We start from the raw sequence: 72,089 nt of genomic DNA, 5'->3' as shown, positions 1-72,089 counted from the left end.
TTTCTTTAAATTTTTTTTAAAAAGAGTATATTTAGAAAGCACTGATTCAGGCAAGCACTCACATAGTGTTCTAATTAGGAGACAAACGCAATGGGTATTTATGAGATAGAAAAAGAAAACACATCACTAGAAGGAAGGCTTTTGTATTGGTGGGTATAAATGAATATAGTAACACTAATACTAAACAATGTTTTTCATTTCTGGTATGACATCAGTTCTGTAAGCATAACATGCTCCCTTGGTGTCTTTACAAATAGTTCTTTGGGATACAATGTTGCTTCAGGCAAGCTCAATTCAAAGTTATTTTGCCATTTGCATATTCCAAAAATCTGAGGAGTAAATTGTGCAGCTCCTCTGGGATAGAAACACTGATTCTATTTTAAAGTGGCTTTGTTTATATTGTTTTTCACAACAGTTTTGAACATGTACTCAGTTTTGCCTTTTGTATTTACGGTAAGCATAAATATCCCCCATAGATATCAACGTTTTAGTTCTGGAAATCTGTGTTATGTTAGTGTTACAGAACACAGGGGGCCTGGGGTGATATACTCCTATTGAAAGGACCCCTACTGGGCTTGATTGTATATCGTCAATAGGAAAGACATCTCTCAATGCCAGAGATTTGTGAAAAGGAAAGGAAATGTTTATTTAATGCTATACCGACTTAAAGTAGTGACCTAATGTCTTCACTAAAATATTGAAGTCCTTTAGGATACCCATAGATGCCCACAGTGCCTCCTTCTCTCCCTGCCCTAATTCAGGGTACCTTACTCAGGAAAAGAAGCAAACCTCCATGTGTTTAGGCTCTCAGTACCATCAGCTGTGTCGCCATCCAGGCAGGATCTCCAATTAATCCAAAGCCTTGTGGCACCTTCTCATGGCCTGCTGGCAAGAGTTCTTTGTACCCTTTTTCCAGGCAAAGACTCTCCTGTTTCCCAGGCCATGTGGCCAAAAGGAACACCTCAAAGCCGCGTGGTCCTCGCATGATCCTCGCGTGGTCCTCTTCTACCAAAGCTGCAGGCGTCTGCACTCTGGCAAAACTGAGTGGATCTCCCCCCCACAAAGCTTCAGAGTGGGGGTTGCCACTTTGCCAAAGCTGAGTGGTGATTCTCTGCTAAAACCTCATGGTGGTTCCCCCTGCTAAAGCTGCAGGTGTTCCCATTCTGGCAGAAGCCTCATGGTTCTCTCCACAATGGCTGCTGTGTCTGGGTTTAAATCTCCATGCCAATCTTCCTCTGTACCCCTATTTCCAACTCCTCCTACAATCAGTTACACCTGCCAGCATTCCCGTATTATTCCAAATTTTCTGGGCTGCCAATCGTGAGTCTGGGCAGGGGTGGCCCCATGTCATGGAGCCAATCTTCTCCAAGCTTCCACACGGGCACTGTAACTTGGGGGAACTGCCCCTCAGTTACATCTTGCGGGGAAGTCCCTTTCTATTCCCCTGGCCCAGAGTATGGCCACAGCTATTTAACATATCTAAGTGACCAGCCAAAGGCTATAGATATGTTAAATGACCATGCCTTGGATTAGCTGCAAAGCTGTTGCTGTACAAAACAGCCTTGCATGTTTCTGCTCCATGTGTCCCTTCCCCCAACACACACCTGTGGGGGAAGGGGGAAGGACATCTTATATGTCTTTCTAATATTTCCTAGACACCTTGAATTCTGGACCCCATTCCAAATCCCTTTTTGGGCCCCCCCTCTTGGCTGCATCCTGTATCATTAGTCTCAATGCCATGAACAAGGAAAACTCAAAAGTCACAGATTTAAATTTTCTAATCGTTATATGCTAAATTGATATCAAATTAGGGTGATTATCTTGAATTATCTATGTGAATCTAACGTAATTACAATCTGTCTAAAAATTGAGAGTGGGAGGCAGTGGAGATAATCAGACAAATGGGATCATGAGAAAGTCTCACCTTAAGGTTGCTGGTAAAGTGGATGAAGGGGCTATGAGCCAAGGAATGTGAGCTGCCTTTTAAAACTGGAAAGGATAATGAAGCAGATTCTCCCCCACCCCACCCCCCAAAGCCTCTGTGAAAGACAACAGTCTAGCACCATTGAGTTTAGTACATTGAGACCAATAGCAGTCTTCTGACAAAGAATTATAATACTTTTTTATTTTAAATCACTAAATTTGTAGTAATTTGTTAAAATACCAATGGCATTCCTGTACAGTTTTTTTTTTTTTAACTTAAGAATAGTGCTGGTACAAAAAAGTACCTTAAAGTATGAGACATGCTTTATAATTTGGCAGGGGGGATAAAAATAAAATTTAAGGAACATGGGAGGAAACACTTAGGTTGACCTGAATAGATGTAAGAAAAATATGAAAGTAGACCTATGTGTTGATAAGGGTTCAAAAAATTTGAAAGCAATGGTACATAAATAATGTACTACTTAAAGAATACCTAAAATATGATAGACAGATTATTGGTAGAAATGTGTACATTAAAAGCATTGGTAGTGGGAACTCAAATTAAAATGAAAAGCATTTTGTTAACAATTGGAAAAAAAAAAGGTGATTCTTGTTATATAAAAGGAGTAAGCTGAACAGAGTTTTGAGAAACAGAATTTATATAAGGTAAATTTGCATATTCAGCTGAGATTTTCAAGCAAAATGTTGTAGCCTGGCTACATCTTGTTGCTTATAGTAAAATATGGGAGGAAAGGTATTTAGATAAGAACACCTAAAATTAATATATAAATATAATATTGTATACCAACTAAGATAAATTAAAAAGAACTGTTAAGCAAAATCAAACTAGAATTTGGTGATATGGACATTCTTAGTGTACCCATATCACCAAAGACATTACAATCAGGAGATTCACTGTTAGCAAACTGGGTCCAGAAAAAACACCAGGTTGGCCAACCTTTCTCTAATATCTCAAAAACATCACAAAGAGTATTCAGTCACATCAAGGGCTATAGAAGAAATTAAACATGTGACTGACAGACCATCTCAGCAACATAAGCAGGAATTCAAAATTTAGATGGAATTATCTGTAGAGAAAGTTTCTCTCAAAGGAGTGAATCTCAGAGGAAGACATAGAAGGTCCACAAATTTCTGGAGGACAGTGTAATCACACAGTGTCCACTTAGAGATTAACTTGAAATATGTAGGTACGCTCAATGTAATCAGGAGATCCCTTAAAGTGGAAGGGGAAGCATAAGAGACTTGAACAGGTGATAAGACTGTTAAAAAAAAGAAATTTACCTGAAGTTGCTGGATTTAAGGATGAAGGAAGAGGATATAAAAAGAGTGCTGGTGGTCTTTTGAGACTAAAAAGGACACCCTGGCTGGCGTAGCTCAGTGGATTAAGCACGGGTTGCAAACCAAAGTGTCGCAGGTTCGATTCCCAGTCAGAGCACACGCCTAGGTTGCAGGCCATGACCCCCAGCAACCGCACATTGATGTTTCTCTCTCTCTCTCTCCCCCTCCCTTCCCTCTCTAAAAATAAATAAATAAAATCTTAAAAAATATGTTATTAAAAAAAAAAGGACAAGTAAATTGATTTTCTAATAGAGTCACCACAGAGAAACACAAACTTGAAACACATTTATGTCAAGTCAATGAGGCTCTAAATTATAATCCCCATTTATCCAATATCTTCTACACAATAGAAGAGAAAGAACCATTTCCAGCTGACTGTATGCTGTCAGTATACACTGACGCTTAAAGCTGACAAAGACAGTATAAAAAAGAAATTTATAAACAAATGTAGGTTATAAAGTTAGACACAAAAAATAAAAAAAAATATGTAGAAAATTCAATCCAGCTATATATACAAATAATTATAGAGTATGGCCAAATAAGATTATTCCATATATGCAAGACTTTATAAAAATCAATTAGCTCAGTATTTTTTAAACAATCAACAAAAGTAGTCCACTATATTGATCAGCTAAAGATGAAATATAACATAATCATGTCAAATACAAATCCATTTATTTTTTTAATTCTTGTTCTATTATAGTTGTCCAGATTTTCCCCATTGCTCTCCCCTGAGATTTCTACCCTCACTCCCACAGAAAATCCCCACACTGTAGTCCATGTATATGAATCATTTATAATTGCTTTTTAACTAGGCCCTTCCCTTTCTTTACTTACTTATTCCCCACCCTCTTCCCCTCTGGCCCCCGTCACTTTGGTCCTTCTTTCCATGCCTCTGATTCTATTTTTCTCATTTGTTGATTTTGCTCATTAGGTTACTATTATAAGAGATCATATGGTATTTGTCTTTCATTGCCTGGCTTATTTCACTTAGCATAATACTCTCCAGTTCAACCCATGCTCTCATGAAGGGTGGGAGTTCCTTCTTTCTTTCTGCTGTATAGTATTCCATTGTGTAAATGTGCCACAGATTTTTTACACACTAATTTACTGATGGGCACTTAGGTTGCTTCCAGCACTTGGCTATTGTAAATAACACTGCTTTGAAAAATGGAGTTCATGAATGGTTTTGAATTGTTGTTTTAGTATTCTTAGGGTATAATCCCAGCAGTGGAATTGCCAGATCAAAAGGCTGTTTCATTTTTAGTTTTTGAGGGAATTCCATAATGTTTTCCACCTCAGCTGCACCAGTCTACATTCCCACCAACAGTGTACTAGGCTTCCCTTTTCTCCACATCCACATCAGCGCTTATTGTTTGTTGATTTGTTAATGCTGGCCATTCTGACTGGTGTGAGGTGGTATCTCACGGTGGTTTTAATTTGCACCTCTATGATGGCTAGTGGTGTTGAGCATCCTTTTATACTCCTATGGGCTCTCTGTTTGGGATATACAGAGGGAGGGCCATCTGTGTGTCCTTCTTGAAGAAGTATCTGTTTGGGTCCTATGCCCAATTTTTTTTACAGTTTTTCTGATTTATTTTATCCCCCAAATAGAGAAATGAGTTCATTTTTTGAAGTTTTAATAATTCTATTTTAATTATTGTTCAAGTATAATTTTCTATCTTTTACTCCCATCCCAGCCCACCTACCCAGCCCTCCCCACCTCCCTCCCATTTCCACCTGCCCCTCGTTTTTGTCCTTGTGTCCTTTATACTTGTTCCTGTAAACCCTTCCCCTTTTTCCCCTGAAATTCCTCTGAAATTATCTCCCCTCTCCCCTCTGAACACTGTCAGCCTGTTCTCTATTTCAGTATCTTTGGTTATATTTTGCTTGTTTCTTTGTTTTGTTGATTAGGTTCCTGTTAAAGGTGAGATCATATGCTATTTGTCTTTTACTGCCTGGCTTATTTCATTCAGCATAATGCTTTCCAGTTCCATCCATGCTGTTGCAAAGGATAGGAGCTCCTTCTTTCATTCTGCTTCATAGAATTCCATTGTGTAAATGTACCATAGTTTTTCGATCCATTCATTTACTGATGGGCACCTAGGTTGCTTCCAGCACTTAGCTATTGTAAATTGTGCTGCTATGAACATTGGGGTGTATAAGTTCATTTGGATTGGTGTTTCAGGGTTCTTAAGATATAATCCTAGCAGTGGAATTGCTGGGTCAAAAGGCAGATTCATTTTTAGTTTTCTGAGGAAGTTCCACAGTGTCATCCATAGTGGTTGCACCAGTCTGCAGTCCCACTAACAGTGCACCAGGGTCCGCTTTTCTCCACAACCTCTCCAACACTTGTTTGTTGCTGTGTTTATGATGGCCATTCTGACTGGTGTGAAGTGGTATCTCATTCTGATTTTAATTTGCATCTCTCTGACAGCTAACAATATTAAACATCTTTTCATGTGTCTCTGGATCCTCTATATGTCCTCCTTGGAGAAGTCTCTGTTCAAGTCCTTTGCCCTTTTTTTAATTGGGTTGCTTGTCTTCTTAAGTGGAGTCATGTAAGGTCTTTATATATTTTGGAGATTAAACCCTTGTCTGAGGTATCATTGACAAATATGTTTTCCCATACACTTGGTTCTCTTTTTATTTTAATAATGTTTTCTTTAGCTGTGTAGAAGCTTTTTATTTTGATGAGATCCCATTTGTTTATTCTTTCCTTTATGTCCCTTGCTCTGGGGGACATATCAGTAAAAATGTTGCTGCATGAAATATCTGAGATTTTCCTGCCTATGTTCTCCTCTAGCACTTTAATAATGTCATGGCTTATATTTAAATCTTTTATCCACCTTGAATTTATTTTTGTGTATGGTGTAATTTGGTGCTTAAGTTTCTTTTTCTTTTCTTTTTTTTTTTTTTTTTTTTGCATGTAGCTGTCCAGTTTCCCAACACCATTTTACAATTGTTTGCCTTCCTGGAGTTGAGTCATACTAGTTCATTATATTTTTGGAATATCAAACCCTTGTCCAAGGTGTTGTTGGCAAATAAGTTTCCCCATATGGTTGGTTTCCATTTCATTTTGATGATGTTTTCTTTAGTAGAGCAGAAGCTATTTAATTTGATGTAGTCCCATTCGTTTGTCATTTCCTTTATTTCCTTTGACCTAGAAGATGTATTTGCAGAAGTATCATTGTGTGGGATATTTGAAATTTTACTTCTTATGTTTTCCTATAGGATTTTTTTTGTTTGTTTTGTAGTTTATCTTTAAGTCTTATATCTATTTTGAATTTATTCTGCTTTATGGAAAGCAATCTAGTCTCTCTCTCTCTTTTTTTTTTTTTTTGGTATATACCATTACAGATATCCCTTTGTTGAAGAGGCAATTTTAATCCATTTTATGGTTACACACCCATTGTCAAATATTAATTGATCAGAGTCACATGGGTTTACTCTGGACTTTCTATTCTGTTCTATTGATCTATATGTTTATCCTTATGCCAGGAACAGACTGTTTTAACTACAGGGGCCTTATAAAATAGTTTTATATCAGGTATTGTGATCTCTCTTATTTTGTTCTTCTTTCTCAAGATTGCTGTAGTTATCTGGGGTCATTTGTGTTTCCATATAAATTTTTGAAATATTTGTTCCTAATTTGTGAATTATATCATTGGTAGTTTAATAGGAATTGCATTGAATCTATAGATTGCTTTAGGTAGTATGGACATTTTAATGATGTTAATTCTTCCAATCCATGAACACAGTATATGCTCCCATATGTTTGTATCTTCCTTAATTTCTTTCTTCAGTGTTCTCTTGTTTTCTGAATAGAGGTATTTTACCCCCTTGGTTAAGTTTATCTGTAGGCACTTTATTTTTTGTTACTGTAGTCAATAGGACTATTTCCTAATTTCTGTTTCTGATATTTCATTGTTAATGTACAAAAAATGCCTTTGATTTCTGAATATTACTTTATATCCTGCTAGTCTGCCAAATTCACTTATTAGGTCAAATATTTTTTTGGTGGACACTATAGGGTTTTCTATGTATACTATCATGTCAAATATAAATAATGACAGTTTTATTTCTTCTTTTCCAACTTGGATAGTTTTATTTCTTTTTCTTTTCTGATTGCTGTGTCTAGATACTCCAATATTCTTTTGAATAAAAGTGGTGTAAGTGGACATCCTTCTCTTGTTCCTGATCTTAGGGGAAAGATTTTTGATTTTGCATATTGGATATGATGTTGGCTGTATGTGTCTCATATATGGCCTTTATTATATTGAGGTATGCTACCATTATTACCTCCTTCCTGAGTGTTTTTATTATAAGTCTGTGCTGAATTTAATCAAATGTTTTTAGCAGCTATTGACATGATCATTTGATTTTTGTCTTTCATTTTATTAAAGTGGTATGTAATATTTATTGATTTGCGAATATTATACCTTCTTTGCATCACTGGAATTCATCCACTTGATCATGTTGTATGATCTTTTTAATATATTGCTGGATCCATTTTGTCATATTTTGTTGAAGATTTTAGTATCTGTATTCATCACTGATATTGGCCTACAGTTTTCTTTATTTGTTCTGTCTTTATCTGGTTTTGGAATTAGGATAATAGTGACCTCATAAAAAGTGTTTGAGAGTCTTCCCTCTTCTTAAAATTTTGGAATAGTTTGAGGAGGAAAGGAGTTAGCTTTGTCCTTAAATATTTGGTAAAATTAATCTGTGAAGCCATCTGGGCCCAGGGTTTTGTGTGCCAGGAATTTTTTTCATTATTGCTTCAATTTCACATTTTTATTGGTTTATTCAGGCTTTGTACTTCTTCTTGATTCAATTTTGGAAGATTACATTTTCTAGAAACTTGTCTATTTATCCCAGGTTGTCAAGTTCTTGGTTTATATTTCTTCATAGTAATTTCTCACAATGTTTTTTTATCTCTGTGGTATCAGTTGTAATTTCTCCCCTTTCATTTCTGATTTTATTTATTTGGGTCCTCTCTCTTTTTTTCTAGGTTAATCTGGTTAGAAGCTTGTTGATTCTGTTTATCTTTTCAAAGAACCAGTTCCTGGATTTATTGATTCTTCAGATTGTTCTTTTAATCTCCATGTCATTTAATTCTACTCTGGTCTTGATTCTTTCTTACCTTTTACTTGCTCTGGGATTTGTTTGGTGTTTTTCCTTTAGTTCTTGTAGATGTAGGGTTATGTTGCTGATTTAAAAATTTTCTATCTTTTTTAGGTAGGCTTGTATTGCTCTGAATTTCCCTCTCAGGACTGCCTTCACAGTGTCTCATAAGTTCTGGACTGTTGTGTGCTCATTTTCATTTATTTCCAGAAACTTCTGTATTTCTTCCTTGATCTCATTCTTGACCCATTCATTGTTCAATAACATGGTATTCAATCTCCAAGAATTTCATTGTTTTTGAGTTTTTTTTCCCTGAGGTTGTTTTATTGTTTTAGGCCCTTGTGGTCAGAGAAAATACTTGATATGGTTTCAATTTTCTTCAGTTGGTTGAGGCTTGTTTTGTGACCTACCATATTTTCTATATTTGAAAATGTTCTATGTGCCATAAGCAACAAAAGAAAAAAGCAAGCAAAATAGAACCAGAGACACTGAAATTAAGAACAATCTAACAATAGCCAGAAGGGAGGGGGGAGGGGACAGTGTGGGGAAGGTTTTTCAGGAAGATAAAGGACACATGGACAAAACCAAGGTGGAGGGTAAATGCAAGGGAGGGAGGTAGGATTGGCTGGGGTAGGGGGAGTGGGGCTGGAATTCAGAAAACTGTAATTGAACAATAATAAAATAATTTAAAAAGCTTGAAAAATAACATAAATATTATTTTAAATATGGAGGAACTACTGAAAAAAATGTTAGGTAAGAATAGTAGTTCACTTTGGAGAGTGGGAGTCAGGGATTGTTGAGTATATAGTTGGAGACTGGGGCAGCCATTTGGTTATAATCTTTGAAGAAAAAATTGACTTTAAATTTATGCACCTATAGGGCTTTAACAACAATAACATTAAATTGAATACAGTTATGCCTTGGTACTTGTTGGCTTCAGAACTCATCAAACCCTGTATCTGTCACATTTTAATGAGAAAAAAGCATCTCAGCACTTGGAGCTTTTTGGGACCTATTGCACCTGTTAGAGCTTGTATGAGTCATGCAGACGGCCTGAAAGAGAAAATGCTTCACCATTCAGCACTCGTAGGTTTTGGCTTAGATATTTTGAATAAGACCGTACCCAAGAATGAAGAATAGAATCAGATTTTAGTTTGTGCAGCACATTTGAGTCGGAGTGTATTGATTCCATCGTAATGTAAATCTCCGAGGTGATAAACACTTGGTGTTTATTCTTATAATATAATAACTTATTTCTTATTAAAAAATAAAGTAATAAAGAAAATGTTCCATGTGCATTTGAAAAGAATGCATATTTTTCTTCTTTGTGGTGAAAGTTTCTCTATGTATCAATTAAGCTGATTTGATCTACAGTGTTGTTCAATGCCACAATATACTTGTTGATTCTTTGCTTGGAAGATTCCATTGTTGACAATGAAATGTTAAAATTCCCACTATTATTGTCTTGCTGTATATAGCTTTTTTGAAGTCCCAAAAGATTTTGCTGTTACACTTGGGTGCTCCTAATTTGGCTGTGTATACCTTTACACAGGTTACCATCTTCTTTTTGGATGGTTCCCTTAAGTATTATATAGTGTCCTCCTTTGTCTCTTTTTATGACCTTGTTTTGAAATCTATTTTGTTTGATATATGTACTGCTACCCCAGGTTTTTTTTTTTTTTTTCAGGTCCATTTCCTTGGAAAATTTTTTCTGTCCCTTCACTTTCATTCTGTATAGATCATTTTTACTGAAGTGGGTCTCTTGAAGACAGCATATATGTATGTCATTTTTCTTATCCATTCAGCTACCCTATGATTTTTATTTTGAGTGTTTAATCCATTTACATTGAAGATTATTATTGATAGGTGCTTATTCATTGCCATTTTATCCCTTTGTTCCTGTGTCTTTTTCTCTCTTTCTATTTTTCTTCATCTTCTTAGACCAGTCCCTTTAGCCTCTGTTACAATCCTGGTTTGGTGGAGATGTGTTCTTTCAGACTTATTTTATTCTTTTTTTTTCAATCTTTAAGGTTCCTTATTTTGCTTTCCATTTTAAGTGAGAGTTTTGCTGGGTAGAGTAGTCTTGGTTGCAGCCCTTTGCTTTTCATTGCTTGTAGTATTTCCTGCCATTCCTTTCTAGCATATAGAATTTCTGTTGAAGAATCAGCTGATAGCCTTATCAGGGCTTCCCTGTATGTTACTATCTGTTTCTCCCTTGTTGTTTGTAATATTCTTTCTTTGTCTTTAAATTTTGCAATTTTTATTTTGATGTGTCTTTGATCAGGCCTCATTGCATTCATCTTGATTGGGACCCTCTTCCTGGACTAGCTGACTTTTTCTCTTATTAATTTAGGTAAGTTTTCTGATGTTACTTTTTCAAACATGTTTTCTATGCCTTGCTCTCTTCTTCTCCTTTTGGTATTTCTATGAGATGGTTATTAGTACATTTCATGTTGTTCTGCATCTCCCTTAAAACCAAACCTTCTTTATTCTTTTTGAGTCCTTTCCCTTTCCTCTTTCTGGGAATTTTTTTTTCTACCTTCTCCTAAAACTCACTGATTTGATACTTTGCTTCATCTAGCCTGTTTTTAATTACTTCTTCAATTCAAAAATTATATTCTTCATTTATTGTGGTTCTTATAGTTTCTATAGCCTTTTTCATGATGATGTAATTTGCAGTAAATTCCTGGAGCGTCCCTGAACTTCTTTGTAGTTCTCACTGAGATCATTGAGCTTCCTTATAATCATTTTAACTCAATGTCCAATATTTTACTTGCCTCTATTTCATTTAGTACTCTTTCTAGAGATTTCTCCTTTCCTTTCTATTGTTTCTTCCTTTATCTCCCATTTTGGTACAATTCTTGTTTGTTTCTGCATCTTATATTGATCTACTTTGACTTTCTGTGTTTGCAGCATGACCTTTCATGTTAGGAGACCTGTGGGATTCAATGGTGCAGTCTCCTTGATCTCCTGAACTGGATGCTCTTGGCATGCTCTTTATGCCATTTATGTGAGCTCCCTGGTTATAATTGTGTTTTGATTTATATTGGTCATTCTTCATTGGGTCCTTCCCTCTGACTAGCTGAGTGAGGGTCACTCCTCTCACCACATCTTGTAGGTTGTTGTGCAGCTGCACTATTTTTTCTCTCTGTCTCTGACTCTGGTGATGTCAGTGGTGTCCCACTCTGGCCTTAGGCAACCTGTTTGAGACTCCCTGGGATCCACATTGTATGGTGAACTCTTTCAGTTGTTAATCTAGTCACTCTGCAACCAAGTCAAGCTCAAGTACCACAGGTTGGGGCAGATTATTTCCTATGGGCAGGGCTGTTGCTTCCCCGCAGGCTGATGCCACTTGGAGGGGAGTGGTTCACCTGAGCAAGATGGTTACAGCAGTATGGGGGATGACTGAGCACCAGGATCCTGATGGCTACTTTCTCAGTTCTCTCCCAAAAGCCTCCAACCCCAGTGTCTCCTCAAGATTTTCTGCCCCCACTCCTTTTCTGGATTCCAAGGTTTTGGCTTCAAATAAAATTTTATGCAGTGGCCCTTTAAAAGGTTCTCTGTGACTCCAGACATCTGTCCCTGGCAGAGATAAACCCTGCCACTTGTCAAAACAAGATGTTGTCAGTTTCCTTTTGGGCTCTGGTGCTGTAGGCTGGGAGCCCAGCTTGGGGTTTAGACCCAACACTTCTCAGGTGGAATCCCAACTGCTGAAATATTCCTCTGGTGCTTCAGTTGCAACCCACTGAAGCCCAACCAGCTCCTTTGTTTCTCATCTCCCCTCCATACCAGTCACATTGTGGTAGAGCTTTTTCTTCTCTCTGTCTGTAGTTATGTCTCCTCTCCCCCTATTGTTCAGTTGTTTATTTCAGATAATTTCTCCACAATTTAGTTGTAATTTAGATTGGTCCTGTGAGAATGTTAGGGTAGTTTCTACCTCCTCCTCCTCCATCTTTCAGCTCTTCAAACCCTAATCATATATATAGATATGTAGATATAGATATAGATATATGACATATATTATAGATATAGATATATATGGCATATATATACACATATATGTAGTATATGTATATATATACACACACCATATGCGTGTGTATATGTGTGTGTGTGGTATATGTTCTTTAACAAGTTGAATAAGTTTCCCTTCTATTTATATATTACCAGGAGATTATATATACATATATGTGTGTGTGTGCATGTGTGTATATATATATTCACACATGCACATACACATATATATATATATATATATACCCAGTTATCATACTTAATGGTAAAAAAAATGAATGTTTTCCCTATAAAATTGGAAACAAAGACAGAATGTCTACTCTTACTAATGTTACTGAACAAAATACTAGAAATTCTCTTATTTCAAAAAAGCAAAGAAGAGAAGTAAAAGACATAATATTGGAAAAAGGAATAAAACTATTCCCAATGAAGTAATATTCAAAGTATTGTACAAAAAATATATAGACTCTTAAATCTTACAAATGACACCAGCAAGTTCAACAAGTACATGCTCAACAGGCAAGAAACACTCACATTTCATATGTAAACAATGAATGTGTAAACATCAATTTTAAAAACACAAAACCATTTTCAATCACCTCAATATAAATAAAATTCTTAGGCTTATGTCTATGTGTACATAATTATGGTTAAATAATATAAATGACTAGATGGCAGGGAGGTAGATGGTCGTGGAGCCCAGCTCTCCCTGTGCCTAGCTGGAACACCTAGCTGATCTTCTGAGGAACAAAGTGAGTAGCCAATGGAATCCCAGCTTATATGAAGTCTGGAGGCCAAAAATTGTAGGGGACATTGAAAAACAGACGGTGAGGATATTGCTTTGGGATGTTAAGGTTCCTCGGATCTGCGCAGGGACCTAGGCTGCTGTGGTGCATGGCCAGGTGCCTGCATCATGATATATGGAGAATTAGATCACCAACTCCCTCCCCTACCAGAGCAGGGAGGGAAGCCCTGAACTAGGAGGGACTTGGATGCTGAAGTTGCTAGGGTGAATAGAGATGAAGTGGGAGACACAAAGTGGTGGTGTTTACCTGCTGGGACTGTGGTCGCAGCTAGGTCATTACCAGAGAAATTGGGGAGCTGAGCAACATCTGGAGAAGGCGGAAGAGTTGGCCTGTGTCAGACCCTGACCTGGATAGTCTCCAGTCTGGTTAGAAAGTTGTGTTGTGTGAAAAGTCAGGCACTTCTTAAGAATGGCAGGCTTAAACAAAAGGCTTTTACTAACCAAAAAAAAAAAAAACAAAAAAAAACAGACTCTTAGCAGCTTTGTCAGGGACTCTTGTGACTGGCTGGGCCTTGGCTTAGGCCATTTGCCCCATGGTGGATTTGAGCCCAGAGCCCGCACTTGACTTGGGCAGCTTACTGGGCAGCTGATTTGCCCCACTCACTCTGAGGCTGATTTTAGAAGCTTGTCTGCACCTGACTTGGGCCTCTAGTGCAGCAGCTGAGCTGTGCCACTCACCTGGAAGCTGACTAGCACCACTGGCCCTGCAGCTGACTCCGGCTGCTCTAGGCACCACTTGCCCCAAGGCAGATTTGAGAAACTTGCCTGAGCTTGACTCACACTGCTCACCCAGAGGCTGCTAAGTGGCACTCCTTGCCAGGAGGTGGGCTCCAACCCTGGCGGGCTTGAAAAGAGCAAGGAGGAGGTGCACTGCATGGACCTTGGTGCAACTGGTGGATTAAAGGCTCAGGCCTGGTGCAGATGGATAGTGGGGACCTGGCAGGTCACGAAGGACCTGGGCTGGAGTCTGGGCAACTGTGAATATTGAGGCTCAGACCTGGACCCCATCCTTATAAAACCATAGGAAAGGAGAAAAGCAAAGCCCATCCCCCCTTTCCCCATGGCATTCAGGAAGACCAGCAATACTTACTCATTGGATTTAAGTCAGCAGGAGGATTTCTTTTTCTTTCTTCTCTCTCTCTCTCTCTCTCTCTTTATTGCCCCAAGTGAGACAATAAATCCTGGAGTTGTGAAAGGTCCAGAGACAAATACACAGGGGAAACACAAGGCTAACCACAAAAACTAAGAAACTGAGACAAATGTCTCTTTGCTAACGCATAGAGCTGGCATTTTATTGTTTATTTCTATTTTTTTCATTGTTTTGACTTCTTTTATTTTATTAGTATTTTTTTATTTCTCATTTTTCTGTTTAGTTTTCTTCCTTTTATTTATCTGTATAATTGCATTGTTTCACTGGTTTTCCTTATTCTCCCTTTCATATTGTATTTTAATTTTCCTTCTTTCATATCACTCATGTTCCAATAATATACTACTCTTGATCATGTAATTTCTATTCTGGTTATCCAAATCATATATTTCTCATCATACTATTTATTGTTCCAGTGCTATTGTAAATAATTATTGTTCCATAGAATTATAAATATTGCACAGTGTCCCTCCCTGATCTTAGCCCATTTCACTTTATTCCTGAGCTTTATTATTATTGTGGCTAACTCTATTCTCTCACACACTACACTTCCTTTCTATTCTTTCACTATATCTCATCATCCTAACCTTGCACAAATGCTCTGTTTTCTGGATTATGCTCAAAATCTTCCTCCCCTCTAACAAGAGTCTTATTTACCTTTCACCTTTTACAAAAAGTGGCTGGTTAGGTGAAATATCATGGCTAACACTATACTTATCCAAAGAATCTGCTATCTATTCTCTACTTGTTGGTATTTTAAATTCCATAGAATACTCTCCCACTATCTTAATCCATTTTTCCTTCTCCCTGACATTGATCACATAAAAGAATAGGTGGGAGCTGCAGACATCAGTATACCTGCTAGAGAGGAAAAACCAAAAAAGGAACCACTGAAAGGTAAAAATCCAAGTATGATAAGAAAGTCCACATAAACAAACAAAAGGGCAAACTTACAGCATCCAGGCAAAGAGGTCAAAGAGACTATACCACTGAGTCCCATAGAATTCCTGCCATAGAAGTTCACCCTACAAAGACAGTCAGCAAAGCAAAACATCAGGACAGAAACAAAGAAAAAGAGTCACCTAAAAAGGGGAGACAAAAAAGAACCTGCAGTTAAAAGGAATGAAAGACCCTCCACTAAAACAGCGAATTGAAATGAAGGTAAGCAAAGTACCAGATACAGAATACAAAACAATGGTTATAAAGATACTCGAGGAACTCACAGACAGCTACAAGGAACTGAGTCAGAACAACAACAGTATGAAAAAGGAAATAGAAACTATAAACAAAAACAAGGAAGGAATGGACAATAAAATTTCAGAAATAAAGAAACACACCAGAAGGAATTACATACAGGCTGGGTGAAGTACAGGACTGAATCAGTGAGCTGGAAAACTAGGTGGAAAGAAACACCCAGGTAGAGCAGGTGCATGGAAAAAAACTCAGAAAATATGAAGACAGATTAAAGGAACTCCAAGATAACACGAATCAGCAACATTTGAATCACAGGAATACAAGAAGGAGAAGAAAAGGAAGAAGTGATAGAAACCCTGTTTGAAAGAGTAATGACAGAAAACTTTCTAAACTTAAACAGGGAAAATCCATGCAAGTTCAGAAAGCACAGAGTCCCAATCAAGATGAACCCAAAAAGACCTACTCCAAGACATAACATAATTAGCATGTCAAGTTTTAAAAGCAAAGAGGGAATCTTAAAAGCAGCAAGGAAAAAATAAGAAGTAACATATAAAGTGGCTCTGATAAGGCTAGCAGCAGATTACTCGACAGAAACATTCCGATCCAGCACAGACTGGCAAGATATATGCCAAATAATAAAAAAAAAATAGGCTTGCAACCAAGATTACTCTACCCAAAAAGAATTTCAATTAAAATGGAAGGCAAAATAAGGAGTTTTTCAGATGAATGAAGGCTGAAAGAATACATCACCACAAACCAGTACTACTAGACATGCTACAGGGACTACTATACAAAGAGAAAAGAAAAAAAGTAAGACAGAGGTAGAAAAGGGGGAAAATGAACAACTACCTGTCAATAATAACCTTAAATGTCAATGGATTAAATGTTCCAATCAAAAGACATAGAATAGCTGAAAGGAAAAGGAACATGACCCACACATATGCTGCCTACAAGAGATCCACCTCAGAACAAAAGACCTATACAGATTGAAAGTGAAGTGTTGAAAAAACTATATCCCATGAAAATAGACAGGAATGAAAAGCCGGGGTAGCAATACTCATATCAGACAAAATAGACTTCAAAACAAGGGACATAAAAAAAGACCCAGAAGGACGCTTCATAATACTAAGTGAAAGAACCTATCAAGAAGACACAAACATTATAAACATATATGTACCCAACATAGGAGCACCCAAATATATAAGGAAACTCTTGGAGGACTTCAAGAAAGTTATAGACAGGAGCACTCTTATAGTAGGGGATTTCAACACCTCACTGTCAAAAGTGGATAGATCTTCCAAACATTGGAAGATATTGCAACATTGAACAATGTCTTAGATCAAATGAACTTAAATTTTATATATATATATATAAATCTATATAAATCTATATATATATTTATATATAAATATATAAAATATATATATTTTTTCTATCTATATAGAAAATATATATCTATATATAAATCTATATAAAATATATATATATATATTATTAAAATATATATATATTATTTATATATATATATATAAATTATATATAGAGAGAGAGAGAGAAAGCCTTTCATCCCAAAGAAGCACATTACACATTCTTTTCAAATGGACATGGAGCATTTTCAAAGATAGACCACATGATAGGATGCAAAACAAGCCCCAACAAATTCAAGAAAATTGAAATCATATCAAACATTTTCTCCAACAAAAGGGAACTGGAACAAGAAATCAACCTCAAAGAAAATACTCGAAAACATTCAAACTCATAGAGGTTGAATAGCATGCTGTTAAACAATGAACTGGTCAAGAATGAGATCAAAGAAGAAATACAAAATTTTCTGGAACAAATGAAAATGAACTCACAACAACCCATAACTTATGGGACACAGTGGAGGAAGTACTGAGAAAGAAGTTCTTAACGAGTACATAAAAAAGACAGAAATATTTCAAATAAACAACCTAACCTTACACCTACAAGTACTGGAGGAACAACATCAAAGACAGTTCAGAGCAAGTAGAAGGAAAGAAATAACCAAGAACAGAGAAGAATTAAATGACACAGAGACTAAAAGCACAATTCTAAGGATCAATGAATACAGGAGCTGGTTCTTTGAAAAGATAAAGATAATTGACAAGCCTTTAAGTGGACTCATCAAGAAAAAAAAGAGACAGGACTTAAAAAACACAATCAGAAATGAAAAAGGAGAAATTACAACTGACACAAGAGAAATACAAAGGATTATAGAAAATTACTACAAAGAACTATATGCCAAGAAATTTGAAAACTTAGGTGAAATGGACAAATTTCTAGAAAATATAATCTTCCAAAACTGAATGAAGAAGAAGCAGAAAGGCTGAAGAGACCAATAACAGCTGATGAAATTTAAATGGTAATCAAAAAACTCCCAACACACAAGCGCTGGACCAGACAGTTTCACAGGAGAATTCTACAGAGGATTTAAGAAAGAGCTAGCTTCTATACTTCACAGACTATTCCAAAATATCCAAAATAACAGAAGACTCCCAAACTTTTTTTTATGAAACCAGCATCACCCTAAACCCAAAGGCAGATGAAGATGTAACAAAGAAAGAAAACCTCAGGCCAATATCACTAATGGACATAGACACTAAAATCCTCAACAAAATATTGACAAACCACATCCATCAATACGTTAAAAAATCATACACCATGGTCAAGTGGTGTTCATCCCAGGGATGCAAGGATGGTACAATATTCACAAAGAAATAAACATAATACATCATATAAAAGGAAAGACAAACATAACATGATCATATCAATAGATGTGGAAAAAGCATTGGACAAGGCACAACACCCATTTATGATTAAAATACCCAACAGAGTGGGAATAGAAGGACCATTCTTCTACATAATATGGGCCATATATGAGAGACCTATGGCCAACTTTATACTCAATGGGAAAAACTAAAAGCTTTCCCATTAAGATCAGGAACAAGACAAGGTTTTCCACTTTCACCACTTCTATTCAACATAGCATTAGAATGCCTAGCCACAGAAATCAGATTAGAAAAAGAAATAAAAGACATCCAAATTGGAAAAGAGGAAACACAACTGTCATTGTTTGCACATGATGTACATAGAAAATCCTAAGACTCCATAAAAATAAATACTCAACCTGACCTGGCTGGTGTAGCTCAGTGAATTGAGTGTGGGTTGTGAACCAAAGGGTTGTCAGTTTGATTCCCAGTCTAGGGCACATGCCTGGGTTGCAGGCCAGCTCCCTAGTCGGGGCCATGTAACAGGCAACAACACAGTGATGTTTCTCTCCCTCTCTTTGTCCCTCCCTTCCTCTCTCTCTCTAAAAAAAATAATAAATAAAATCTTTAAAAAAACCCTACTCAACCTAATACATGAATTTGGCCAAAGAGTGGGATACAAAGTCAATATTCCAAAATCAAAGGCATTTTTGTATACCAACAATGAAATATCAGAAACAGAAAGCAGGGAAAAAAATCCCATTTGATATAGCAACAAGAAAAATAAAATACCTAGGAACAAACTGAACAAAGATGTAAAACACCTCTACTCAGAAAACTACACAACACTGGAGAAAGTAATGAAGACACACACAAATGGAAGCATATACTGTGTTCATGGATTGAGAGAATTAACATCATCAAAACATCCATACTACCCAAAGGAATTTATAGATTCAATGCAATACCTATTAAAGCACCAATGCCATATTTCACAGATATAGAACAAACACTTCAAAAATTTATATGGAACCACAGATGACACCAAATAGCTGCAGCAATTTTGAGGAAGAAGAACAAAGGAGGAGGGATCACAATACCTGATATCAAACTCTTTTACAAGCCCACTGTAATCAAAATAGCCTGGTACTGGTATAAGGATAGATGCATGGACCCATGGAACAGAATAGAGAGCCCAGAAATAAAGCCAAGTCTCTGTGTTCAATTAATATTTGAATAAGAGGACAGCAGCATAAAATGGGCTAAAAGTAGATTCTTAAACAAATGGTGTTGGGAAAACTGGACAGCTACATGCAAAAAAAAAAAAAGTGAAATTTGATCACCAACTTACACCATACACAAAAATAAATTCAAGGTGGATGAAAGCCTTAAATATAAATTGTGATACCATAAAAGTCCTTCAGGAGAACATAGATAGGAAAATCTCAGATACTCCATTCACAATATTTTCACCGATATGGCCCCTAGAGCAAGGAAAATGAAGGAAGCATGAATAAATGGACTCTCATCAAAATAAAAAGCTTCTTCACAGCTAAAGAAAACAGCATTAAAATGGAAAGAGAACTAAGCATATGGGAAAAAGTATTTGCCAATGATACCTCAGACAAGGGTTTGATTTCCAAAATGTATGAAGAACACTCATGAATCCACTCTAGGAAGACAAACAATCCAATTAAAACACAGGCAAAGGACTTCAAGAGACTCTTCTCCAAGGAGGACATACAGAAGGTCCAGAGACATTTGAAAGGATGCTCAATATTGCTAGTCATGGAAGAGATGAAATTAAAACCACCATAAGATATCACTTCACTCCTGTCAAAATGGCCATCAGAACCAAAGCAACAAACAGGTGCTGGAGAGGTTGTGGAGAAAAGAGAACCCTAGTGCACTGGTGGTGGGATTGCATACTAGACCAGCTGCTAGGGTAACAGTATGGAATTTCCCCCCAAAACTGGCGCTGCCTTTTGACCCAGCAATTCCACTGCTGGGATTATTTCCTAAGAACCCTGAAATATCAATCCAAAAGAACCTATGCTCCCCAGTGTTCACAGCAGCACAAGTTACAATAACCAAGTGTTGGAAGCAACCTATTTGCCATCAGGAAATGAATGGATCAAAAAGCTATAGTAATTTTACAGGATAGAATACTATGCAGCAGAAAGAAAGAAGGAGCTCCTACCCTTTGCCACAGCATGGATAGAACTGGAGAGCATTATGCTAAGTGATATAAACCAGGTTGTGAAAGGCAAATACCATATGATCTCACCTATAAGTGGAACCTAATTAACAAAACAAACAGTCAAGCAAAATATAACCATAGACATTGAAATTAAGAACAAATGGGCAATAACCATATTGGAGATGGGAGGAGATAATGTGGGGGAAAGGAGAAGGGTTTTCAGGAATAACTATAAAGGACACATGGACAAATACAAGTAGGTGTGGAATCAGGGGAGGGAGGTTGACATGGCTAGGTGGGGGTAAGTGGAGGAGGGGAAAGGCAGACAACTGTGCTTCAACAGCAATAAAATTTAAAATAATGGAAAACAAATAAAAATATAAATGAGAATGAATAAATCAATGAACTCATAAACAAAAACACATAAATTTTTCATAGGCTGGAAGACTCAATGTAGTGAAAATGTTAATATTCCTCAAATATTGGAATTGGGAACCTTCAGGGTAGTATGGCTATGGGTGGAATCAAGGGAGTGAGGTGGGTATGGCTGGGGTGGGGGTGATTAGTGGTGGGGAAATGCAGATAACTGTACTTGAAAAAATAAGATAAAAAGAAAAGAATGAAGAAAAAAGAAAATATAAGCAAAATGCATCAACATATATTCCATTTAAGATAAAATATACAAGGCAAGTAAACATATGAAGATATATTTAGCATTGTCAGACATTAAGTAAATGGGAATTAAAAGTCCAGTCAGATATTAGTATACATTCATTAGACTGGGTAAACTTAAATGTGGTTAGCAATACTCCAGTGTCTGTTCCAAACATAAAGAACCTTAAAGTCATCTCTTTTATCTATAAAACAAGAAAAAAGTTGAAAAAACTGAAAATCAATTATTCTTCTTAAATTCAGCAAAGAAAACTGTCATTCCATAACTGGAAAGACATGGGGATAAAGATAATCACAGCTTAACAAGAACACAAGTTGATGAAGTTAGCAACCCTTAAAGAGGGTTAGAAACCCTTAAACCCTGGTAGAAACCCTTAAAGAGTCATTAATGAATTCCTGGAGGCTGAGTGTGGACCACCTTGAAAGTCAAATTATCTTGGGTCCTAGATTTAGGAAGCCATCTACATGTTTATGAGTTTTACCATAAGGAACAAAATGACAGATTCTCATGGTAAACAGAGGAGAAAAATCTTATTGTGATACAAGCAGGAGCAGAAAGCAACCATTCTTATACACATCCAGGAGAAAAGTAACCATTTCAAAAAATTTCCAAAGCATTATGTTCCTCATAACACAACCTGCTTTCAACAAAAACTATCAGTCTTGCTGTCCCAAAGATCCCTTATACTATCCCCATTTTTTGAATTACTTTTTTTTTCTTTTTGCTGCTCTGATTGAGTGTTTTCTGCAACCTTGGCTTCCAGATCATTGATTCTATCCTCTCTTTCATTTAAACTACTGTTTGTTCCTTTTATGATATTATTCATTTCAGATAGTATTATTCATTTCAGATAGTATTCTTCATTTCTGACCCTTTTTATGGTTTCTAGGTTATTTTTCATGCTTACTTTTTTTCTTATGTTCTCACTGCTTTTATCCATCCTTTCCCAAAGTTCCTTGAGCATCCTTATAACCATTGTTTTAAACTCTTTATCTCTAGATGACTTGCCTCCATTTCATTTTGGGTATTTTTCTGGACATTTCTTCTTTTTGTTCACTTGGGGAATGTTTCTTTATCTCTCCATGTTGGCTATCTCTGTGTTGGTTCCTGGGTATTGGGTAGATCTGCTATGTATCTCAGTCTTGGTTGGGTTGCCTTATGTAGTAGCTGACCTGAGGAACCCAGTAATGCTGTCTCTTTGATGACATTATCTCTCCCTTTTGTGGGCTATGTGAAACCTCCTTTTGTAATTGATTCTTTGTTGGGAGACATCCTGTCTGGTTTCAGGGACTGTAACCTTTTTTCCCATGGCCAGAGCTAAGTGAAAAGGTCTTGGAGACACAAGCCATTAAGGAGACAGGACATTGTCTCCTGGCAGGAGCACAGCCCCTCCCGCCCTCCCTTTCCCCTGTTTGGCCTGGGCAGATGACAGGTTAGCCAATGACAGGTAAGCTCTCTCAAAGGAGGAGGGACAACCTGAGACAGGCACTGTTGCAAAGAGCCATCGGGGAAGGGCTCAGGGGTCTTCAGAGAAGGGGCAGAAAGACCCACCCCCCTTGGCTTTGTCATAGCCTCAGTCCTCAGTCTTTCTGAAAAAGTCTCTTAGTCTCTTGGCTGCTTTTCTCTCCCCACCTGACGCAGCCTGGAAACTATACCAAAGACCTTGTATTGAAACAGACTGCTTCCAGGGATGAATCTGGACAGAGAAAAAATATACATTTTTTTCATTTGAGACCTGCTCTGCCCTGTTGCTATGAAACAGACACTTGAGCTAAAGCCAACCCTGACCAGAGACAATCCCTATGTTTCTTTAACTATTATCTATAAATGATGTCAGTTTTTCATAACTGCACCTTTTTAGACACTGGTTGATGAGCTCTGTGTTCATACTGTATATCTCTGAGCTGAACCCAATAAAAATGCAAGGAAGAAGTTATTCAGGACCTTTATCCTTTGAGGGACTTGTCACCTTTCTTCCCCAAGCAAATCACACATTGGGAATTTTTATTTCTCATCTGTAATGACAGGGGGGTTCTGTTGGCGGAGCCTCCCCATCAATTCTTGACTGCTATTGGTATGGGTTTGACCTTCTGGGTCACTGATTGAGATTACCTGCAATCACAGTGAATGAGCTGCTGCACAGGTGCTGATCACACAAAAGGAGTATTCACCTCTGCAGGGTCTGGAGCCTACCAAGATCTGCCTTCAGATGTCCCACTTGTGGAGCTAATTGGACACTGCTCTGATGTTGCCTGAAGCTCATCATTGGATGTGTTGGTTCTGGGGCTTCTTGGGAAAGACTTTGATGCAGGTCAATGTCAGACACTGACTGGGACTTGATCTGGGTAATCTCTTTGGAGACACAAAATAAGGAGAATCTGGGTTTGGTGGTTCTGGAGGGAGAGCTGAAAGGTCAGCCACCAGAAACCCTATGTTCCATCATTCTTTCATACCGAAGAAACGATCTTTCACAGAAGGGGCACCCCCATACATGTGGTATCAGCATGAGGGGATCAATAATTCTACCCATAGGAATCACTCCTGCCTACTTTGTGGAGCTTAAACCCTGCTTAAGAGTACAGCCAGAGGCTTCTCCAATGACTAAGACTAATAGACTGCAAGCATAAACAGACTTCTTGGTGATTTGAAACTTTTACTGACATATCCCCAAGACTAAAGCTGGTAAGAACAAGCTTGGTGTCTAGCTTGGCCTTTTCCATATGTACCCAAGCCAGAAGAGGGAAACACAAGCTATAGATTGTTGAAATCTCAAGACAGTTACCCCAGGGCCATTCACAGACAGCATATGACACGGGGCTTCACCACAGACCTTGCAGATCTACTTAATACATAGAAACAAACACTAAGAAATAGCCAAAATGGGGAACTGAAGAAACAGTCCCCAAATGAATTCACAAAATAATTTTCCAGAAGAAGAGCTAAATGAAATGTAGGCAAGAAATATGTTAGATATAGAGTCAAAATGTATGATTATAAGAATACTCAACAACTTGAAAAAGGACATAGAAACTGTAACAAAGGACCAGTTAGAAATAAAGAATGCAATATCTGAAATAAATAATACACTGCAGGAAAACACAGCAGGTAGGCTGAAGCAGAATATCAAATCAGTAATTTAGAAGACTAAGTAGAAAAAACACCTATGCCCTAGCTGATGTCCCTTAGTGAATTGAGTGCTGGCCTACAAACCAAAGGTCACTGGTTCAATTCCCATTCAGGGCACATGGCTAAGTTGTGGGCCAGGTCCTTGGTAGGGGGAACACAAGAAGCAGCCACACATTGATGTTTCTCTTCCTCTCTTTCTCTTTCTCTTACCTTCTCTCTAAAAACAAAATAAATAAAACCCTTTTTAAAAAGAAGAAAAAACACTCAGAGGAAAAAAGAATTTTAAAAAGTCAGAAGAGTTTAAGAGACATTTGGTACAACATGAAGCATAACAACATTTTTACCATAGGGCTACAAGAAGTAGAAGTGAGAGAGCAATGGATCAAGAATCTATTTGAAGAAATAATGACTGAAAACTTACTTAACTTGGTGAAGGAAGAAGACTATTCTAGAAAGCTCAGAGTCCCAGAAAGATGGGTCTGAAGAGGTCCATACCAAGAAACATCATAATTTTAATTGCAAAGCTTAAATACAAGGATAAAATCTTAAAATCCGCAAGAGAAAGGCAGTTAGTTACCTGCAAGAAAGTTTCCATAAGACTGTCTTTCGATTTCTCAAAGGAAACATTTCAGGCCAGAAGAGTTTACCATGAAATATTCAAATGAATGAAAAGAAAGGAACTGCAACTAAGGCTACTTTACCCAGCAAGGTTATCATTTAGAATTGAAGGAGAAATAAAGAGTTTCCCAGGCAAGAAAAAGCTAAAGGAGTTTGGAAGCACCAGTATTACAAAAAAATGCTTATGACTTGCTTTAAGAAATGAAGAAACAAATAATGAAAACAAAACAAACAGAACATAGTTAAAAACAAATGGTAATAAATATTTATCAATCTTAATCCCTTTATATGTAAATGACTTAAATGGTCCAATAAAAAGACATAGGGTATCTAAATGGATAAGAAAACAAGACCAATGCACATACTGTCCTCAAGAACCCACCTCAAAGCACAATATACACACATACTAAAAGTAAAGGGATGTAAAATGTTATGCCATGCAAATGGAAAGGAATAAAGGCTAGGGTAGTGATACTTATATTTGATAAAATATATTTTAAAACCAGGATTATAGTAAGAAACAAAGGACACTGCATAATGATAAAGTGAACAATCCACAAGAGGATATAACCCTAGTAAACATGTATGCACCCAACATAGAAGCACTTAAATATATAAAGCAAATCTTGAGGGACATAAAAAGAGATTGACAAAAATACAGTCATAGTAAGGGATTTTAACACCCTGTTGACATAAGTAGATAGGTGTTTCAGAAAGAAAATCAACAAGGAAACACTGGACTTAAATAACACACTGGATTAAATAAATTTGATATCTTTAGAGCATTTCACCCCAAACCAGAAGAGTATACATTCATTTCAAGTGCACATGAATTGTTTTCTAAAATAGAACACATGTTAGGACACAAGACAAGTCTCAATAAATTTAAGAATACTGAAAGCATTTCAAACATCTTCTCTGACCATAAGGCTGTGTTATTACAAATCAATCAAGAGAAGAAAACTGAAAAACACAAAAAGAAATGGAAGCTAAATAACATGTTGTTAAATAATGATTGGGTTAAAAATGAGATCAAGGAAGAAATCAAATGATACTTGAAACAATTGAAAATGAGAAAACAATCACCCCAAATCTGTGAGACACAAGAAAAGCAGTCCCAAAATTAATGGTAGACAGTGTCTGGACTGTCAGGGTGTCTCCCTCCTTGACCAAGATTGGGTCAGGGGTAGGTTATTACACTGAAAATGAGAAAAGCTAGCAAGACCATTGGAAAAAAATAAAAAGCCATTTCCCACCCTTCTGGTACCAGACTGTGGGTGGGACCAGGGAAGGAAGGTGCATGTGCTATAGAAGTTAAACTGTTTCAGGAGGATGTGTTAGACCAAAGAGACCTATTGTTCTAGCCTTGGAATAGAAGGGATTGTTTGGGAAGTGGACCTGTCCAAAGTGCATGAAAATTTAGGAAGTTAATTGGTCATTTTGAGAAAGGACCTGGCCCTTCCCACCCACAATCTAATATAATGTCAAGGGAAATAAGAGGCTTGCTCTGGCTCATGGCTTGTTCTTGTTCATGATCTAGACTTGGAAGGTACACTTGCCTGTTCTCTCCATGGACCAAATGGCCTTAGCAGGCACATAAACTGTGACCTTCAGGAGGGAGTTCCTCTCTCTCTTTTGCCTACTTGGTAATGCACTGGCAAGTGCATTTTCATGCACTCCTGAGAGTAAGTATGATTTTGGCTGTGGCCAAATGATACAAAGCCCGTGCTCATGTTGGTTCCACATGCACGCTCCAGGATTGATCCTGAAATGAACACCAGCCAGCAACAAGGCAAGTTACCTGGAAGTGAACTATGACCATTTAGCAGCCACTTGAAGGCCTTAAAGGACTGTACTTTAAATTAGAATTTGAACTCTGGACACTTGCTTTTGTGTTGGTCTTGCTGAGTAGATGTTCTTTGAGACAGAGTCCACCATTATTCTAAATCATGAGGAACCTAAATATGTATTCTTTCCCCTTGTACCTGCATCTGCCTCATGAATCTCTCTTTGTGTCAACAGGTAATCAAACCTCTGTTTGTTGTTGTTGTTTTGTTGTTATAGTTTGGCAACTCTAGATGAACTGCATGGAACTGAGATATTCCTGGAGGGCCACCTGTCAGGTCCCATCTGCCTGTGGCAGGTCTGAGAACAGGAATGTGGGAATTTCCCAAAAGTTACAGAGAGATTTTCTCAGGGCATTTTCCTGCAGTCCTGCTCAAGATGTTAGCTCCCTAAAGTGTTCAACTGGTTAAAAAATAAAATCTGGGAAGGGAATGGATTCCAAGACTGGGTAAGTTGAACTGGTGTGTGCACCTGATGTCCTGTCTCTACCACTTGGGTTTTTTGCCACTTGGGCTTTGGGTTATTTGGGTTTTGTGCTATTTGCATCCAGTTAGGACTATCTGTGGTACCAGTTGGCAAGAGATAAGATATTAAGACTTGCTTGCAAACATTCATTTGGAATAATTGTATTGTTCAGTCAAGCTTTATTTAGATGTTCCTTTTTTGTCTGGGGTATTGAAATGGTTATGCTTTCGGGTTTGTACTTTTGTGCCATCAAGGATTATTCTCTTTTGACTCCACTGGACCAAATTTTAGCAGACTGGTCCATGTACAGCTACGATCCCGTGTCTAAGAAGAAGGTGCTTTTCTATTGTGAAACTGCTTGCCCTATATACACTTCAGACTACAGAAAAATGGTCCCTAAATTGTTCCCTTAATTACTACACCATTATGCAATTGGAATTATTTTGCCAACTGTCAGGGATATGCAATGAAATCCAATATGTCCAGACATTTATGTTTTTATCCAACAAAGATCTGGCAAAAATAAAACAAAACAAACAACCCCCACAAAACCAAACCAAATCAAACCAAACAAAAACAAAACAAAACAAAACAAAAAAACCTAAATAAAAATAAACCCAAAGAGAAGGGGACTGGCTTCAAAACTGATCACCTATATTAAGACATAGGAAGAAAAGGAAAATTAGGAAATTATTCTTTTTAATGTCCTAACCCAGGGAATGGAGGATTAGCAGAAGCAATATTTTCCTTATCACCACCTTTGCTGCTAGATACCACTAAAATGGGGTTCAGAGAGGCAAAAGTTCCACCTCTGTACATGAAGGAATGTTCTCCCACCCAAAGACCTGGCAGGGAACCCAATGTGGCCAAGAAACATCCTTATCTGGAAGAAGTCAATCCACTATAGGTGAAATAAATAACGAAGGCCAGCCCACTAGCTAATATTTGACAAATATTTTCTACTTCATATTTACTTAATTAGAAGAATTCTAACCCTTCATATAGGGAGGATTCTCAGAGAATGGCAAATCTTATTACCTCCTTTTTTGTACTCACTATTCAATCTCGGCATACATACAGGCCCTCCTTAACATTCTATTTATGGACAATGAAAGGCAGCTAGCTATAAATAAGGCTAATGAGGTGGCTCATTGCCTGTATCAAGATAATTCCAATAGAATTCCAAACCCAATTTGGTCAATTCCATTGGCTGAGTCCAACTGGGATCCAAATGATGGGGGCCTAGCCTTTCTAGAACATTACAAAACTTGCATTTTGGAAGGAATTAAGAAAGGGGTACCTAAACAAAAGAGATCGAAAATGATACAGGTTGTTCAAAAAATGAAACAATGACACTTCTGAATTTTTGGAAAGGATCTATCAGCCCTATCAAAAGCACACAGATGCTGCCCAACAGGCATCTGAAAATGTCCAGATAATAAACACAACTTTTATTGGCAAAGTGCTCCAGATGTGAGAAGCAAGCTCCACCACTTAGGACACTGAGAATGAATCCCTTCTAACTGATGGCAATAATCTTTAAAGTTTACAATGCTCAGCTAACAAGGACATTAAAGCAGGCTACCATTTTCTTAGAAATAGTGTGAAGAAAGCAGAAAGAGAGGTGAGACACCCAAAATAAGGAAATATCCACTAGTAATGTGTTTATTGCAAACAGGAGGGCCATTGGAGAAAAGACTACCTGAAACTAAAAAGGAAAAAAAAAAAAGAAAGGATGAAAACTCTTATCAATAAATTTTACAAAGCAGTGCATTGACTGATGGCAGGGCACATGAAAAAAAATATATAAGACCATTCTATTAGGCAACTTAAATGTTATCTTGGAACCCACCACTATGTTAAACCTAGACACCCTACTCCCAGACACAGAGGAAGGCTTAGACTTCCAGCATGATTTCTTAGAGATCATTGACCAAGTTTATTACAGCAGATTAGATCAATTGGACAAACCACTGATAGAATCTAGCTAGTAATTATATGCAGATGGGAATAGTTTTATTGTAGGTGTCCAGTGACAAATCATGTATGTAGTAGTCATCATAGACAAGTTTTCAAAGTGACAATGGATCACTTCAGAAATCTCCCAAAAGATAGTATAGGCACTACAGGTTCAATGGAAAGTCATGCATCTTGAACACCTTAATCTACAGAAAAGACTGAGAAAGTGAACCACACAATAAAGAAGACACTGGTAAAAATATGCCAGGAAACACATCTGAAATGAGACTGACACTCTCTTTTGCCTTGCTCTAGATTAGGGTAACACCCCAAAGTGGGTTTAAATTAATATACTTTGAAACAGTTTATTGGAGACCCTTTCAAGTTTGTTTGTTTTAGGAAAATAATATGTATGACATCTAGGGCAAACAAACAATTTTTCACAAGCTTGATCATTGCAGGTATATATCCTCATCTGTAGAGTTATTACATCCATTCCAGCCATGAGATCAAGTCTTAATCAAAGACCTGGAAGACTCATGATCCTAAAGGGCAGTTAGCCAAGTGAGGGACTATTCCATCTGATGTCCTGCTGAAAAAACACTCTTCTCTAAAGCTCATTGTAAGGTAAGTTGAGGCAGTCTGGCTTCCTTACACAGGTGTCTAGATAACTAAGGGAAATAGTGTTCTCATAGCCTTGGAGGGGCCTGATAACCAGTGTTCTCATAGCCTTGAGACTGGGTTTGGAAAACTGTTCCCATAACATGAAGTGAGCTCACATGCGCACATAATATATAAATATATTATGTTATGTAATGTTCTGTCACTTTTCTGGCTTTGTTCCCCTGTAGTACTTAAACAAGTAGGGGATTCTCATTAGCTACACACACACAAGAAGACAGCTGCCACGATGGGTGCCATGTTGTGAAGCAAGGGCCACAACATGTAACATTCAGGGGACACACAATGTGTAGCGTGCATGGCTCACCCACCCATGAATAAAGGCATGTCAGACCTCCCAATGGCTCTGTGAATATCATTCCATCTGCAAAAATACTGTGGACCTGCCTGGCATTGAACAGTCAAAGTGCACTCATGGAAATCAATCCTTGGTTCCACCAGACGTGGTTAAAGTGGATGCTTCCTGAGGAAGACTCAGAACTTTCTGCTGTTAATTCTGCAAGGGAAAGCTGGACCTGCACTATTGAGATAGATTTAAAATCCCTCTTTTAGAAAGAGAAAACACCTCCCAAAGCTAACTGACAATGTTAATTTTAATTTTATTCTGTATTCCTCACACAGTGGCTTCCTGGACAAATTTATTCTGTTTTTTTGTTTGTTTGTTTGTTTTAATATTTTATTTATTTATTTTTAGAGATGGAAGTGGGGGGGAGAGAGAGAGAGAGAGAGAGAGAGAGAGAAACATCAATGTGTGGTTGCTGGGGGTCATGGCCTGCGACCCAGGCATGTGCCCTGACTGGGAATCGAACCTGCGACACTTTGGTTTGCAGCCCGTGCTCAATCCACTGAGCTATGTCAGCCAGGGCTATTCTGCTGTTTATTGTGCCACCCAAAGCCCCACTCAGTGTTAGATCATGGGATTGATTAGTTTTTCAAGTTTCTAATGCTCACTTAACACTGGATTATTTGTTTTTACAATAGGTCTCACTTTGGAAGCCTATCTACAGCACTGTCTCTTGAAACATAAGGCAATCTACCAGCTTCATTTGTTCTACAGTGTGATTCTTGAGATACTGTGTATGATTATCTTTGAAGACAGCAATCCTTCACCCTGGCATGAAGACGTCCCTCCATCCTTGAACCCTCTTCCTTTGCTAGATGCTAAGAATCACTGGACTCTGAGATTGGTAAGACTACATCCCAGGAGAGCAAGAACTACAGAAGAATGATATTTTTGTCCATTTACCTTGCAATATTACAAGTTCAAGGACTGTGAGGGAGGAAATGTTACCATTAGACAGTGTCCAGAGTGCCAGAGAGTTTCCCCCAATGGCCAAGGCAGTGGCAGGGAGTTCTTACACTGAGTATGCAAAAAGCTAGCACAATAACTGGATAAAGGAAAAAGCTCTGCCTCACACTTCTGGTACAAGATTGCAGGTTGGACCAGGAGAGGCAGGCATGTGCCATAGAAGAAAAATGGCAAGAAGGGAGGTGCTGGAACAAAGAGCATTGCCAGTCTAGCCTGAGGATAGAAAGGATAGTTTGTGGGAGGTGGACCTACTTGAAGCACATGAAAGTCTGGAAAGTTAATTGGCCATTTTTTTTAAACAAAAGGCCATTCCAACATGTAAGCTAATATAATTCCAGGGAAAGAAACAGGCTTACTCAGGATTGTGGCTCACTGTTTTTATGGTCTGAACTTGCAAGGTGCTCTTGCCTATTCATTTCATGGGCCACATTGCCATAGCAGTCACGTGGCTCATAACCTCTGGGAGAATGTCTTTCTCTGGCCAACCTGATGATGCCCTTGCTGGTACATTCTTACACTTTCTTAAGGAGTACACGATTCTTTGATACTAGGGGAAACATAACCCACGATCATGAAGGCTCCACACATAGGCTCCAAAAGGGAGCCTGAAATAAAAAGCAGCTGGTAACAAAGATAAGCCACCTGGATGGGGACTATGGTTACTTAGCAGCTGCCTGCAGGCTTCATAAGACAGTATTTTAAATTTGAGCAGGGACTCTAAACACTGGATTTAGTCTTAGTATTGCTTAGGAAATGGGTTTGAGAAAGGACTCTACCATTCTCTCCAATCACACAACACCTAAAGAAAACCTTTTTTCCTCTTGAACCAGCATCTGTCTCCTGAGTTTGGCTTTGTGGTGACAGGCAGCAGAACCTTCAGGGTTTTTTGTTTGTTTTTGTTGTTTATATCATAAGAAGAAAATTCATAGTGTTACAAACCTATCTTAAGAAATAAAAAAAGAGAAAAATCTTAAATATACAATCTAACTTCACATTTAAATAAACTAGAAAAAACAATAACAAACAAAGCCAAAAGTGAATAGAAGGAAGGAAACAATAAGAATTAAAACATAAATAAACAAAATGAAGTCTAAAAATACAAAGGAACAATCAATCCAAAGGTTAGTTCATTAGAAACACAAAGAAGATCCTAAACATTAAACCACCTTCATCAATTAAAAAAGAGGATCCACATTAAAAAAAATCAGAGAAGTAACAATGAACACCAAAATAATAAAAAAAACTATAAAAATATTATGAATGACTGCATGCCAACAAAATAAAAAATTCATAAAATTGATTGCTAGAACCATATAATGTTCCAGAATTAGCTCCTTCAACTCCAAAAAAAAAAAAATATAGGAATCTGGATGAACAGAATACAACTAGTGAAGTTGAAGCAGTTACAGCAATAGCAGCAGCAGCAACAACCACCACTACCACCACAAACTCTTAAGCAAAAGCTCTGGATTATATGGTTTCACAGGTGAATTTTTCCAAACATTCAGAAAATATATAACACCTCCCCTTTTTAAATGATTTCTTTTTTTAATATATTTTATTGATTATGCTATTAGAGTTGTCCCATTTCCCCCTTCTCTCCCCTCAACCCTGTAACCCCTCTCCCACCCACATTCCCCCCCGTTTAGTTCATGTCCATGTGTCATACTTATGAGTTCTTTAGCTTCTACATTTCCCATACTATTCTTGCCCTCCCCCTATCTATTTTCAACCTACATTCTATGCTACTTACTCTCTATACCTTTTCCTCCTCTCTCCTCCTCCCACTCCCCTGTTGCTAACCCTCCATGTGACCTCCTTTTCTGTGGTTCTGTTCCTGTTCTAGTTGTTTACTTAACTTTATTTTGGTTTTGCTTTAGGTGTGGGTGTTAATAATTGTGAGTTTGCTGTCCTTTTACAGTACATGTTTTTTCTTTATCTTCTTTTCTTAGATAAGTCCCTTTAGCATTTCATAAAATACGGGCTTGGTGATGATGAACTCCTTTAACTTGACCTTATCTGAGAAGCACTTTATCTGCCCTTCCATTCTAAATGAGAGCTTTGCTGGATAGAGCAATCTGGGATGTAGGTCCCTGTCTTTCATGATTTGAAATACTTCTTTCCAGCCCCTTCTTGCCTGCAAGGTCTCTTTGGAGAAATAAGCTGACAGTCTGATGGGAACTCCTTTGTAGGTTACTGTCCCCTTATCTCTTGCTGCTTCTAGGATTCTCTCCTTCGTTTTTACCTTGGCTAATGTAATTATGATGTGCCTTGGTGTGTTTCTTCTTGGGTCCAACTTCTTTGGGGCTCTCTGAGCTTCTTGGATTTCTTGGAAGACTATTTCCTTTGCCAGATTGGGGAAGTTCTCCTTTATTATTTGTTCAAATATGTGCTCAATTTGTTGCTTTTCCCCTTCCCCTTCTGGTACCCTATAATTTGGATGTTGGAACGTTTAAAGATGTCCTGGATGCTCTTAAGCTTCTCCTGGTTTTTTTAAATTCTTATTTCATCATGCTTTCCTGCTTGGTTGATTCTATCTTCCTTCTGGTCCACTGTATTGTTTTGAGACTCAGTTTCCTTCCCTTCACTATTGGCTTTCCTCCGTGTATCTTCCTGCATCTCTTTTATGGTAACCTGCATCTTTTCATCTAATTTGCACCTAAAATCAATCAATTCCGTGAGCTTTCTGATCACCAGTGTTTTGAACTGTGCATCTGATAGATTGGCTATTTCTTGGTTGCTCAAAAGGATGAGTCCTGGGGGACTGATCTGTTCTGTTGGAAATATATCTCTCCCTGCCTCTCCTTTTTTTTTTTCTTTTTTTTTCCGGTCTGGTCGCTCTTGTTACAGTGAGGGGGTGGAGCCTTAGGTGTTCACCGGGGCTGGGCACCCCAGTTGCTAGATTGTGACATTATATGTGGGGGTGGGGGCGGGGGTGGGAACGGGGATGGGAGGGAACAATGGTGGTAGTTCCGTTCTCCTGGGATCTCAGACCCTTCTCTAGGATCCTAGGCTGTGAACTCTGCCCTGGTCCACAATTGCCGCCTCACTGGGTCCACCAGCCGTACTCAGGGACCACTGCTGCATTCTTGCATGCCGAATAGCTGTCGCGCCAATTTCATGCCAAGTTTTCCCTGACCTCCATGTGCAGACCCGTGCCCACCCGGCTTTTCTTCTCCTACCAGTCTGGATGTACTGGTCTACTTCAACTTCTTGGCTGTCCAACTTCCATTCAGATAAATCCTCTGTCAGTTCTGGGTGTTATTCTGTCTGTAAATTATTGTTGTTCTAATCTTGGTTGTACGAGGAGGTACGGTGCATCTACCTATTCCTCCATCTTGCCGGAAGTCCCTTTTTAAATGATTTCAAAAAATTCAAGAATAGGGAAGATTCCCAAGCTCATTTACAAGGGTTGCACTATTCTAATTACAAAACCAGACAAATACACTACAAAGAAAGGAAAGTATAAGCCAGTATCCTTGATGAAGAGAGATACTAAAATAGTTAACAAAATATTAACAATATATCAAAAAGTTCATACGCCATAATGAAGTGGGATTTATTCTGGAGATGTAAAGTAGGTACAATAGTCACAAGTCAATAAACATGATGTGCTACAAAACAAAATGAAAGATAAAAAACACATGATCATTATCAATAGATTCGGAAAAACGTGATAACATTCAGCATCTGTTATAATAAAAAAAAGTTCAGCAAAGTAGAAATAGGGAAAACATACATAAACATAATAAAGGCCACAGATGACAAACCCACAGAAAACATTATACTCATTTGGCAAAAACTACAACATTCCCCTTAACATCAGGAAAAAGACAAGGATGTCCATTTTTCACCATTCTTATTAAACAAAGTATGGAAAGTCTTAATCAAAGCAATCAAGCAAGAAGAAAAAAATAAAAGGCACCCCAATGAAAAAGAAAGTGAAACTGTCATTATTTTCAGATGATATGATATTGTTAAAGAAAACTCTAAATGCTACAAAAAAATAACAAATAGAACTGATATATGCATTCAGGAAAACATTGGATTCAAGATTAATATTAAGAAAACTGTGACTAAAAGCAATAATGAACTATAAGAAAGAGAAAGTAAGAAAAGAGTCCCATTTACAATGCAGAAATGTAGGTTACCTAAAAATAAACTTATGAAGGGGGTAAAAGACCCATACTTGGAAAATTATAGTATCCTGAAAAAATAAATTGAGGAAGATACAAGAAATGGAAACATATACTGTATTCATGGATAAAAACAATTAATATATTAAAGCATCTATATTATGTAAAATAATTTATATGTTCATGCAATGTTATTAATATGTCAATATCTCACAGAACTAGAACAAATATTCCAAAAATTTATATAGTACCCCACTGAAAATAAAAAGGAAAGAAAAACTAATAGCCTGAGTAGTCACAAGAAAAAAGTTGAAGAAATTAACTCTACTTGGCAACAGATGGCAGGCTATACTACAAGGCTGTAGTAAATAAAACAGCATGGTACTGGCATAAAAACAGACATATAGATCAATGAAACAGAACAGAGAGCCTAGAAATAAATCTTTATATCTATGGTCAATTAATATTTGGCAAAGGTGTCAGGAATATAAAATGAGTAAAAATAGCCTCTTCTGTTGTTGGGAGATCTGGACAAGTACATGTAAAAAAATTAAATTAAACCAACTTACACCATATACTAAACACCATATACTAAAATAAACTCAAGATGGGGGAAAAACACTTAAATTTAAACCCCAGTACATAAAAGTCCTAGAGGAGAACATAGCCAGGAAAATTTAAGATATTCCATGCAGCAATATTTTCAACAATATGTCCCATACAGCAAAGGACATACAGGAAAGAATAAACAAATGGGACTACATCAAATTAAAAAGCTTCTGTATGGCTAAATAAAAGATCAGCAAAATGAAAAGGGAACCAACAGTATGGGAAAATGTATTTTCCAATGATACCTTATATGATCTCCAAAATATATGAAGAACTCACATGATTACACTCCAGGAAAGAAAATAATCCAATTAAAAAAAATGGGCAGGGGACCTGAATAGATAATTCTCTAAGGACATACAGAGGGCATAGAGACATATGAAAGGATGCCCAACATCACTAGCCATCAGAGAGATATGAATTAAAACTGAAGTGAGATACCACTTCACACCAGTCAGAATGACCATCATAAACAAATCAGCAAACAACAAGTGCTGGAGAGGATGTGGAGAGAAGGGAACGTTAGTATACTGTTGGTGAGAATACAGACTGGTGTAGCCACTGTGGAAAACCATGTGGAAATTCCTCAAAAAACTAAAAATTGCCTTTTGACCAGGCAATTCCACTGCTGACATTATATCAACATGAATTCAAAAGAACATATGCATTCCAAAGTTCATAGCACCCTTATTAACAATAGGCAAGTGGTGGAAACAGCCTTAGTGCCCATCAGTAAATGAGTACATCAAAAAACTGTGGTACATTCACACAATGGAATACTACACAGCAGAAAGGAAGCATGAATGTAACTGGAAAGCATTATTCTAAGTGAAATATGCCAGGTGGTGAAACACAAATACCATATGATCTCAGCTATGAATGGAACCTAATCAATAAGAGAACCAGCAAGCAAAACCAGAGACATGGAAATAAAGAAAAAATATGACAGTAACTAGAGGATATGAGAGAGAAGGATAATGGGGGAAAGAAGGAGCAGGATTTAGTCAAGGAACATGTATAAAGGACCCATGATCATGAAGAACAGGGTAGCAATTTACTGTAGGAGTGGGAGTGATTTTGGGTGTGGGGATGGGTGGGGTAGGTGAAAGCAACAGGGGAAAAATTAGGACAACTATAATAGAAGAACAATAAAAATGAACTTGCTGTGTAGAAAAAGTTAGAAAATAATAGAAAAAATGAAAATAAAACAATAAATGCAATTTGTAAGATGCAAGGAAGCAGTGCTTACAGAGAATATATATTGCAAATGGCTATATTTAAAAAGAAAATAAAACCTCAAACCAATAACCTTACTTTTTACTTTATGAAACTAGAAAGTGAAAAACAATCTAGGAAGAAAAAAATAGAATGGCATTTAGTGAAACAACAATACAAATTAAAGAAATAAAATCTTAGTTTTTTAAAAAAGATCATTACAATTGATCTTTAAATATTCTGGGCAGTAATGAATGGAAGAGTACTCAAATTTCTAAAAAAAATAAAATGAAGGTGAGATATCAGTACTAACTTAACAGAAATAGAATCAGAAGAAATGCTATGATCAACTACACAGCAACAACATACATAAACTAGAGGAAAAAAATTGTATTAAAAAAGTAACCACTAAAACTACCTAATAAAAAATGGAATATCTGTAGAGACAGAATTATTTTTAAAAATTGCTTATTTTAAATTTCTTAACAAATAAATCAGGCCCAGGATTCACTATTAAATTCTCCCAAATGTCTGAAGAAAAATTAGTGCAAATCCTTTATAAACTTTCCTAAAATAGAAGCATGCTTCAAGTCTTTCTATGAAATTTATTCCATCATGATCCTTAAGTAAACAAAGACACACACACACACAAGGATCCCCCAAAATCCAAACTAATTTCTCTTAAGAATATGAATATAACATTATTTCCCCCCAAAATGAGATTAATTCATCTCAGGAATATATAAAATGGATTGCATAACAGGACTAGTTGATTTATCCTATGAATGTAAGTTTGGTTTAACATCTGATAATCAATCAATGACTATATCAATTTCACATTTTTTTCATGATTACCTCAATAGAGTCAGAAAAATTACATGACAAAATTTAAAACCACTTTGTGATAAAAAATAATATACTACAAACATAGGGGAATTTACCAACAGGATAAAAGGCATTTCTTAAAAACATAAAGCTAACATGATACCCATTAATGTCTGGATGCTTTTTGCTAATATCAGGAATGACAAAAAACGTTTGCTCTTGATACTTCTTGTCAACATTGTACTAGAAGTTCTAATCAAGATACTTAGACAATAAGAAAAAAAATAAATAAATTTTTTAAAATTATGCAGGTTATAAAGGAAGAATTAAAACTATCTTTATTTGCAGTATTGTGATCTCATGTATAAAAAATCACAGTCCACAAAATCCTATTATAATTAACTGAGAAACAAATTAAGAAACAGTATAAGACACAAAATTAATTCATAAATATTAATTATTTTTCTACATATTACAAGGTGTAATCTAAAAATTGAAGTAGCTCAGTTGGTTAGAACATCCTCCCCATTTGCTAAGGTTGTGGAATTCAATCCTAGGTCAGAGCACATACAAGAAACAACTAATTTGTGCATGAATGGGTGGAACAACAAATCAACATTTCTCTCTCTCTAATAAATAAAAAAATATTAAAAAGAAAAACAGAAGTAGAATATAATTTTATTTATAATAGTATACAGAATAAAATACATATGAATAAAAATACAAAAGTACAAGGCTGGTAAACTAAAATCAATAAAACATGGTTGAAAGTAATAAAAGGCATACAAATTGAACAGGAGGAAGTAAAACTGTCATTGTTTGCAGATGACATGATAGTACACATAACACTATAATACTATAGACCCCACCAAAAAACTACTCAACCTAATAAGTGAATTTGTCAAAGAAGCAGGATATTAAGTCAATATTTAAAAATCAAAGGCATTTTGTACAGCAACAAGGAAATATCAGAAACAGAAATAAGGGGAAAAGTCTATTTTCTATAGCAAGAAAAATAATGTACCTAGAAATAAACTGAACCAAGGATGTAAAACACCTGTACTCAGGAAACTACACAACACTGAAGAAAGAAATTAAGGAAAACACAAAACAAATGGAAACATGTGCTGCGTTCAAGGATTGGAAGAATTATCATCAAAAGGTCCACACTACCCAAAGCAATTTATAGATTCAACCTAATATTTACTAAAATGCCAATGACATATTTCACAGATATAGAACAAACACCTCAAACATTTATATGGAACCATAAATGACCCTGAACAGACTCATCAATTTTGAGAAAGAAGAACAAAGTAGAAAGTATCAGAATACCTGGCATCAAACTATATTACAAGGCCACAGTAATTAAAACAGTCTGTTACTGGCCTAAGAAGAGTCACATAGACCAATGGAACAGAATAGAGAGCCCAGAAATAAACGCAAGCCTCTATGGCCAATTAATATTTGAGAAAGGTGGCAGGAACAAAAAATGAAGTAAAAACGGCCTCTTCAATAAACAGTATTGGGAGATCCGGACAGCTAAATTCAAAAAGATAAAAATTGACTACCAATGTATATCCATACACAAAAATAAACTCAAGATGGATAAAAGACTTGAATGTAAGTTGTGACACTCTAAAAGTTGTAGAGAAGAACATAGGCAGGAAAATTTCAGATATCCCACATGTTTCCACCAACATGTTCCCTAGAGCAAGGGATATAAAGGAAAGAATAAACATGGGACTACATCAAATTAAAAAAAAAAAAAACCTCCTGCATAATTAAAGTAAACATCAACAAAATGGAAAGGAATCAACCGTATGGAAAAACATATTTGCAAATGATATCTTGGGTAAGGGTTCAATCTCCAAAATATATAAAGAACTCACACACTTCGACACAAGGAAGACAAACAATCTAATTAAAGAATAAGCAAAGAACCTGAACAGACACTTCTCCAAGGAAGACAAACAGATGGGCCACAGACAAATGAAAGGATGCCAGAATCAGTAGCCATCAGAGAAATGCAAATTAAAACCACAAAGAGAAAGCACTTCACAGTGGTCGTGTTACAGAACAAACAAGGGGGGGGGCCTGAGACGATATACTATTACTGAAAGAAGCCCCCAGGTCCGTTATGTCCACCGCCAGAGGAAAGACGTCTCTCAATGCCAGAGATTTGTGAAAAGGAAAGGAAACATTTATTGAATGCTATACAAACTTAAAGTAGGGACCTAATGTCTTCACCAAAATTCCTAAAGTCCCTTAAAGCACCCACAAACAGACACAGTCCTTCTTTCCTTCCCCCTTTGCCCAGTCCAGAGTACCATATCTCCTAAAGCTGCCAGGGTCCCTACTCTGGCAAAGGCACGTGGTCCTCTCTCCCCAGACCACGGGAGTCCCCACTCTGCCAGAGCCGCATGGTTCTCTCCCTCAGGGCCACAAGAGTCTTCACTCTGCTAAAGCTGTGTGGTTCTCTCTTGCAGGGCTGCACATGGTTCTCCTCCTTCAGGGCTGTGCATAATCCTTCCCCTTCAATGGCTGCCACATCTCGGTTTAAATTCCAGCGCCAATCTTCCTCTGAAGCCCCATTTCCAGCTCCTCTCACAATTGGCTACAGCTGCCAGATTCTGGGCAGGTGTGGCCCTGTGGTGTGGAGCCAATTATCTCCAGGCTCTTCTGGATCTTATTACAGATCCCCATTTAAGGCTCCCCTCTTGGCTGCACCCTGTTACAGCTGGAATGGCCTTTATAAACAACTCAGCAAACAACAAGTTCTGGAGAGGGTATGGAGAAATGGGAACTCTAGTGCACTGTTGGTGGGAATGAAGACTCTTGTAATACCTGTGGAAAACTGTGGGATTTCCTCAGAAAAGCTAAAAGTGGAAATGCCTTTCAACTCTGCAATTCCACTACTGGGATTATAGCCTAAGAATACTGGAAAACCAATTCAGAAGAACCTATGCTCCCCAATGTCCATAGCAGTGGTATTTATAATATTCAAGTGCTGGAAATAGCCTAAGTGCCCACCAGTAAATGAATGGATCAAAAAACTGTGGTACATTTACACAGTGGAATACTACACAGCAGAAAGAAGGAGCTCCTATGCCTCATGACAGCATGGATGTAATTGAAGCATATTATGCTTAGTGAAATAAGACAGACAGTGAAAGACAAATACTATGCAATCTCACCTATAAGTGGAACCTAATCAACATAACAAACATGTGACAAAAATAGAAACAGAGACATGGAAATAAAGACTAAAATGAGGGTGACCTTAGGGTGGGGAGGGGGGCAATGGGGGAAAGAAGAGGAATTGTCAAGAAACATATATAAAGACACACGAACAAAGACAACTGGGTGGGGGAATGATGAATGTGAAAGATGGGGGAGGGGACGGAAGGGTAGAGGAGAGGAATGGGGGAAAATGAGGACAACTATAACTGAACAATCATGAAAAAAAGATGAACCAAAAGTAAAGATAATGAATCAGATTTAACAGTGTAATAATGAATGGCATATTCAACATAATCTCTACCTAAATTCCAGCTGAAGTTTTTTTTCTTCAGAAAGTGAAAAGTTGGTGCTAAAATTTGTATCAAAATGCAGGACCCATAATAGGAAAAGAATCTTATGAAAGATCAAATCTGGAAACTTCATACTTCTTGATTTCAAAACTTACAGCAAAGGTAAGGCAATCAAAACAGTGTGGTACCAACATAAACATAGATATGCAGATCAATAGACTTGAGTCTCCAAAAGTAAATTCTTACAGTTTTGGTCAGTTGACTTTGAGCAGAAGTACCAAGACATTTCATGAGGAAAAATGATCCTGGAACAACTGGATATTCATATGCATAACAATTCTATGATGATAAAATCTTTGTAATTGCCTATGGTCAGGCCTAAAGTATTACACATAGGCTTTTCTGGAAGGCAGCCAATCTCCTAAACTCTACCTATCTGTTGTTTCACATGTAATCTACTTCATTTAATCCATCTATAATATGATCAAACATTTAATGTATTAACATATGAATAATCATATTTTTGTTTTGTTTTCAGTGAGTTCCCCATAATATTCTTGTAAGATTTTCTTTACATTTATCTCATCTTCTGATTAAGAGCTTTTAAATTAGTGGCCTGATGTGTTTAAATAGCAATGATAATTTTCATCTGTTAATTTGACCAATGTTACTTGTGCTCCATTGTGTCCTTTCTCTCTCTTTGGGAATCCAGCTACAAACAGGCCAGAATTTTTTAGTGTTTCCCATTTTTAGTTATACTATATTTCTCCCTGCATACATGTTTTCTATTATCCTGTTTTAGAATTCACTACTCCTATCTTATTCTTCATCCAATATGTTGTTGAAAACATCTGGTGGGATTTTATATTCAGATATATTAGTCTGAATCAATAGAATATAAATTTGATTATTTTATATAGATTACAGCTGGTCCAATTTTTTTTTTATTTTTACACATTAAGCTTCTATTTCCTAATCAATTTAGTATATCATTTAATTTCAGTTTCTGCAAAATTAGAAGTATCCTTGAGTACAGTTCATCGTCGTTTTCCTTGATCTTTCATATTTTGCCACTCGTGTAATATTTACATTATTATTATGTAATGTATTACATATTTCCATTTGGGACAGTGCATTTGGTTTTTGGAGAGGTTCCTCTCCAATTAGTTCAGGAAGAAATAATAATTGCAGTCTATTTCCCCTTCTGATCTCTGTGTGTGTGTCTTCCACGTTAAATCATTCATTGCCCTTCATTCCCACCCATGACAATAAAAATCACTCCACAAGTATGTAACAGAACTTTCTGGATACATTGTGGATTAAAACAATGCCTGCCTCCACTGGGATTTTCACTTGTGGTGGTAGCCATCTTTCCCATACTATTAAGGAAGCCTAATTATAGAAATGAACCAGTGAAAGATGAGATTGCAGTTAATGGATGAATAATCAGGGAGAACTGAAAATGCAAGATGAGTCCTTGGCTCAAAACATTCATAAATAAAATTCCACTCCAGGACTCCCAAATTACCTTAGTCAGGAGATTCCTTCTTTCTTGAATACAATTTGAGGGGTTTTTTTTTTTTGGTGTGTGTTATTTACAATCAAAGTGGTCCAATCAAAATAAATATCAAGATTATAAGAATAATTTAGCCTTTTGTTCTTTGAATTGGAGATCCTAAAATACATTGCATAATTATGTAATTGTTATTTACTATAAAAGCAAGTATCAAGATAGAATTCTATAATTCGTTGTCACTCATTCTTTGTTGTTAAAGAGATATGGCAAGTATTATAAAACAAATGGGTTAAGCTTTGACCAGAGAGCTCAGTTGGTTAGAGCATTATCCCAATAGCCAAGGTTGTGGGTTTCATCCCTTGTCCAGGGCACATACAAGAATCACCCAGTGAATGCATGAATAAGTGGAACAACAAATTGATGCTTCTCTATTTCTCTCCCTTTTTCTCTCTTTCTGTCTCTCTCTTCTCTCTCCCCCTAAAATCATTAAATAAAATTTTTAAAAATAAATTAAAATAGAAAAATATAACAAACATATTACATTTTTATCACAAAAATTGATAAAGATAATGTCATGTGTTAATTTTTTTCACATTTGAACAATTATTTTCCTTTTTTTCTAATGACAGCTACAAAGGATTCATTTTTGAAATCATGTTGTTTTGCATATATCTGCATGTTTTGGGAAGGTATGCAGTAATTTTGGCCTGATAGCCCTCAGACTTTGCTTTTAATAAGCTAATTGCTTTTCTGTGTCTGCTGTACAGATATCATCTTAGTATTTCTGATCCTGTATTTTATCCACTGTATTCTGATTTTATATTTTCTTCAACTTCTTTTTATTTTTAATTTGTATAAAATATTTTCTTTTCAAAGAAATTTAGCGGTAAGTTAACTGAATTCTTATGTAAACAATTTAATGTATTTAACTATTTATTAATGCTTTAATATATTTACATAAATATTTATTGTGATATTTGTTATAATTTATAAATCTCAAATTATTAGACATTTTATGCTCAGAAGATACTGGTATAAACAGTGCTACCTCTCTATGAATGATCTATTTATAATACTATGGGATTACTTTTTTTATATAGATCTTAGATGATAAAGTGGTCATGTTACTATTATTTGCTTAAACCATTTAGTTATCACAAAACATAAAGCTACTACTAGCTTCACATAGACATATTTACACATATTTGCATATTGTGTGTTTTTATGGTTGACATTTATCCAATAAATGTTTTTATATTTATAAATTACTAAAATTTAGTATAAAATTTGGGGTAGAAATTATTAAGAAGTATTTCTGAATATTTCAGAAATGTTATCACTGAAGATTTAGAGGGCAGTTGTTTATCAACCACTGGTCTAGGCACTAGACTGATGTATTTAACAAGATATACAAGGTTTCTCAAGATGAATAATTTGTGGTTGTTTTGTATATAATTTAAAGCATGCAAAAATTTTTTAATTAGAGTAAAAAATTGAGGTGATAAATTTAGTTGTACCTTTAACAAGTTTTGTGGAAATATTTTACTACATTTTACATATTTTTTACTACTAGGCAAAAACATATTTCAACTAAAGGAAAGAGAGCCAGAAGACTGCTCCAAGGACAGCGGTTACTTTTACTTTTTCTATTAGTTTCTATGGAACATTGCATTTTCTTTTAACTGCATGGTGACGGCCAACTTAGTTTTTGTTTAACCTGCGTAATTCTTAGTTCCATGAGGCTGAAACAGCCTATATTGTTCAAGTTTTAACTCAAGTACTGAGCCTTATATCTGGTTTCAATAAATATTTACAAAATGAATGTTTGTTCAATTAATAACACCAAATAATTTAGCTCAAATAAAGATCATCCGAGCTACAAGTTTTTGACTAAAACAAGAAAGAACAATAATTTATATTCTTAAAACATGATCTTAATAGGAGATTTGTAGGGAAGTTAAATTGTTACAATTCTATAAATTTGAAGTTAGTGTTTCTTTTATTATGCAAAAATAAATATGATATTTCAAATGAAAACTATATGTATATATCTCATATGTTAGACATGCCACAGTATTGTACTGTAATCATCCCAAAATTTTAAGGTTGTGAGTTGAATTCCCAGCCACGGCACATACAGGAATTAATCAATGAATGTATAAACAAATGGAACAACAAATCAGTGTCTCTTTCTCTTACCAACTCTCTCTCTCTCTCTCTCTCTCTTTCTCTCAAAAATCAGTTAAAAATATGGAAGCTTACATAAAAAGAGAAAAAAAATAGACCTGGCTAGCTGGCTCACTTTGTTAGAGCATTGTTCTGATACACCAAGGTTGCAGGTTCGCTCCCAAGTCAGGATACATAAAATAAACAACCAATGAATGCACAAATAGGTGGAACGACAAAGACATGTTTCTCTTTCTATCTTTCTTTCTCCTTCCCTCTCTCTTTCCTCTCTCTCTTTCTTAAATAAATCAATAATTTAAAAAAAACATTGTCTTCTATATATATGATATGTACTTTTTGAGAAAGCAGTATAGATTTTTCTCATTTGACATTCTGGGGCCTCTCTATAGAAAGGTCAGCTAGGCTGGCCACATAGACATGATCCTTCCAAAGCAAGAATAACAGAGATGTGAGACAGTGTTCAAGACAGTGACCAAACACACCCACGGCAAGGAGAAATGAACAGGTGCTTCCTCTGGTTCTTTTCCTCAGTAAGCTCTGTGTTTATACAGGTGTGAGGCTCACCTGGGGAGAAAGTATTGCACATAGAAAATTTTTTCATTCTCCCACCTCTTAGAAAAAGCTTCAGGCTCTGGCAACACTTGTTTTACATGAACATCCAGACTATAATCTACATATAGTTACCACCATCTTTATTTTAAAAAATTTTAACATCCAGTTACACCAAAGAAGGAGGCTGAATTTTCTCCCTTAGAAAATTTTCTACCAAATTGTAGTTAACTTAATGTCACTTTAAATTGCAGCACAGGATATGAAAGCTAAGCACCTCTCAGCAGTACTGCCACAGAGGAGGTGTCACAATAAGAACTAACTGCCCCACATCAAGGGCTCCAGTCTCCACGCAGGAGGAGGAATACCCTGTCCGGATTTTCTTCATGTATAGATCTCAAACAAATCATAGGTTCCCTCACTGACAAGGCTGGAGCACACAGCACCAGCAGTCAAGAGGGACAGAAACTAATCAGTGAGTACTTCTCTGCAATGACTTGTCCGTGTTCATGCTGACTGCTATAAAAGGAACAACACACACATTACCTACCATGTAACAATGTCAAAGTTCTTGTCAAAGCTAAATGATATAAAAATAGGTGACAAAGTCCCCATACATCACTGCTGAAAGTATTCAGTCTAATGTTAAATTAAAATAATACACAATGGCTTTTTCCACACAAAGACAGGCTCTGTACTGTTTCTGAAAAAACAATAATGTCTCCAGTTCTAGCCTCAGTTTAAGAAGACAAAAAACAACTTCAAAACTTGTAACGTTTTCTATTTCAGAGCCAGAATAATAGGGAAGTGGGTGCAAATACCCTCTAGCCAGAATCATTGGAAGAAAAGTTCTAGAAGCCGGTAGGTGTGAGCACATTCAAGTCACAAGGTTTGAGATTATGGATCTGTGGAAGTTGTTTTTTCTGTTCTATCACTGGGATGTCCATCTTGGGAAGCTTGAAGGTTGCTGGCTCTTCCAACATTCAGGTGGCCTTCATGCATATCAGCTCCATTGGACAAGGCTTCTGGGCTTCTTTGTAGTGTTGGGTGGCAAAACCTCCCAAACCAGACTTCTGGAGGGACCTTGGTCCAAAAAGGCTCCATTTATATCCCAAGTTTCTGTCTTTAACCCTGCTTCCAGAATCCATGGTGCTAAGATTTGGGCTGGGTAAGGCTGTGGAAGAGGCAGAACAGAACCAGCTTCTAGGCTTCTACTTAGAGGAAAAGTGGAGGGGGAGCTTTCTTCTGGGGGTGAATTGGGTTGAAGCTGGCTACTTCTCTTCTCTTCTTATTTCTCCCCTCTATAATTTTAATTTGCAGAATGCTTCTACCATTTGAAGGTACTTGGTCTCCTCAGTGGTAAGGCCCTTTTGGGAATGTAGCCAGCATCTCTTAGTCCTGCCTGTTATTCAGAATGCTGAATGTTCTCCTGGGTCTGTTTTGTGATCAGATAATTCATGATGACACCAGTGGCTTTAGCCTTCACCACTGGGACCTTGTCCATATTGTCAATGGCTGATGATAGGGTCAAGGCAGCGGAAGAGATACCTGCCTCTCCTTGATCCACATTGGTGAAGTGCTGACACTTGCACTCTGGAATCACTCACTTCCAGGGGATGCTTTTCATGTCCAATTGTCTGATAGAGGATGGAGGAGGAGTCATGGGTTTAGGGTCCTCCAGGGTATCATCATGGCTGAATGCCCAGTGGTACATCCCCACAGGCAGGGACATCTTGCCTAGAGGCTTCCTAGGCTCAAGAGCAGGCACTTCTGATTCTTTCGAAATTATTAAAAGACTGGAATCCATCTGTTTATTCCATATGGATTTCAGAGCCAAGTCTCTACCACAGGAGTGAAATCATGTGATCATTAACTGACAGATATTAAAGATGAACACTGTCCAGCTGCTGCCAATTAGCTAAGTTGCTTGGGAAGAGTCCATCCACCCCAGAGGTTAGCTTTTGCTTCCTGAGGCTGCCTGCAGCCTGAACTCAGGTACTAGAAAGGCTCTGAGGACCCATGTTTCTCTAGAGGTTGTGATGCAGTGGGGACCCAAGCTATGGTGTGATTGTCATTGTGTAAGCAGGGATCCTACAGAAATCAGACACCAACCAGAGAGTGTAAGCTCCATGATATATATTTTAAATTTACAATACAAAGCAATAAGATCTTAAAAGTAGAGTGTCCTAATTTATTTTAGGATAAGAAATGTAGATATCTGAATTTGTTTCTATTATTTTTTATTGTGAAAATATGGAAACTTGTTGGCCTGGACACAGAAAATAACTTATAGGAAAAAATTACATTTTATAATATTTACAGGAAAAAAATGAAAAGAGGTTTATTTCTTATTTAATCAGAGTGGTTCTTATGTTAGTGACTGAAACTTAGAGAAAGAAACCAGCTTTCTGGAGGCCATTTGTTGCAAATTCATTAAGAAGAGTCAATTGTAAAATGTGCATGTTTTCCAAAATACAAAATTATTTATGTGCTGGGTCAACATATACAGGATACAAGTAAATTACTTTCATAATTCTAAGGAACAGAGGCAATTTTCCTAATTAACAGAATCATTAAGAAGTAAAAATATTAAATAAGATTACATAGTCTGACATTAATCAAGTACTTTCTTTTTTTTTAATTTTATTTTAATCATTGTTCAAGTACAGTTTTCTCCCTTTTACTCCCATTCCAGCAAGTACTTTCAATATAAGTGGCTGAGTGCCTTGTTCCTCATGGAAGTCTCCAAACATTGATGAAATATAGTAAGTCAAGTTTTTACTTTATTTCATCCGCTGTACAATTCACAACTTCCAACTCTGCTTGAACAACCTACATTTTCAATTGAAGGGTCTATTTTAAAGTTGTAAAATATATTTGTGTTGTTGAAATCATTTCATAATACACACTGAGTATAAATTAATCAAGTATACAAGTAAATTCAAAAGAAAAACAATGTACTCTTATTTTTTTGTTTAGAAGATTTATTTAAATAAAATCTTCTAATAAAGTATATCTAGTCAAGTAGAATAAACATTATGATAATGAATAAAATATTCTTAGTTACTGGAACTATTTATTATTTTTGAATATCTGTAATACTTTTTTTAAGCCTCTCACACCTTTACCTTTATAATCTATACAATAAGAAAAATAACAGTTAGATTGTGGTGATACTTGAGATATTAAAGGTAAGTACTTACATCAATGTCTGTGCATAGTTAGCCATCAATATATGATAGCTAAAATAATATTAACTATTAAGATTATTATGAATATCATTCTTCTTTTGATAGAATTGGCTACTTAGCATTTTTATTTTTTTCTTACTCCACTATACTGTAGTGACATGCACAAAGATGCAACATCTAAGAATGAGACCACGGTTGGCCATGGTTGAACATATACAAAAATTGTTTTAAAACTGAAGATACTACCTTGATGAGCATAATTGTTAACCACAGATTCCAGAGAGGATCAACATTTTAGAATTTATTTCTTGGCTATTAAATAAATGGACAAAATTCAATACTTGAATATCCAGGTACGATTGCTCATATTACCCAAGGGTAAGAATAATTCAAATGTTTATTTTTAATTGTTGTTCAGTTACACTTGCCCTGCATTTTCCCTCATGGTTTTCCCCTGACCCATTTTCTCACCCACTCACACAGTCAATAGCCCCTATTGTTTGTATCCACATGTCCTCTATTTTTGTTCCTTGGCTTGCCTATCCCCTTCTTTCCTTCATTGTCCCCCTCCCCTCACCCCATCACTGTTAGTTTGTTCTTTATCTCCATGTCTTTGGTTCTATTTTGCCCATTTGATTGTTTTGTTGATTAGGTTCCACTTGCAGGTGAGATCATATGGTATTTGTGTTTCACCACCTGACTTATTTCACTTAGCTTAATGCTCTCCAATTCCAGCCATGCTGTCAGGAAGGGCAGGGGTTCCTTCTTTCTTTCTGCTTTGTAGTATTTTATTGTGTAAATGTAGCACAGTTTTTTGATCCACTCATTTACTGGTGGACAATTAGACTATTTCCAGCACTTGCCTACTGTATATAATGCTGCTGTAAACATTGGAGTGCACAGGTTCTTTTAAATTGGTGATTTGGGATTTTTAGGGTATAATTCCAGCAGTGGGATCACTGTATCAAAAGGCAATTCCATATTTAGTTTTTTGAGAAAATTCCATACTGTTTTCCACAGGTGTTGCAGAAGTCTGCATTCTCAACAACAGTGCACTAGAGTTCCCATTTCTCCACACTCTCTCCAGCACTTGTTGTTTGTTGAGTGGTTTATGATGGTATTTCTCATTGGTGTGAGGTGGTATCTCATTGTGGTTTTAATTTGCATCTCTCTGATGGCTAGTGATGGTGAGCATTTTTCATGTGTCAGTGAGCCCTCTGTATGTCCTCCTTGGAGAAGTGTCTGTTCAGGTCTTTTTCCCATTTTTAAATTGGATTGTCTGTCTTCCTGGTGTTGAGGTGTGTAAGTTCTTTATATATTTTGTAGATCAAACCCTTGTCTGAACTATCATTGGCAAATGTTTTCCCATACAGTTGATTCCCTTTCTATTTAGTTGATGCTTTCTTTAGCCATACAGAAGCTTTATAGTTTGAAAAGAGATCACAATACCTAATATCAAGCTGTATTACAAGGCCACTGTAATTAAAACAGTCTGGCACTAGCACACGAATAGACACATAGACTGATGAAACACAATAGAGAACCCAGAAATAAACTCATGTCAATATAGTCAATTAATATTTGACAAAAGGGGTAGAAACATAAAATAGAATACAAATTGCCTCTTCAACAAATGGTGTTGGAAGATCTGGACAAGTACATGCAAACAAATGAAACTAGACCACCAACTTACACCATATACCAAAATAAACTCAAGATGTCTTAAAGACTAGAATAGAAGTTGTGACACTATAAAATTCTTAGAGGAGAACATAGGCAGGAAAATTTCAGATATCCCACACAGCAATATTTTCACTGATACATCACATAGGGCAAGAGATATAAAGGAAAAAATAAACAAATGGGGCTACATCAAATATCATCTTTCTTTAACCTTTTCTTGTAACCATATCTCTCCAGTTTAGCAGTAGTTGATTTCACTGTAATAGTGCAATATCTCTCTCTGTATGTGTGTGTGTGTGTGTGTGTACCCAAATAAGTACATCTTCTGCTACACAAGAACCCCTTAGCTCCGAGTTGCATATTGTGCTTCCTTAATAAATAATTTCATAACCATTGTTGTCTTGAGGTGATATTTCTCTCACAATTATATAATAAGTTTAGGTAATAGAAAAATGGGAAGAGGAATTATTAGCAAACAAGAAATAGAAAATTGATGCACAGAGCTAACAATTATAGATCTTTTGAAAGAGTAGCTCTCAAACCACTAGAAGATGAAAATAACCAGGTATATTTCTTAAAATAATAATGTCCAGTAATTTCCAAGGCATTCCTTCCCCATTACAATGAGTTAGAATTTTCAAGAGCTCATTTCTAGAATTTTTGAATCCATGATTCATTGTATTACTTTCTCTGTTTGGAAGAAATGCTCTTGGGCCATGATAGCATTTTTTAAAATTATTTTGCTAAAAGCAGCTCCCAACAGAATTAGAGCTGCTCTAATTTATATACCCTGTTGCAACCATTTTTTAAAAAGTTATACAGTAGTGATAAATTGTATTAACATTGCATATTTGTTGTCTTTCTACCAAACCATGTGCTCCCTAAAGGTCTCTTTCTTATCATTCTGTTCCCATACACTGCTCTGTTGCCTGACTTCTGATAGTAGGCCACACGTTTGTTGAATAAATGAACTTCTCCTGCTCTGGAGTGTTGGGTACCCTCCCCCACTACATATATAAATATCATGTATGGATTCTGAGGAAGAAGGTGCAAGTAGATATAGACTATGTCACAATATTCTCTGAGATCTCAACCTGAAGAATTGTGCTTAGGTCAGGAATAACAGAGCTGATATAACATGAAATGAGGTTATTAGAGGAATATGTTTTCTTAATACTACAAATTTATGTAAAAATGAAAAAGTAAACTCTGAGGTTAAAATTAGACTAAATAGATGAGAAAACCATTCTCAGTTTTGTCTTTGGACTGGGCCAATTCTTCTGTTTACCTCAGATTAGCGATTCTGTGCTACTTTATGAAATGAAGGGAGGGCTTAATTTTTTATGGCTGATCCGTTTTTACCCCTCACAAACATTTCCATTTCGAGAATGCAGAACTTCTGAAAGTACCTCAGTGTTGTAAGGCCATATTTGACACACTCTCAGGTAATATACTCAATGGTGAAAAACAAAATTTTTCTTCTAAAATAAGACACAAGACAAGGATACCCACTTTCATCTTTGTAATACAATATAGATGGAAAGTCCTAGCCAGAGCAATCAGGCAAGGCATCCACATTGGGAATAAAGAATTAATTGTGTCACTTTTTGCAAATGACATGATTCTATATGAAGACTCTACAATGGTTTTCTCTCCTTATATCAGTAGCCCTTTATTCTGTATATCACTTTGCCAACAATTCTGAAACAACAGTGTGCTTTTAATTTTTTTTTTTTGCTAAATCATCAGAGGCCCAATTGATATTCACCAATCAGAACATAGTGCATTGATACAAAACTCTGTGGTAGAGACTGTCAGTCAATACCAGGTGTAATGCTTTTTTTTTAATTAGTCAATGTCATTGCCAAGAATTTCAGTACTGTAGATGATATCCATTAATCTCATTTAAAAATATATTTCATTTATTTTTAGAAAGAGGGGAAGGGAGGGAGAAAGGGAGAGAAACATCAAGGTGTGAATGGCTCTCATGCTCCCTCTAATGGAGATCTGTTGGAGTCCACCCTGCCTGGTCTCAGGAAGCTGTAACCCCCCACAATTTAGGCTGAGTGAGAAACCTCTGAACCAGGAGACACTAAGGAGATAAACTTATTTCCCTGGCATGAACGCTGCCTGTTCTGTGCCTGGCCTCCAATGCTTGATCAATTAGCCAATGATGGGTAAGATTTCCCAAAGGGGAATCACCTAAGACAGGCATGATCACATGGAGGCCTCAGGGAAGGACTTGGGGGGCTGTGGAAATGAAGGGGTGATCAACATCGATCCCTGCCCCCTCCGCTTTGTCAAAGCCTGAGTCCTTGTTCTTAGTTGTGAGAAATCCAAGTCTCCTGGCTGCCTTTGTCTCCTCTGCCCAACTCAGGCCTGTGGAAATAGCAGGGGAAATGCAGCCCAGACCAGAGTCGGCAGGCCCCCGGGGTAATCAGGCCGGGGACATAGAATATGCAAGATCCTGTGAGATCTGTTTGCTGGAGGATGCTATTGAATTAGAATATGAAGGCACGGGGAGGAAACAAAAGTAGCCTTTTAGGTCCTGTAGTCTTTTTAAGTGATAAAACACAAACTCTCAGCCCAGAATCCCAGCAGGAGATCCACCAGAACCTTTGAAAGCTACCTATTCCTTTTGATCTTCCCTGCCAGACTGTAATCCACAAACTGTGTCTGTATTCTTAATAAAAGCCTACTCAGGCAAGGACTAGGAACTCTTTCCACTAAGGAGAGTGGCTGTTTCATACCTATTCCCTCACAGGACTCGGTTGTCCCTGTGTATGTTTTTCTCATGTTTCAACGAGCATCTGCAGCAGTGATAGATACTGCTGGCTCAGTATTCATCTCAGAGACCTGGCCTACAACCCAGGCATGTGCCCTAAGTGCGAATTGAACAAGCAGCCCTTTGGTTAACAGTCTAGCACTCAATCCATTGAGCCACATAAGTCAGGGCTGAATCTCATTTTTGATTGGGAAAGGAATAAGGCTTTAATCAAAAAAAAAAAAAAGAAAGAAAGAAAAAGGAAACTAACAGCAAATCATAAAAGACTAGATATATTAGAATTTAGCTTTTATTTAAATTAGCTTTCCTAAGAGTTACAAGAGCACTGCAATATAGACAAGTTCTGGGACCTGTAGGCCTACTTGTAAAGCAAGTTTCAGAAAGTTTACTATGCTTTAAACAACAGAAGAATGTACCCTGTTAAGTATGAAATGTATACCTCTGTTCTTTTCTTTCTGCTTTTACAATAATATCACTGATTCACAATCTCAAGATGTTTTACAGACCACTTTTACTGTTCCAGGCCATTTGGCCATTGTAATATAGACTCAGACAGGATGCCATTAGGATCTGCATAAATCAGATTGCAGAAGCTTACATAAGAACTATCCAATTAACACAATACGTGACCCAGAACCCCTTATCCATGATTTCTCATGATTTTTGCTCTATAAAACCTCTTGTTTATAAATAATTGAGAAGTGTGGGCTTTTACACATTAGCTTCCCTTTCTCCTGAGCAGGCTATTCATAAGAAAACAACCAACCTTTCTCCACTGCAAAGCCTGTTGTCAGTTCCCATAGACTGACTGCGCACATGGATGGGTATGGACTCTCTTGACTAGCTGGGTTCAAATATTTTCTCTAAATTAGAATACACTTTAAAAGTGATAATTAAAAGAGTACATTTTTTCCACTGAGAAACAATGTTTAAATAAGATATATACATGTGTGTATATATATATATATATATATATAGAGAGAGAGAGAGAGAGAGAGAGAGAGAGAATAAAGGGTTTCTGGGCACCCCTCACACCACATGAAATTCTGATCTTGTTACTTTTATAAATTTGAAAAAAACATAATTTATGTATATTTTACCTTATTTTATTCAATAATATAACTTGTTTAGTCCCCCATGTCATTGAACTTTTTCTACAATATTAGTTTTCATGACTACCTAGCAACTGCTATGTAGATACTTAATTGGATACCTAGAATGCTGCAAAATGTTCACTACAATGCAGCTATTCATAATTTATTTCTAGAAATATGAGTGTAATGCCTGAAATTCTCTAATTACAATATGCCTGATTGAATGGCCAATGGGTAGATGATGCCTCTATATTACTAGATTTGTGGTCACAACTGACAGAATCAATAATAGGCAGTTCTTTATGTGGCAAAGTAATGGAGTAGTTAGGAGTAGAGTTTGCTGAAAGGCAAGGGACCCCAAGGTGACAGATTAAAATAGCAACCAAGCAAAAGGAGGATGCTGCCTGGGGAAAACTGTAAACAAAAATAATGTGGCTATGCCAGTGTGAACCAGCTGGAAGTCAAGCCACTTGACATAGCCTAGGTGGAAAACTCCTATGGCACTTGTCTTAATTGTGAGGGCTTCATGCCCTACCCAAGGTGACTGGAGACTTCTGCCTGTGCCCAGAAAAAGGGGGAAGGACAAACATCGTCATTGTTTGGAAAGCTGGGTACTCCCACTGTCTTCCTGTGCATGTGGGGCTTTGGGAGGTCACTTTTTAAGCAAAGGCATAGGGAAGCTCCTTCTCTTGATATGGGGTTTTCAGAGCTTGGTGCAAGCTCTCTGTCTCTGGGCTTTTGGCATTTGGACACTCTGGGTGTTTGGCCCTGTTCCCCATATAGATGTGAGTAGTCGTGGAACCAGGTAGGTGCCGGACCCACCAGGGGCTTAGGCCCCACGTGTTTGGAAGCCTGCTCCTGGAGGCAGGGTCCCACACTGGGACATGTGACTCTCTTGGCAACAGTATCTGGGACACTATGGTCCAGTGAAGCATGGCACATGGGTCCTGGACTGCTACATGGACACTGAGAGCAGCACACCCAAGATCCTGAAGGATAGAGCTGCTGTAAGAAGATAGAGACTCTGAAATCTATGGAGATGGAGACTCTGAAACCCATGAGTACACAATCTACAGGAGATGGGGTCTGTTTGTGTTACCAGTTTAAGTACAGATAAGAAAATGGCGACTTCTGGGCATGGTTTTGGCTTACAGTTTTAGGTAACAAGAGAAGTTCTGGCTCTCATGGGAGAGAAGGGCTCAGAGCAGGAGTGCTCTCAGTCCTCCCAAAATTGGAACCTTGTTAATAAAAACTTGTTTCCTTCAACAAAAATTGCTGGGTCATATATAAGGGTGACAAGTGCCCAAGCCACATTCTGCACAGTTACACTAAAAATTTAGGATGTGGCAGACCTTTTCTCTAGGGCATAGAACATTACTGAAAGTCATTCTGCTAGCATATCATTATTTGGTTCTTGTTAAAAACCAAATGCCCTGTGAGAGAGTAGTGCAAAGCTCTTAAATAATACCTGCATGATAATATGACTAGGAAGAAATGGACTTGATATAAACTGAGAACAATAACTCTAAGTGATAAAGTACCTCAGGACATTATCTCTATAGGAAACTTTGGAAAATCAATGAAGGGAAATTTTATTTAAATTTTCCCAAGTGGAATGATTAGCCAGAGCCCATTAGATGGCTTTTTATTTTCCAGAAGGAGTAGCTTAAATACCATTTGGCTCTGCAACTTAGATTTGTATTCACACTCACACTATTACTGTGAAACACTAACTTTGCTTCTTAATAATTTTTGCAAGAGCTTGCAGAAAACATATTTTAAAGTTATGTTTTAATTTTTTTCTAAGTGATATTAGAAAATATTATGCTTTTCCACTCCAGAAGAAAAAATAACACAGACATTAAATAAGATTTACTTTTGCATTAATTAGTGAAATCTTATTTTTGATTTATGAAATACAACAACTAAGCCAAGCCCTTGCCCAAGAGACATTCTGCTGCTTGACTCTCTTTTGTTTTATATTCATCCTCAAAATAGTAGTAACTGCCCTGGCTGGCATGGCTCAGTGGATTGAGCGCGGGCTGGGAACCAAAGTGTCCCAGGTTCGATTCCCAGCCAGGGTACATTCCTGGGTTGCAGGCCATAACCCCCAGCAACCGCACATTGATATTTCTCTCTCTCTCTCTCTCCCTCCCTTCCCTCTCTAAAAAAATAAATAAATAAAATATTTAAAAAAATAGTAGTAACTAAGTGGCACTGACCTTTTATTTCAACAAACTATCTCTCCCAAAACTCTTTCCTAAACCCTCTAAAGTATGTTGTGATAGAAAATGCACAGTCCCTGTGAAAAGTTCAAATTCTTTTTTGTTCCTTTTTATTGAATTTATTGGAGTTACACTGGTTAAAAAAATATACAAGTTTCAGGTGCACAATTTCACAGCACATTATCTGTATACTGTATTGTGTGTTCACAACCCAAGGATCAAAATCTTATAGTATGTGTACCTTGCCATATCAAACATTAAAATTGCAAATAATTGATATCTTTATAACATATTTTTATATTTATTTAATATTCTCATGTGCAGAAAAAGGGCCACATACTAAATCTGACAAGCTCAGGAATGCCTGAATAGTGATCTTACAAACTCAAAGATCAAAAGTAACCATATAAGATGGTCTGAAATGAAAACTTTCTTGCTAAAACTGAGTCATAGCAAAGTCATGTCCTAGGTTAGCATCTTTCTTGGCAAAGGCTAATCTTTTCCTTAACTGAGCCTGTTATATTTCTGAGTCTAAGTAACATACTTTTGGAATCTTTTTTCCAGAATCTTCAGGGCACAATCTTCTACCACTACTGAGATTCTGATGAGACCACAGAACCTATCTTTGTTATTGTATTGTTTATTGTTAACTATCTTAAACCACTTATGTAAAAGAGGTTTGTGTCCATCTCTTTTTTTTCTAAAGATTTTATTTATTTTTATTTTTAGAGAGGGAAGGGAGAGAGAAAGAGAGAGAGAGAGAAACATCAATGTGCGGTTTCTGGGGGCCATGACCTGCAACCCAGGTATATGGCCTGACTGGGAATCGAACCTGCAACACTTTGGTTCGCAGCCCACGCTCAATCCACTGAGCTATGCCAGCCAGGGCAACCATCTATTTTACTTTTTATTCAATTGTGGAAGAAAAGAGGCTACATGCTAATTCTGACAAGCTCAGAGGAGACTCATGTCTTGCAAACTTGGAGACCTAAAGTAATCACAAAGGGTGGTCTACAATTAAAATTTATTAACTAAAAGCAGTATATATGGTTCCAACTTTGGGGGTTGAGGGAACTGAGAGCACTCCTGCTCAGAGACCTCCTCTCCTTCTAGAACCAACACCTCCCTTTCTCCCCAAAAGTCTGCAAGCCAAAACCCTGCTCAGAAGTTCCCCATATCCTTATCTGTTTTAAAGCCAACCATGCAAACAGATCTCCATCCTCTTAGGAATGTGCCCTTGTGAATTTCAGAGATGCCATCCTCTAGCAACAGCTCTCTCTTCCTGGATCTGGGGTGCACTATTCCCAGCCTCCATGCAGTGGTCTGGGAAAACATATGCCATGTTACAGTGGGTCATGGTGGGGTCCAGGGAGGCACAGTCCCAAGACAATGACTTCTTTCTATGTCCTTCAGAGAAGCAAAAGTCTGTAACTCGGCATTCCTGGCCACAATTCAGCTCCAAGCATCCCTCTTGAATCTGTCCTTGGCTTGGCAGGTCCCCTCATAGTTCCATCAGAACTTCCCTGTCATCTCTAGGTCGACTTCTCAGTGGGCCTTGTTTTTCTTACTCCAGGCCTCATAGCATGTTCTCATTCCAGACCCTGTGGCTTCCCCCTTATACAGCAGACTTCATGGTGGAAACCCAAGTCTCTTGCACTCACTCCAGACCTCTTCCCTTCATGGTGGACTCTCTCCTACTCTCTTTTAGCCCACCCTCATTTAAATGCTCAGCACAGAACTCCTTGTATGACCTTATATCCAGCCCCTCCTATGATGTATTAGAGTTTGCCATTTTTGCCATTCCCATGTATATTTTTCCTCCTTTCAGCTGCCATCTTTATTCAGGACAAGAGTTCCTACTGACAGAGAGTCACCTGGGGTAGGCATCAGCCTCCACTGGCTATGTCAGGAGTCACTATATGCTCTTAAAGTCATATATACCTTTCAACTTTGTCATTGTTATGCAAAGTATCCTAAATGGTGTATCATCCACTTCTCTTTTTCCTCAATCATGGGTTGTGGGGATACACTCTTCTATTTTCAGAGGGCCCCCACTCTGCTTCCTGTTACACTTATACCTTCTTTTGAGACAGGATAGTAAGAAGCTAGGAGCTAGGGAAATGTCTGGGCTAGTGGAATGGGGAAACTGAGGCAAGTAAATTAAACAAAGCCCAATAGTTGAGCACTAGGCTTTATCTTCTTCCCTAACCAGAAAATGCATAACCTTCCTGGCCATAAACCACTGGCTCCCTGGGATAGAAGAGGAATTCTAATGCAAAAGGAGAGACAGCACCAGAACAAAGGGTCCAGCTTGGGAAGAAGCTGAAGACTTCCCTTTCAGCTCCCCCTCCCAAGAGGAACAGCACATCTACACTTCCCCTAGGAATTTCCCCCTCTAAGATTTCTGTATTTCTCCTATAAACTTGCTTCTGAAAGCTCAAGGTAAGGTGGATGTTAGGATTTTAACTCTCCACCTTCTCAGGCTGCTAACCTCTGATATTAATGAAACCACAATTATAATATAATCCTTGTCTCTGCTTTTTGGCTGAATGGTGACAAGCAGCATGAACCCTAGACTCGGTGGCCCTCTGGTTCCACTTTGATTGTGATATATAAAACAAGTTGCAAAAGAGCCGTTTCCCAGAGTGTTTTCTCAACTTCTTGAGGTATTGCTCCCTGGCAGTTATCATCAGATTGGCTCAAATAAACTCACAAAAATTATCTACTAGTTTGAATGTTTCTTACATTGACACAATCTTAGAGATTCTCCTGCTTTGCTTTCTCTTACCTTCCTAATCTATCACCAATTAATTTTATGTAACTCCCTTATAACTTCCCTTTTGATTATGATGTATAGAATAAGTAGTATAAATGCCATTTTCCAGAGTATTTTCTCAATCTATTGAGATTTCATTTTCAGTCAATTGTCATCATTTTAATTCAAATAAACTCATAAAAGTTCTTACAGGTTTGGACATTCCTCACTTACATGTACATTCTTTATCAGAGGATTTGCATAAGCTAACAATACACTATAATGTCAGTTAAAAAACGGTTATGGAAATAATGATGAAATGAAATATGAAATATTTTTTGAAATTGGAACCCAGAATCTAACACAGTAATATATAAGCAGTAAGTAAATTTATATATTTTTAAATTAAATCATGAATTTAACTCTGATATCTAGGAAGTTACAGTAAAAATAAAAGCAACAAGTTATATAATTTACAAGTACCAAAAAATCATAACAAATTTCTCAGAAACCAGATGTTTTATTGGAATTTAAACATGATAATGCAGGTGAGAAAAACATAATTTTCCCCCCATTCTTCTGAGTTGTTGGCTGAGACTCCTCTGTGATAAAAGACAAGTTAACAAAAAACAAGTAGGAGTTTATTATTCTATAAAACACATTCATACATTGAAAATATGCAGGAAAACAGAATTCTTGAGAATGGCTCAAGCTGATAGGGGACTCAAGAGTTGGAAAATTTTAGTTTAAAGTAAAAAGTTATAAGCCTAGTAGGTAATGCATATGTTAATGCTATTGTTTCAGGAACTCCAGATAAGACTTAACACTCCCCTGAGAGACAGCTGACCTCTGTTGACACAGCTAAAGACCACTACCTTGGGCACAGCAGGAGACATCCCAGATGTTGTGTTTCAGGAGAGACAGACCCTACCTGCCCACCTGGAGACAGCTAACTGCCCAGGGCGAGAATACTACAGTTTTAATTTAATTTTCCCTGAATTTCAAAACCCTTCACTGCACTTTGTTCTCTGTTGTAAAAAGACTAGCTTGGAAAGAAAATGTAAGACAGTCAGTTAGGATATGAACCCACCATCTTCTGAGATCACTGGCCATCTGAATGAAGTGCCCATAAAGATTCAACCCCTGTCTCTGCTTATTGGGTTAAGTATGTGACAGGAAGCATGAATGCTGTTCTTTTCCAGTTTCAAAGCCACCACCTTAAATGTCTACTTCTGCTATAGACAAAAGAAAAATGTTGAAGAATGGCTGACTGTTTCTTAGAGTTTACCAGGAAAAGTGTAAGACAGCACAGCCAGCCCCCCACTCCCAAAGTGGGATTTGTGATGGGGTCCAGAACTCTGGGTGTCCAGAGAATATTAAAAATATATTGGATGTCCTCACCCCCACAAGTCTGAACTGGGGGATGGGACACATGGATCAGGGCCATTGAGTTATTTTGCATATCAACAGTTTTGCAAATAACTGCAAGAACTGATATTTAACATATTTATAATTTTTCACTGGTTTCATTGATATGTTCAATGGCCTGCCTTGGACCAGGGAGTTGGGAGTGATTTTGACCCACGATGTAAGTGGGAAGCCACTTCCCCTATTTGCAGAGCTTGCATTAGGGGTTGGAGATGGTTTGTTGCATGCCACAGGGCCATGCCTACCCACACTTACTATGGCATCCCTGAAAAACTGGAAAAATATGGGAATGCTGGCAGGTATAGCCAACTGTGGGAGGATTCAGAAATGGGGATGCAGAGAAAGATTCACCCCAGGGTTTAAACCCAAGTGCAGCATCCATGAGGGTCGGAAGCACATAGCTTTGGCCAGGTTTGGAACTACATGGCTTTGGGGCTTCCTTTACCATGCAGCTTAGGAAGCTGGAAAACAAGATGTAGCAGTGATGCAGAGTTTTCTATTAGCAGTTTGGAAGAATGCAGGGGAGATGATGCAGGGAGGAAAGGGGTAAGAGGACTTTTGCTGGTGGGACATAAGAAGGTGCCACACAGGTTTGGATTAAGAACTGGAGATCCCAGCAAGACAGACAATGGTGCTGGGAACCATGGGAGGCCTGCCAGCCAAACAGGGATTACTGGGAAGAGCCAGAACCTAGCCAAACCATGGACATCTATGTTTTCCTGAGACACGATACCCCTGATTGGCCTGACTGGGCAAACGGGGGAAGGAAGGACTGTGTGTGTTTGTGTGATGTGGACTCCAACCAGTGAGGTCTGTGTGTTGTGGCTGTGACAAACAAATTCACATGGACTACAGAAGTCCTGTGGACAAAAGGGATGGCAGGGCCACTCTCTAAGTAAGACAGAGTCTTGACCCTTGCCTGGAAAAGCTTTTATTGTTTTTCTGGGGGCATTACCTCAAGGAGAGTCTTCATTCATCATTGTCAGGCAGTAATGATCAAACAATAGCTAACATTCAAAGAACTATGAGGGCTTATTCTGAGTCAGGGTTAGTTTGCTAAAGGGTTATAAAACTTTGGGGAACAAACTCACTTCATGCTTGGACCCTTATCAGAAAGTTGAGGGAATTCTTAGCAAAGCAGATTTCACAGGATTTTATGCATTCTTTCTTAGGCACGATTGCCTCGGGGAACCTGTCCATTTCTGCCCAAGGCTGCACCACCCTCTGGCATTGTTTCAGGCTTAAGTCATGCAGGGCAAGTAAGGCAGCCAAGAGATTAGTAGGCTCCTCGCAGACAGAATGAGTACTCAGGCTATGTCAAAGCCAAGAGGTGAGGGTCCATCATCCCTTTTTTCTATAGCCCTCCAAGTGCTTCCCTGAGGGCCCCTTTGTGACCATGCCTGTCTTAGGTTGTCCCTTCCTTGAGGAATCTTACCCATCATTGGGTAACCAGCCATCTACCTGGGGACAAGCAGTGTGAAGTAAAACAAGGCAGAGGTGGCCCCCCAGCCAGGGAGATAAGCTTTGTCTCCTTAGTGGATTATGGTCCCAAAGTCTCTTTACTCAGTCTTAGCCATGGGGGGTTACAGTTTCTGAAACCAGGCAAGGCAGTTCCCAACATTTGTGGGTGTTTTAAGGGACTTTGGAATTTTAACGAAGACATTAAGTCATTGCTCTTAAGTCTGTATAACTTTTGAATAAATACTTCCTTTCCTTTTCACCAGTTTCTAGCATTGAGAGCTATAATTCCCTGGTTGCAGGCAAAGTGAACCTAGTACAGAAGGACCCCAGAAGAAGGGGGGTCCATTCAATAATAGTATATTGCCCCCTACCATGGGTCTGTTCTGTAACAAAGCGCAGTAAAGTAGGTTGAAGTTGTTACAAAGATTTAAGTCAATACCTTCTCCATTGGTAAGACAATTTTGTCATTTAGTCATCCCTTTCTCTTTGGTACTAAAAGGCAAATACACTTAGAAATGGATATTTCCCTTACTAGTGTGCATTTGCCTTACATAGGGGCACCTTCTGTTTTCAGGGCTTTTCTTGTGTTTGAAGCCTCTCAAATATACTTAGATCAAAATAATTCTTTCACCATAGTAGGCATGTGTTCAAGTGGCACATTCTGCTAAACTTCAATAGTTATCCTACCACCAACTTTTTGGTCTTTATATAGAGAACAATGAGTCACGAAATAAATATTGCTTGTGAAATTTTCTGAAAAATTAGAATGAAACATTTTACATGAATTTCCTAACACTCAACATAAAAGAAAATTTTCTAGTACAACTGAGGAGAGAGTTAGTTTATTGAGAGACTAAACACTTTGGTGTGGAGAATTTTGGTTTACAGAGTGAACAGTAATAACACCCTGACAATGCAAATGAACATCAGCAGCCTTCTAGCAATGTTTAAAAAACCTGAGTATGAAGAGAAAAATGATACAATTTAGTACAAATGTTAATTAAATGAAGAGGCAACTAGACTGAGGTGGGTATAATATCATGGTGACATACATAGACAAATAAATATCTAAACTGTAAATGCCTCAAGATTATGAAATTGAAACCTAAGTACAACCAATAACAACCGGCCAACCATGCTTTAAGCTACAGCCAATCAATAATGTCCTTGCTTTGCTTTGGACTATTCTTTATAGAATCCTTTTCCTAAGCACCTGCAGATGGAGTATACCTAACTACTTCCAGTTTGATACTGCCTGATTCAAATCAATTTTTGCTCAAATAAACTTCAAATTTTCAGTATTATCTAGGTTATTTTTTTAAATTTTTAAAAAGACTTTATTTATTTATTTTTAGAGAGAAGGGAAAGGAAAGAGAAAGAGAGGGAGAGACATATTAATGTGTGGTTGCATCTCACATGCCCCTTACTGGGGATCTGGCCTGCAATCCAGGCATATACCCTGACTGCGAATTGAACTGGTGACTCTTTGGTTCCCAGACTTTGCTCAATCCACTGAACTACACTAGCCAGGGCTTTAGTTTATTTTTAAGCAAAAATTACACTATGCTGTTATAAAAAACCAGATCTGCCACCAACCTCTCAAGTCTCATTGTTACTATGAACAGTAAACAGTTCTATTGCTAGCCTAGATATTATAGTAATCGGATAACTTAAGGTGATCCCCAATCTTAGAGGGATAAGGAATATAAAGTTATGTTTAAAGTGTTGGAAAATATTTAAGAAGTATTATACATTGGTCTTTGATTTATTGCTATTTAAGTTTCTTGATATGGAATAAGGAGTGCCTATAAATGTTTCAATGAATGAGAGGGAAGTATGTTTGTATAGATAATGCTATTTAGTGAAGAAACAACAAATGTTGAACCATGTAGTTTACCTTGATGAAATTATCAAATTTAGAATTACTTATGGCATATTATACTATTCCTTTATATTATTTTTATATGTTGGTGCTTTCTCAAAATTTTGTGAAATCTCTGAAGTCTGGACTCTTTTTTTGCTTTTTACACTTTAGATTTCTTAGTACATATTAGGTACTTAAGACTATTAGAAAGAGTTTGCACAACTTGATCATTTTATCTCGCTCAACATATATTGTCACATTTTTCTTGAAGTTTGTCTTCTATTTGGTTGTGCCATAAGAAATGCCTTAGCACTAGTCACATAAAGATTTTTATATGAAATTTGGCCATATGAAACACTAAAATGAAAATCAGTCCTCTTGCTTTTACAGATTGAGTTCACATTTAATTTCTGTGCTATAGACAGCAATTTAGTTTTATGAACCAGTTAAAGGAGAAAAAGCATGTTCTGATTTTTGCAACACTTAAATATTGATGTATGATTTTTTGTTCTTAAAGCTAAGCAGAGGGAACCATAGCAAAATGACTTTTAAATATAAGTGAAGCTCTTGTTTGAACACTTATTATATAACTTGACTCCATTGACTTGATGACTCAAATAGACACAAGCTGTAGGTTAAAAGAGAGCAAAAGACTAACATCTCATAATTACATTAAGTTAAGGCAGAATGTTATTACATAAATAGCCTTGAATTTTAATTTAATTTTTATTTTTATGCAAACTTCATATTGGTTGGTCCTTCATTATTTCCATTATGATCACCCACAAAAGCTCTCACCATGAAAGGAAACCAAAACATTTTCCAGTTCACACACTTATATAAAGTTCACATAGTTGACACAGCCAAAGTTTGCCTGGGATATGCACTATCCAACACCCACAACCCTGTCACAGAATAAACATAATATACCAGAAATTAGAAATAATGTTACAGAACAAACAAGGGGGGCCTGGGGCAATATACTATTATTGAAAGAAAAGCCCCCAGGTCCGTTAGGTCCGCCACCAGAGGAAAGACATCTCTCAATGCCAGAGATTCATGAAAAGGAAAGGAAATGTTTATTTAATGCTATACAGACTTAAAGTAGTGACCTAATGTCTTTACCAAAATCCCAAAGTCCCTTAAAACACCCACAAACAGACACAGTCCTTCCTTGCTTCCCCCTTTGCCCAGTCCAGAGTACTGTATCTCAGGGAAGGAAATAGAAGTCCATGGCTCAGGCAGTCCTCTGGTTATTCGCAGTTAGTACTCCATCTCAACTGGGAGACCTCCCTGGGTTCCCAGCACCCTCAACCAAGCCTCCTGGATCTCTGCTAAAACCAGGTGGTGGTTCATCCTTCTAAAGCTACAGGGGTCCCCACTCTGTCAAAGCCAAGTGGCAGTTCTCTGCTAAAGCCGCATGGTGATTCTCTCTTGCAGGGCTGTGGGAGTCTTCACTCTGCTAAAGCTGCATGGTTCTCTCTCCAATGGCTGTGATCCTCTCTGCACTTCCACAGCTACATGGTTCTCCCACTCAATGGCTACCGCCTCTGGGTTTAAATCCCCGAGCCAGTCTTCCTCTGCAGCCCCATTTCCAACTCCTCCCACACTCGGCTTCACATGCCAGAACTCATATCCTTCCAGCTTTACTGGGCTACCATCATGAGTCTGGGCAGGTGTGACCCCATGTCCTGGAGCCAATCCTCTCCAAGCTCCCACGAAGGTGCCATAACTCGGGGGACCTGCCCCCCAGTTACATCTTGGTGGCATAGTTACTTCCATTCCCTTGGCTCTGAGCATGGCCATAGCTATTTAACATATCTAAGCGACCAGCCAAAGGCTATAGATATGTTAAATGACCACACCAGAGGTTAGCTACCAGGCTGTTGCTCTGTGAAACAGCTCTCAAAGGCCCTGCTCCATTTGTCCCTTCCCCCAACCCACACCTAGGGAGTGGGAGCGAGGACATCCAAAAATCTCCTGGACTCCTTGAGTTCTGGATCCCATTTCAAATGCCTATTTGGGGTCCCCCCTCTTGGCTCTACCCTGTAACAGTAAGATAATGGAAATCACTTATATTTTTATTAAGAGTAAAACATTTTTGAAGGTGGACTGAAATAAGTGAAGATATACAATGTAGTCATTAGACTACTGAAACATATACACAGAGTAGCAAGTACAAAAACAGTATAAAATAAAATGAGATATTAAAAGACATTTTTTAATATATGCCATATCAATTAGAAAACAGTCAAGATTAGAGCAAATGAATCTTATTGGAAATAAACACTGAACTTTAACTAAAACACATCAATAATTATAAGTATAAATGAAGTAAATACTAACTCCTAAAAAATATGAGGATGGATGGAAAATTCAGAATTAATTATGTGTCATTTAAAATAAATATGTTAAAACAAAATGATACAGACAGATTGAAAATAAAATTATGGGAAAAACATCTAAGCACTAAAAGCTGCATGTGGCTATATTAATATCATATAAAATATTTTATAAAAACATGTTTAGAGATAAAAGGGAAATTCTTTAAGAAGGATCAATCAATTATAACATTATAGTAACTTAAAAACTCTACTACTGAATAATAAATCTTCAAATAATAGTGAAAATTGATAAAACTAAAAGATCAAATAGACATCAATGACCACAGTTCAATTTTCTAATATTTCATTTAATATGGTAGAATATGTAGAAAAGCTCCAGGAGCACTATAGAAGTTTTAAATAAAACTAACAATCAACATGATTCAATAATCATGGAACATTAGATCCAAAAAAGCACAATACACATACCATCAAGAAATATATAGAACACATATCAATTTAGAAATTAAAATGGGTGTAACTCAGTGAATTGAGCATGGCTGAGAACCAAAGGGTTTGCTAGTTCGATTCTCAGTCAAGTCACATGCCTGGGTTGCAGACCAGGTCCCCCGTGGGTGCCATGTGAGAGGCAACCACACATTGATGTTTCTCTCCCTCTCTTTCTCCCTCCTTTCCCCTCTGTATAAAAACAAATAAATAAAATCTTAAAAAAAAAATAAATCAAAATGGGCCATAAAGCAAGTCCCCATATATTTTTAACAATCAAGATAATGCATTATCATCCTAATTTCACAATAAAACTACATTAGAATTTAATATTCACATATAAAAATTCTCAAATAATTAGAAATAAAGAATACTTATTTACATAACTTTAGTCAAGAAAACTCACAAATATACTGGAAGAATGCAATTGGATGTCATTGAACAAACAAGATTTAACATTTGTAGGGAGCACTCAACATCAGTAATATCAAGAACATGCAAATCAAGCCCTGGCTGACATGGCTCAGTGGATTGAGCACGGGCTGCAAACCAAAGTGTTGCAGGTTCAATTCCCAGTCAAGGTAGATGCCTGGGTTGCAGGCCATGACCCCCAGCAACCGCACATTGATGTTTCTCTCTCTCTATCTCCCTTCCTTCCCTCTCTAAAACTAAATAAATAAAATCTTTAAAAAAAAAGAACATGCAAATCAAAATTACAATGAAATACTACTTACACCCATTAGGATGACTATTCTTAAATAACAAGTATGGTGATGATGTGGGGAAATTGAAACACTTGTGCAGTGTTCGTAGAAATGTACATTGGTGCAGGCCACATGGAAAACTGTGTGAAAGTTCCTAGAAATAAATAAATGAAATGAAAACAAAAAAAATAAGCAAACAAGCAGTACTCTATAATTGAGGAGTCCCACAGATAGGAATATGCTTAAATACTTGAGAAAATGGACTCATACTGCACATATATGTTCATAGTATGTTACTGGAAACACTAGGAGACAATTCATAGCTGAAATGCTTATATTAACAAGGAACATAGGTGTTAAAATAAATGACTTATATTACCCCAATAAAAATCTCAAGAAAATAAATATAACTTAAAGTAAGAAATAAAGAACATAGTAAATAGACATAAAATATTTGTGTTTTCTAAAGAATAACAAAATTAAAATAAATTCTCAAAAGTCTAATTAAAAGGAACACAAAACCACAGATTTTTAAATATTTTAAAGGGACACCTTTCTACAAATTATGTAGACATTAAATATATAATTCACATATTTTATGAACACATTTAATCAAAGATAAAATGGACAAATTTCTTAAAAAGTACAACTTAAAACTGACAGACAAGAAATGCAAATATGCATAACTTTATACTCCTTAAAGAAATAAAATTTGGCTTATTTAACATACACACTCAAGCATGCATACTAACCACATAGATCAGATGTCTTCTTTGGTAAGTTGTACCACATGTTGAAGATAAAATAATACTGATGTTACAACAACAATTGTTAGAAAAACAGAAAGGAAACACTTATTCACAACTTCTTTTATGGGGTTGGAATAATCTACTTTTAAAATTTTCCAATGGGAGTAGTAATATGGAAGATCAAGCTATAGGAATTTGCTCCTCAACCAAAACTACTGAGCTGGCAGCATCAAGGGGATTGCTTAGATGAAGAAAGGCTGGTAAATTACAGTAAGTGTCCCTATTTTGCATGCTAAATATAATCCTCTATTCCCCAGTCCCACTGCTGACAGTGATGGGGATGGGAACCTCTAATTCTTATGGCATTTATTGTTTACAGGGAAGATAATACAGACCTTGTACTGGAAACATTGGGCTTAAGTGTTTTCACACTTATTTGATTGTTGAGAAATTGGCACAGGGACCGGCCATTGTTTTAACACCCAACACCACATCCCCAAGATACACCAACACATATACACACACACAGTTTGAGGTATCTTCCATAATAGCATTAGTCAGAGGAGATAGGGGAGATAAAGATAGGCCTTTTTTTCCTTTTCTATTGAGTCCAATAGAAAAAAGAAATTCCATTGAGGCAATGCTGACAGCAGAGTAATAAAACAGAGACAGAAATTATCATATGCAATAAAAATATAATCTTTATGAAAATAGAAAAGTCACTACACAAAAATAAACTCAAAGTCATTTAAATAATTGAACATGAGACCTGAAACCACAAAACTCCTAGAAGAAAATGTAGGAAGTAAGCTCCAACAGCATCACCTGTATATTTTTTTTTGTATTTGATACCACGAGGATAACCAACAAAATTAAAATTCAATAGTGGATCTTCATGAAACTAAAAAATAAAACAAAACAAAAACAAATAAATAAACAAAAACTTTCATAAAAGAAACCATCAACAAAATGGAAAGGCAACCTATCATATAGGAGAATATACAAAGTGGGTAAAGTAGGTTTACAACTGTCTTATGGAAAATAATAAAATAATTAATAAATAATAATACAATAATAAATCATTTCATGTACTCACACCTGCAAACCTACTTTTGCCCCAATCTGTATTTGCAAATTATATGACTAGGTCTGTCCAGAGAGTATCCAGCTGTGTACTATGAAAAATATACATTTATTGAAGATGATACAAGATATAAGAAACATTTTACATAGGATAATAATGCCTCAGTCTCCTTCAAAGTAGGCATACTGTGACCTCACACAGTTTCCTCAGTGTCTTTTCCAGTGTTTAAAACACTCTTCAAAATCCTTTGTTGGAATTGCCATCAGCTATCCTGTCATATTTTTCTGAATTTCATCAATGGTCTGAAATCTCTTTACTTTCACACAAAGGTGATGTTAGTTTTGAGAAAAGCCTGAAGTCATGGGACACCAAATCTGGGCTGTAGTGGGGTTGAGCCACCTGGGTGATTTGATGTTTCACCAAAATACTCTGCACCAGACATGCTGCATGAGAGGGCATTCATCTTGATGAAGCTGCCAATCACCGGTTGACCATAGCTGTGGCTGTTTTTGTCATATTGCATCTCTCAACCAGGAAAGAACATTAAGATAGTACTCCTTATTAATTGTTTGGCCTGGGAGGGCATATTCGTAATGGACAATATCTTTCCAATCAAAAAACAGTTAACATGATCTTGATCTTGTTGCAACTTTGCCATGCCTTCTTCGGACATGGAGAATCAGGCAACTTCCACTAGGATGACTAGGCTTTCATTTTTAGACCATAGCTGTAGACCAACTCATCTTTGGTTATGACCTTCTTGAGGAAATCTGATTCATTGGTAGCAGTTTGAACCAAGTTATTAACAACTGCAGTATGATGTTCCTGTTCCTTCTGTTCTGATAGCAGAAGACACAGAACAAATTTTGCCAAGACACATTTCATGCCAAGATCCTGTGTAAATATCTCAGACATAATAGTTTGTGGAATACTCAGATTAGGTTCTGGTTCTTGCACTGTCAGTTGTAAATTTTTGTTGACTGTAGCCCATAGATGTTCACCATTCTCAAATGCTCTGTATTTTTATATACATTTTTGATTAATTTAGAGTACACATGCTCCCTGATGATTAAATTGCTTCTTTATAATGTATTTCAAAAGGTAAAGTTAACTGTCCATGTCAGGTATCATGTTTAGAATTTTACATTTATTTTGACTATGAGAACCATGGAAATCTTGACACATAATGACCCCATCCAAACTTTGCACTAAGAGGTGACCAAACTCCAGGCTTCCTTCAAGAAGCAAAAAGCTGTTATCTTAGGATGACCACAGCTCTAATTCTCCCTCGTCCCACAAAGGTCTGTCTGAAAAACCAACACTGAAAGGAGAATTTGCTATTTGTTCTAACCAACACTGGATGACAGTCCTTTTATCTTTTTTAGAGCAATTATTAAAAAGGATTTACAATTGTGAATTGTATCTCTTATCATTCAGGAGTATCTCTCAAGGACCTGAAAACTATGCCTTTGAAAAGTAATCATCAGGGAGGGTGGTGGGAGAGTAGGTGGAAGCTGAGTTCACTTGCTCCTTCCTCCACTCTGGATTTTCAGCTTAACTTCCAACAATCAACCTGAACAATCAACTGATCTTAGCTGATATGAAGGTTTGGAGGCAGCCAGTACTGAAATGCTTTGTCCAGTCTGGTAAGAGGGTTTTATAAATGGAAGGTGAAAGATCCCTTGCAGGGTCTTGTTAGAGCTGAGAGGCCAGACAGAAATTTCAGCTTTGAAGCTCTCTCCCTTCTCAGAGCCAGAGGCCTTAGTTTCACTCAAAGATCCCCTATACACATAAAAAGAGATGAGACAAGAACAGTATGTTCTCTTTTGGGGGAAGTTTGAGGGGGTGGATCTCCTGAGACACTGAGACCCAGGCTGCACACTCAGAGAACACAGTGCTTCCAATGTTGCATCATCAACCTGGAGAGCTCAGAATAGGGCCTCAAACTGCTACACCAGATCATTCAGAGGCCCCTAAAAGCTGTAGCCAGTACTGGCTTTAAGAGATGTTTCATTTCTCAGGGAGAACCAGAGTGCCTCAGTTGTGTGGTGTGGGTGATGCATACAGAATGCTCAGAGGAACTGAAATTTGGACAAGGGCCCTTGAAGCAAGGGCCCTGTGTGCAGCTGCTCTACCAGCTGAGACTGAAATTGCAGCAGTGGAGTTCCCTTCCTTTAGAATTGTGGGGCCATAATTGCACCCAGCAATCCAAAACCCACCACAATAGCAATGGAAAGAAGATACTAAGGGGTCTCTGGTGTTGGAAAGCAGTGTGGTTCCACTACACCTGTGATAATCAGAAACTGCAAATTCGGCATAAAGAGCTTCTACAGTTTTGGCACCAGACTGAAGAGTTCACTATATGAGTTCAGTCTGTGGGGAAAACAATGCTTCTGTGATGGGGCCTCTGAGGGTGGGAGACAGCAGTGGCATAGAAGGGATCTCTGATTGCTGAGGAGGCACAGGGTGAAGACACACTTAGAGAATTTAA

General features: G+C 37.3%; 1 pseudogene; it reads right to left on the bottom strand.

Annotated features, from left to right (window-relative positions):
- Positions 1-46,536: 46,536 nt before the first annotated feature.
- On the bottom strand, positions 46,537-47,543 carry LOC114495704 (annotated as a pseudogene).
- Positions 47,544-72,089: the final 24,546 nt, after the last annotated feature.

Source organism: Phyllostomus discolor, chromosome 4 (genome assembly GCF_004126475.2).
Source record: "Phyllostomus discolor isolate MPI-MPIP mPhyDis1 chromosome 4, mPhyDis1.pri.v3, whole genome shotgun sequence".
Classification (NCBI taxonomy): domain Eukaryota; kingdom Metazoa; phylum Chordata; class Mammalia; order Chiroptera; family Phyllostomidae; genus Phyllostomus; species Phyllostomus discolor.
Note: the sequence above shows the minus strand (reverse complement) of the source record. Positions and strands in the feature narration are given on the sequence as shown.